Raw genomic sequence first — 72,089 nt, forward strand, 5'->3', positions numbered from 1 at the left:
TCCAATTGCTACCCTGGGGATGTCTTGAGGATGTCCTGGCTGCCATATGGAGACACTGATGGCTGTTTCCTCATTTTACTCTTAGGGGACAGGGCAGTAGTTATCATGCCCATATTCAAAGTGAGGCAACAGAAGACCAGAACAGTTACATAACTTCTCAGAGGTCACGTTCATGCTGGTGAAGGTAGGAATGGGTCAGGGACTCCTACTTGGGCCTCTTATCAGTAGATGGCAGAGGGAGTAATTGACAAGTGACTGACCCAGCTCTTTTGTAGGAGGTAGAAGAGGCTGCACCACATCCAAACCGATTGGAGGGCATTGGGTCTCTCCACCCTTTCTTAGCAAGCAGCTCATTGGGGGAGGGAATATCATGAAGAATATTTGGAAATGCTAGAAATGTTTAACTACTCTTATTATAGACTTGGGCAAGACAGGCAACAAAAGTTCACATTGCCTGGCAGATACCGCGTCTCAACTCTCCAGAATGACCTTACTACCTACAGGGTGGCCTGGAAAACTGTGAGGCTGGCTTCAAACGAATGGCCTTCATGGCTCTCCATTTCCCTTCGCTCTTACCCTGTTCCTCTCCTCCACACAGAAGTTCGATGCAAACAGCAGCTGGAGTGGATGAATGCTCGCATTATTCGCCATCAAGCCTGTCAGCAGCTTCCCTGCTGTAGCCCTTGAGCACCGAGTATTGGAGCTTTCTGCCCTCAACATAAACAGCCAGCCAGGCTGAGTAGCTGCTTGTTTTCCTTCCCAACTCAGGCAAGGTCTGACAGATGCTGGGGACTGCCCACACCACTGCCCTGGGGCTGAACAGGGGTTTTGTATCAGTTAATGAGAACCAGCTCCTGCCTGAAGTCCTTGAATGCTACTGAGTAGAGTCCTGAAATGTGTACAGGAAGGGTGCTGAGTCACCTTTAAGAAGAAGGGACAGGTGATTCCAAGGTTAGGAGGCCCATAACCCATTGAAGAAGCTCTCATACAAAGTCAGGACTCGGAACAAGGCAATTGTAGACTCTTCAACTTATAAGTCCTTGAATCTCTTCCTTACTGGTCTGCTGCAACAAGATGGATTCCAGGCCCTTCTAGCAAACAGTCAACTGAGTCCTTCTTATATACAGACAAGACTCTAGGGAGGCACAAAAGAGAAGGGGCAGGAGGAAGCCAGGTGAGAGCCAGTCTTCCAGTTGAGAGGTTGTCTGCTGAGACAGGGGAAGCCTGGAGTTTCCAAGCGAGTGTCTGACAGTTGGTGCACAGGGGACACAGCCTGGAAGGGCCTGGCTCTCAAGCAACTGCCTCCAGGACTTCCTCAGATTTGCCCTTTTCACAGTAATTTAAGTGTGTATGTTTCCTTCCTCCCTCCCTCCCTTCTTTCCTTTCTTCTACCCCCCCACCCCTGCCAAGCTGGCCTCAAGCTCCTTCCTTAGTCAAGGAGAGCTTTGAACTTCCAGTACTTGTGTCTCCACCCTGAGTGCCGGGGTTACAGGTAAGTGTCACCATACTCAGTTTATGGGGTTTGCAGATGAAATCCAGAGCTCCCTGCTTAGTAGGTAAATACACAACTCACTGAGCTACATGGCCAGCCTTTTCTCTATGCTTTCCTGTCTCTGCCTCTGGAGTCTTCCCTCTCTTTCCTGGCCCAAGAGCCCTTTTGCATGTCCTATCTACAGGTCCTATCTGAAGATCTTTAGTTCTCTTTGTAGGATGTGCCCCTTTTGAAGTCCTCTTTCTTCTTTGGAGTCCAGTTTCTTGGGGACTTGTTCCTGGAACTCTGGACCACTATCTGATTCACTGGCAGCACCAAGCAGTGCCTTAGCCCGTTAGCTAGCATGCCAAGGACCACTTTAGTACTACCCCATGATTCTTCTAGGCCAGGGCTAAGAAAAGTGTTGGAAATGCTAGGTAAGTTGACAGTTAGAGATAGAGCCACTCTGAGCTGAAGAGATCTTTTTCAGGCCAGTTTTTTTTTTTTTTTAAATTAAAATTATTCAGGGCACCAGGTTGCATCAGACACTGAAATTTCCAAACTTCTTAGCAATCTGCCCATCCAAGGTTTCTGCCAATACAAACACTCCCATTGATGGGAGAGAAGAAAGGCATCTCTTGCCTTCAGAGTTACCCACCTACAAAGATCAGTTAGACCCAATACAGTCAATTCTCACGGAGGAGCTCACCGTTTTCTCTCTGAAATCACATTTTTCCATCTTGATCATGTTCTTTGTAGGTGTTTGTTTTTTTTGCCAGGGGAGACAGCCCGCTGTGCCTGCTCATTTGGCAAGTCGCTGCCAACTTAAACCCAGCAAATAGCAACAAAAAGCTGCTTTAATGAGATTTTAAAGTTCAGCTGTGAAAATTGAAAGTTGCCCAACATCAAACCACCCAACCACCTGAGAATATGACTCTGAAATGTTCTTGTCACTCATAGCAATTCTATTTTGGATCAGGCAGTTTGCAGTAATGGGTACAAGAGGCAGGGGGGGTGAGATGCAAGCGGGTAACCCTGGCACAGCTTTGGAAGAGTTGAACACAGAATGTCTGCGAACAGTAGAGTACAGCACCTGGAAAGAGGCAGATGTTGGTATCACTCACCCCATCTCCCTTTCTCTTAGACTTCGGTATTCCTCAGTGCGTACTTGGATTATGGCTGCACTCATGCCTCCAAATAATTAAACACACACATTCTCACATTGAAAGAAAGCCATGATGAAGAGTGTTCCCTCCTCAAGACTTGTGTGTGAGGCTGATTCTGTAGACCTGAGATCTATTGTATACATTAATATATAATGAAGTATATATATTAATCTCTTATTGTTTTACTCAGTGACTTTAGTTTCTACCTGTCCTATAAGTAGGAAGCTGAGCAGCGCCTTCTTGATGACTGTCATTTCTTGTTCAAATGATATTCCTGTATCTCAGGGGTAACCCATCCAAAGGTGTCAAAGACAAGGTATAGGAATCATGGAAATTTCCCATAGTCCCCCAAGGTCTCTGTATGTCTGGGTCACAGGGCACTGCAGACAAAGCTTTGTGTGATACAGTCCAAGGATACCTGTTCACTCAGTGGCAATGCCCAGGACAAGCTGAATGCATCTGAAGTTGTATGTATAGTCTCTGCTAACAGTCCTGTGACATCCAGAAGAAATTCTTTCAGGGACTCTCAAGCCAAGGTTAAAAATCGCCACCCTAGTTAGCACATGACTAATAGAAACAAGTGAGATGGAGTAGATTTAAAAAAAATTGACAAATCCAGGTCATGTTGCTGCATGATTCAATACCAGAATTTAGGAGGCAGAGGAAGGTAGATCTCCATGAGTTCAAGGTTTACAGAGCTAGTTCTAGGACAGTCAAGGCTACACAGAAATCCTGTCTCCAAAATCAAAACAAAACAAAAACAAACCCAAAAAAAAGGTAAATTGATATATAGGCTTTGCTTTTTATTGACTGCCCATGCATGAAAGTTAGATGTAAATATGTATATTATTGATTATTTTTGACACAGGAATACAGAATGAATAAAATATTATCTAATTTAGTTCTTTTCTAATAGAAGGCTGGAAAACTAAGGCCCTTCCCTGTGCATTTGATGCCAGTGAGTTCACATAGGATGTGTGCTCTGAACCCAGACAGCAGTGCTTCACCTTGAGGCCTCTGTTACTTCAATATCGAAGTACATTTCCCACATGGTTTTGCCTACCTCCAATAATGTCAGTTGATTCCTCTATCCCATCAGGATTAAGTGATAAAGGTAAACTCAGAAGTACCATTTCCTCCTCATTGTGTCTGAAATATACTTGTTGCTGTACAGTTTTCAAATTGACAATTTGAAGAATGTCATTCAAGCTATTACTTTTTCATTTCTGAGAGCTCATTCCAGCGTAGTGAGGTGACCCCAGCTGTTCCCTACAAAATGAGTTTCTGAGAGGTAATTCCTTTAGAAATGAGTAATTGAATCTTGCATTTCTTACCAGTACCCTTCAAAATAAATATTCCAAAGTTTAATGTCGATGGTTTTGGGAGAATAGGTGTGAAGATTTTTATGTTAAAGCATATGAACAAATCAATCTCAACAATTCAAACACACCTTCCCCAGCTCTAAACTTCCTCAGTGGATTGTAAATGGAGGTTTCTCGTCCAACCTGCCTATTCCCAAATAAACACTTTAAGACTTAATATTTATTACAATTGTCTGGATGATCACTCAGGCTTCTTATTCGCTAGCTCTCTCTTAATTATTATTAACCCATTTCAATTAATCTTTGTATCTCCACGTGGTCTTGCCTTACCAGAGAATGCCCGGACATCCTATCTTCCTGTTGGCTACATGATGTCTCCTTGAGACTCACTCTCTGCATTCCTCTTCTCGGAATTCTCCTCGCCTGGTGGCCCTGCCTATACTTCCTGCCTGCCTGTATCCTGCCTGTTCATTGGCCAAAACAGCTATATTCATTAACCAGTAAGAGAAACATATATTCACGACATACAGAAGGACATTCCCCCATCAAATGGATCTACTCAAAAGTTCAAGAAGCACATCAGAAGTGGTCTGTGTGCTTCAGGGGTCTATGCCAACCACAGTACCATTGGCTGCACACACACAGCAGCCCTTCCAGGGCTCTGTGTGAGTTTCTATATCCTTGATGCTTTCTAGCTCCAACCTTTTAACACTAAACTACTGCAGGTGAATAACAGAACTGGGCTTAAGGTTTATGTCCTTACAAATATTGCCTTACTACATTTCTTAATAAATCTGACATCAGTGCTTGGTAGGTCATAGTTCATGGCTTCTAACTGTGCTAAGGTTGACCAATCTGTGCCCAAGCTAGCAAGACCCTTCTGGCATTGTAACGTTAGTCAACCTGATATTGTGTTTACCTTAATGGTCCTCTAACCCTAACCCCAAAGAACTCCATGTATAAATAAGTATCTAGCTCTTCACCTGGAACACTGGAAATTATTTACCCTTTGAGTATAGTGGCACTAAACTACGGTGTTACTGTGTTTACAGTTTAGAATAAAACGCCTTTGAAAACACCCACTTTCTTTTTAATTTGGTGTTTTTCAATGTGCATCTTTTCAAAGCTGGTTTCACTGTATAACATAGTCTTTGGACTCCAAACCTGAACCTTCTTGGATAGTTTTCTTTTCAGAAGAATGATGGATAGAAATTCAGTAGCTGAAATGTAACATTAACTAAACAACTTAACTGTTTTGCATCTCAAGCTCTGAGTCTCTTGGCAAATTATGGCTAATATCTAAGGCCCTACCAATTCTTATATTTCAAAATGTTAATACCTTACAGTTGATGCCTCCATTGTCCTAGAGGCCAGCTGTCTGGAAGGGGGACTTTCTGGAAATAACATGGGCAGCCTAGCAAAGTAGCAGTATTATCAAGTCCAGAACTATTACCCTTACATGTGGCAGGGCTGGTTAATTTTCTCATCACAGCATAAACTAGTCACCCAGGGAGGAGGGAAGCTCAATTGAGGGTGTGACTCCATCAGATTGGGCATATCTGTGGAGTAATTTTCTTGATTGTTGTGGGAGGGTCATCCCACGGCTGGCAGTGTCATTTTCTTGGGCAGGTAGGCTTGGGTTGCATAAGAAAGCCAGGGACAACAAGGAAGTAGGCAGTATTCTTACATGGTTCTTGTCTCTGCACCTACTTGAGTTTCTGCTCTAAGTTTCTGCAGTAATGAACTGTGAGCAGGACATGTAAGCCAAATAAGTCCACTACCCCCCCACCCTCACACACACAGTTGGTTTTGGTCCTGGTATTTATCACAGCAACAGAAAGAAAATTAGGACAGTGGTCTTCTGCCAAGCTCCTCACTGCTTCTGTCTATACAGAGATGTCGAAAAGGGCAGAGGAGAACCAGAAAAACAAAGGGGGAAGGGATCTAACCTGTACACTTCTATAAAGCCAGAAGTGTGCTGGTCTTTATGAACATGGTCTCATTTAATCCTCTCCAAGCAGAGGTAATATCATCCTCACTCTACACATAAGATGAAAGGGTCAGAGATGTTGAATGGTCTGGCCAAGGGGACGCAGGAGCATGTTTAGGATATGGGAAGTTTAGTTTGGCATGAAGTCCACCTTTGTCTCACTCATAGTTTTCTGATTCTTGGTTCCTGTATAGAAGTTTCCTGGACAGTGAGTGTTCTTGGAAGGCATATCTCCTGGGTTATCTGTGTTGACTGAGCATGGCTGATCCTTCAGGGCTCTTACAGCCTGGAGGGATCCATCAACCTGGGAGAAAGAACACTTTCTGATGTTCTGCAGTACAACAGTGTGACTAGAATTCACATATTGCATATTCCATGAAAAACTGGTAGGGAGCGGAAAGGCTCCAAGCCTGAAGAAGTACTAAGAAGCATTGGGGAGATGCTTTCAGTATTTGAAGCACTTGCCATGGGAGCAGGTGGATCCAAGTTCAGATCCCCAGAACGCATGCAAAAGCTGGACACAGCAGCATGTGCATATGACTACGGCACTGTACATGAGGAGTCAGAGACAAGAGGCTCTCTGATTTCACTGGCCAGTGAGTGTAGATGAGGATGGTGAGACCCAGGTTCAGGAAGACACCCACACATGTATAACCCCACACATATAACACACACACACACACACACACACACACACACACACAAGAAATGATAAAAAGGAATGATGATTGCCCTGATTCAGGCAGTGCACAATGTGTTGATTAATACTGGGTTGTATTGATCAATACTGATCAATGTGAATCTGCAGCATATGAACATGTACACAATTAGATGCCAAATCAAAGTATACCTTAATTCTTTCCATAAGCACTGAGGCAATATTCAGTGGGTGTCACAAGTGTGTGTCTGTGCCCTTGGGGTAAGTGGCTTCTCCATCACATTCCTGTAGCATTCAGATAGCATGCAACCCACTAGGTGGGCTGTGCTGAGTTGACAGGCTCATCTTGGTGAAAGAAGACAGGGACTCTGTCCAGGAGTTCTCAGATATTTACAGGGTTCTAAACACATGAATTCTCATAAGGTGATGCCTGTGATTTTTTTTAAGTTAATTAATTAAGTAATTAAAAAATCAGGGGTCTCTGTTTTTATTTATTTATTTTGTTTTTGTTTTTGTTTTGTTTTGTTTTTGCCTAGGAGTTGACAATGAGGACTCCAAAACAGGGATGAGAGAAGAGGATGTAGGCCCCATCCACTGGTCATTTCCCCATCAGGAAACTTGGTTTCTCCCCTACAACCTGCCCAACCCCTGGATCCAAACAGTGCTGGCACAGGTTTCCACTCTCGTACCGTCTTCCACAGACACTGAGACCACTCATCTACAGTCTTGTCTGGCTACTTTGTTATGAGTTGAGCCCATGTTTTTATTTTACTGAGGTCTCTAGAGAGAGAGGTAAACCACACTCATGGGTATTATATTTCTTTCCCAATTATTAAATAGTTTAGGTGTATTATCAAATAATCAAGAAAATATCCAAAGGAAAGGAAAACTCTGTAGAACACTGCCATACAGATGGAGTCATGGCTAAGATGCCGATGAAAGCCCCTCCTGAGTCCACCATCTCTCCCGGCAGGGTACAGTTCTCAGGGGTGTCACACTTTGCTTTTGTGTCCCCGGCCATTGGGCAGAGGCAGGATGATGGGATGAATGTATAGCCAGGCTACACTGAAAAGAAAACATCCGAGGTGGATGTTGTTGGGCAGCCCTGGCCTTGCAGGCTGTCTCTGCCCTGCTTCTAACTTTCAGGGAATCCTGCCACAGAAGGGCACCCACCAAGCAGCACCTGAGACCCTGTCCAGGCAGCACCCTCTGAAGCAAATTCATGGGGTTAGAGTATGGACATATGGAAATTGGGTTCATGAAATTTGCTTTCCACAGTTGAGCCAGGCCTCCTGACAATTCCTGTTTATAGGCCCCATGGCTGAGACTGTCCAGTTCCTAGTGTAAAGGGCAAAGAGTAATGGTCAGAGTTCATCAAGACAAACAAAACTAGGGAAAGGGTCTCTCTGGAACAGCTTTCCTCTAACCTCTTACCTTGAGAGTACGTGCTTTCTTCTTCCTGTTTGGCTGAGGTTGCCTTTGTTCTCCTGTTTAGCCATGGATAATTAGAAATGTTTGACTCTTTCCCAGCTGATTGCTGAACCAGCTAGGGTGACCAGGGACTTGCTTTCTCCGTGAGGGCTGACCTAGAGTCAGCTACTGAGAACCCTCCAGGGGCCTGTAGCTAACAGACCCAGTTTCTCTGTCCATGTGAGTGGCCTGTGGACAGAGTCAAATGACTCCATGCTTCTCTGGGCCACCAGTCACCTCATCAGCTCTGGGTCTTGATTATGACTTGGCTCAAACTCTTGGCATAAAAGAGGCTGGGGTGGGGGTGGGAAGCTGAGAAGACTATGGGCTGTCTGCCACAAACAGATTTAAAGGAAGAAATACCATCATATTGCCATACTGAGGAAGACTTAGGGGGCAGTTTCTCGCTGTGTGTGAGACATCTGCTTACCCTGCCACAAAGATACTGACCTTTGGGCTGGGAGTAAGAAGAATGATTCTGACTGAGGAAGACATGGGGAAGGAGGAGGAGCTCAGAAGGCAGGCCGCAAGTTCTCACAAGCCTGATGGCTGGCATGAGTATAAACAGAATGTGTTCACATCTCTTGGATATATGGGTAACTAATGACTTCTTAGGCACTTTGCTGAAACCCACTTTAATCTGAGTTATGGCACTTGTAGATATGCTATTTTATGTTTGTTTGGGACCTTTTTAAAAAAAAAAAAAAGAGAGAGAGAAAGAAATGGGCCTTCTTGAGTTTGCTTTCCTTGCCGAGTGTCTACAGCTCTAGCTTTTCAATGCTGTTTTTCAACACATCAGATGATTGAACAAAGAGATAAAATATGGAGATAGAAACCCCCAAAACAAAAGTTTTCCTGCCAGCTTCCCAAACCTAGGGAACAAAGAAACAAAACAAGGTTGTTTGGGCAGCCAGTTACCCTTCTAGACTGAATACCTTCCTTTATTCTGTGAAGACATCTAGGCCCTGTCTTAGCCTTAGCCTGCTACTGCTGTGACAAAATACCCAAGGCAATCAACCTAAAAGGCAGGAAGATTTATTTTGATTCATGGTTTTAGAGGTTCCAGTTCATGATTGCTTGGCCCTACTACTTTGGTTCATGGTGGTACATCATGGCAGAAGAAGCCCCATCAGCCCATGTCAGACAGAAAGATGATGGAAGCAGCTTGGATGGGAAGCAATGATGTAACTTCCATCTACTAGCCCCACTTTATAAATGTTCCACCACTTCTCAAGAGTACTGTGAGCCTGGGACCAAGACTTTAGCTTGCAGGTTTTCACGGGATAACTCAGACTCAAATGATAGCATATGCTGCAAAACAGCTATTGCCTTCCATAACTTCCTTTCCTTCTCCCTCTTCTGTGATGTTAAAAATTAAGCCCCAGGGTCTTAAGCACATTATGCGAGCACTCAACCACTGAGTTATGCCAACCCTCATTTTAAAATCTTTATTTCATGTGTATAGGTTTTTTGATTGCAGAGTACTTGCATGCCTGCCTGGTGCTCATGGAGGCCAGAAAAAGGCATTGAGTCCCCTGGAACTGGGGCTATGGGTGTTTTGAGTCACTCTGTGGGTGCTGGGAACCAAAGCAGGCTCTCTGGAAGAACAGCCAGCTCTCTTAACCACTGAGCCATCTCTCCAGCCCCAGCCCTTTGCTGTTGTTGTTTGAGACTGGATTTCTCTGTGTAACAGCCCTAGCTTTCCTGGAACTCACTTTGTAAACAAGGCTGGCCCCCAACTCACAGAGATCTGCTTGCCTCTGCCTTCTGAGTGCTGTGATCAAAGGCGTGTGCTGCCATGCCTGGCTCTAGACCTTATTTTTAAAGAAAGGGTTCCATTGTGACTTTAGATTAGTAGTCTTTCTCAGTCTCCAGGTTCTGGGATTAGGCATGTGCCATAATTCCTTCCTAGAGTACATATTTCTTATTACACCACCTTGCAATTATTTGTTTGTATCTCTCTGCTCTATCAGAACTTGAATGGCTTAAAGGAAAAGGTCTTTGTGCATTTTTGTACTCTATAACAGTATAGTGCCTGTCTTAGTTTGCTTTCTATTGGTGTGATAAAACACAATGACTAAAAGCAACTAGAGGAGGAACGGATTTCTTTCATCTCTCAGTTATAATAAATCATGAAAGGAAGTCAGAGCAGGAATCCAAACCAGGACCCTGAAGGCAGGAACTGAGGCAGACACCAAGGAAGAATGCTGCTCACTGGCTTACTCAGCTTGCTGTAGTGTACACCCCAGGACCAAACACATTTCCAGGGATGACACCGCCCTCTGTGGGCTGGACCCACCCTTATCAATCATTAATCAAGAAAATGCACTACAAACTTGCCTACAGGCCATCTGATTGATGGAGGTTCCTCTCCCTAGATAGCTCTTGCTTGTGTCAAGTTGACAAAAACAAAACAAAATCCCAAACAATCAAAAAATAAAAATAAAAACAAAGCAAGCATATGAAAATAAACAGGATGGTGCCTTCCTTTCTCTCATGTTTAACATACTGTTCTCCTGACTCAACATTTTAGTGTTTAGTAGTAGACTCACTTTCAAAGAACTCTATTTTTTTTCTCTCTCTCTCTCATTCAAAGCATGGCCTTACTATGCAGCCCAGGCTAGCCTAAAATTTTCAACTCTCTTGCTTCAACTCCTTTAGGTACTAGAGTGAAAGCCATGCATTCATTCTACTCTATATATTTGGTATATATAGGTATATAAGGTAATTTAGAGGAAGGGATAAAATTATTCAACAGCTCACAATTCTACCTTTTTACAGAAAAAGACTATTTTGGTATATTTCCTCACCTTCTTTGCAGTTTTTACAGTACTGGGATCACACTGTTTAAATTATTTCAAACTCTGTCCCCATTCAAAGTTATGTGAGCAATTCCTCATTCCACTGAAGTAATTTTAAACAATAATTAATTGCTCTACCATATTTTATTTTGTGAACATTCCCCTAAGGTTTGAACAAATTATTTCTAGATTTTGAAAAAATAATTACAAGGAATGCTGATGTGAGCATTCACATGCCTCTGTTTCTGTATTTAAAGTTACATTCCTGGGGGTGTTGGCAAGACGGCTCAGTAGTTAAGAGCATCGGCTACTCTTTCACAAGATCTGGGTTCAATTCCCAGCACCCACATGGCAACTCACAACTGTCTATAATTCCAGTCACTGGGATCTAATGCCCTCACACAGATATAAATGCAGGCAAAACACCAATGGATATAACATAAAATTAAATAAATTATATCCCTGAAGTGCCTTCCTAGAAATAAGTTATTTAATTACTAAATTAAAGAGTATAAATAATTTTAAGCCTTTTGATACCACATTATACTGCCCTATTTGGGGCTAGAGGTCACCAGGCTTTCTCTTAAGGAATACCATGTGTAGCTTCATCTTGAGAGACCCCCAAATTCCCTAACACTTCTCCCAAAGTAAGCACATGTCAAAACCTTTGTGATGGTTTGAAAGGGAATGGCTCCCAAAGGGAGTGGCATTATTAGGAGGTGTGTCCTTTTTGGAGGGGTATGGCCTTGTCTGAGGAAGTGTGTTACTGTGGGAGTGGGCTTTGAGGTTTCCTATACCAACCACCATATGTGTCAGTTAACTTCCTGTTGCCTGCAAGATGTAGCACTCTCAGCTACCATGACTATCTGCATGACACCATGGTTCCCCCCTGATGATAAGGGACTGAACCTCTGAAACTGTAAGTGAGCCCCTTCAATTAAATGTTTCCCTTTTAAGAGTTGCTGTGATCATGATGTCTCTTCACAGCAATAAAAACCCTAAGACACCCTCTTCTCACAAACCAACAGAACCTGTCCATCAACTTCCTCAATGTCTGCCTGTGTCCAAGCTTCTGAGAAGTATTTGTGATGCTTATTTCTGTGAAACGTGCATACTGAGATTGCAGCTGAAGCAGAGGAAACAATTTTCACCCCAAGTAAAAGAAAACAGATGGGTGTGAAAAAAAGTCCTAAGCTGTGTTTACTGCTGCCCCTTCCCAATTAGCACGGAATTACAAATGCTATTATTCATTTTATAATATTATTTAACAAATATTAATGATTTATTTAACAATAAATACTTATTTAATTAAAAGAATAAAACCATCACTCACCATTCAATTAATAAATAATTTATGCAATGATAAATATTAATGAGTATAAAATTAATAATACAGATAATTTATGATTATTAAACTTATTATTAAATTACAAATACTATTAAAATACAAAGGACCAGCTACTACTGGGGTGAGCTATGACACTGTGTAAAACCAGAGTCTCTGCACACCTCCTTCCCAACACAAGGATTTTCCCATAAGTCTTCAAGTGTTATGCCTCCTAGAAGTTCCTCCTTGCTTTTCAAGGCCCAAGCAAGGAATCTGTCCTTCTTGGGGGAAAGTCTCCTCTTTCCAGAAATATTTATTACTTCCAGGCCTGGCTGAGTAACCAAGTACCATGGTTGGTTCTTTTGAAAGCATGGTTTTAGAGGTGACTGGGACATGAGAAGTTTGCTGTTGTGAACTGATTGCTATCATCATTATTAACCATAATTCATTCACCCCCTTAAAAAAAAGAAAGGCCAAAAAGTTGTTATATTTTTCCATTTGGTGGCCTTTAGCCAAAGATGAAAACAAGGCTGGGAACCAACAGCAAGGGTTTATTTGGTGGCCAAAGAATGGAGTAAGGGACACCTGGCTTGTAAATCAACTTCTCAGCCACTTAGGAGTGGGGAACTCAGGCCCAGAGCAAAAGAAATGGTCTGGGAAGGATAGGCTAGTGAAAGGGGAGAATGTCAGTACATTTTCCTGGAACACTTTGGAAGTCCCTGGAACTCAGGTAACACCTCTCTATAGTTTGGTGGTCCTGTCAGGGCCCTTGGTAGGTGTTCCTTCAGGATGAAAATTGGATTGTAGTGAGGTTCTCTGATGTCTTTGGCAGACATCTTAGGTCCAGTTGGTTTTTGCTGGTCTATCTTCTAAGGAACCTTTGACCTGAGACATCAGTCTTCAGAAGTGGAGACTAACGGTGAGGTTGAAAGTCAGTGGTTGTGCAGGCAATCATGAGAGTGGGCTTGCTATGACGATGAGTTTGGCCTTTTCCCTTGCTCTCTGCTTTGCACACCAATGCTTTTGCCATGTGATGACCCAGTTAAAGGCTCCTTTCCCAGGGGTGATCCCCTCATCTTGGCTTTCATGGCCTCTTGAGCCCTAGGCCACAGAAATTTCTGATCATTTTAAGTTACCGTCCTGTGAGAGCAGTAGACGCTGACACTGGGCCAGCTGTGCTTAACATACCATGTTGTGATGTGACTCTAGCCCATGCTGTCACAGAAGCCCTCTGACAACTTCTGAATAATCTAAGGTAGGTTGGGCCTCCCCAAGGCTGGGATAAGACATAAGACTTTTTTCTACATAACTCCCACAATCCAGAATCTGAACTTAGCATCATGTTCTTTTAAGAGGCTGGTGGAAGGAGAAGCATTCCTTTCAAACCTGATCCATGTAGCAACAAGAGTAATAAGAAATGAATATCTTATGTACATTTTATGGCACAAATATTATTACATATTCCCCCACAATTATACTTGGAGTATGTTTTTTAAATTTAGTTTAATTTTGAAAAATTTCATTCCTGGACCCCAAATGCCTTTGTTGGAGAGCACTAGCTAACACATAGGATTACTCCATGTCTCACTGGATGGCCCTGGCAAATCAGTCCTTTATCAAATGATGGTTAAAATATCTAGCAATGTGTCAGATGCTGTGGAGGCTACAGAACACATGCATCAGTATAACACATAACCATTTCAATCACAGAGAGGTGAGTGTGTAACTTGTGGTAGAGTACTAAGGCTCACATAGGTCTCTGGGTTCTTTGGCTCCCATACTCACCATCCCCTGTTCACTTTGGGCTGAAAGCCACTCCCATCTTTTTCTGCATGTCTAAGCTCTGGCATGCTTAGACAGGTCCTCCCCTGTTCCCCAAACCTTTGGGCCACACGTAGGCTCTATAACACACAGCCTTCTCAGTCTCCTTCCAGTAGGTCTGTGTTTGCATGTCTTATCTCCCATCAGAGGCTGAGTGCCTGGACAAGAGGGTGTGCAGAGTCCTTTGAACTCTTGGTAGTACTTAGCAGATTGCTAGGTACATAACTGACAATAAATCATTCATTTGTTGCTGCAGACATGATTCACCTTCCCACATGATGAAACCAGGATCCTCTGGTCTAGCTACTCTATGTGTGGTCCGGCCCACCAGCGGCAATGCCACCTTTAAAGAATTTTGTGGATATACAGACTTGCAGGCTGAGCCCTGAGCCCACTGACTAGGTCGACGCTTCCACACACCGGCAACCTCATGCCTGATTCATGGTTTTAGACTTGTGAGAGCGTTGCCATCTGCAGCATTAGAGAGCTAGTTCCTTTATCCTTCTCCCTCAGCCCACTGTTCTTGCTTCCCATATTGCCTCTCCCTGCATTCCCCAGCCATCCTAATGCATTTAACTGTTTTCTGTCCAGTGCCCTCAACCCTCTAGCTCCTCTGTGCCCCATTCCTGCCTACAAGGTGCTAACAGTTCATTCACTTCCTCTACCCCTTTGTCACTGTTCTCTGAGTCCCTGGCACTGTGCAGGTCACAGGCACACAGTGGAACCTCCTGTCAGGAGGAATTCCATGAACCTCTTGCCATGGCATCGATATTCAGGAAGAAATCTGAACTCAGTTATCTGTTAGATGTGCTAGAGTGCTATTTGCCCTTTCTGCTGATCAGTTAGTTCACTCAATACCGAAAGAAGGAATTCATCAGCCAACAGCAGATGGGAATGACAGTTTTTATAGCTTGAAAAGGGGCTGAGAACTGCAATGGCCCTGGATACTTAATTCTATACCTTTAATGCCAAGGAGTGCGTGTGCTTCCCTCAAGACATTCAAACACAGAAAACCACACACACACACACACACACACACACACACACACAAAAAGAATGCCAGTGTTTGCTTTGCCCATAATCTCTCCACTTGGAAAGACTTCAAGGGGGTCTTTAAACTAGGAATCTTGGAGGTGACTTTACAGTGACTTTTATTGATATCTTGAAAAGCATACCTATATCTTGAAATTTAGCAGTGACTATCTTCAGTTTCACTTATTGTATTTTGTGAGAAACTCTGAAAACAGCAGGTTTGAGACCTGAAGGAAAGAGAAAATTATCCACTTCTGATTTTTTTTTTCCAGCAGAAGCTGAACAGTTAATGGCTCCTGCTGGCTTTTGATTTACAATGATAATTTTCCTTGGATAAGTTAAAAAGCAATTTCTCATAAAAGGAAGGAGATCCATTGGACAATGACTTCTTGGATGTCAAAGGCCATCAATAATTAGGCTATTTGATTTCTATCCATTTTTCTATATTCTCTGATTGCTGGCACAATAATTTTCTTTCTCCAATCAATTAATCCAACAGTTCACACCCATATTTTACTTTTAATGGTTGACTACTCATTTCATTAAAAATGTAAGTGCATTAGTGCCATGTAAAATGATACCACTGGGATGGTGGTATTTAAATATTCATAACATAAAAATTAATAAATCTGAGTGCAGCGTTTGCATTTTAAAAAGTCAGGCTGTTGTCAGATTCAGTGGTCTCAGATGAGATTCACTAAATTAAAAACTTGAAGCATCATCTTCATGCTAATTCTTTACAACAAAACAATTCAACAGGAACTCTTTGAGAACAGAATCTCGACCCGGCAACTTGCTGCTTTGCTTTGGCTTGGTCAGCCAATCCCCTCTGGCTTTCATATTACAGCATCATCTGGATTCTCACCACTAATCAGTTCAATGCTGGGCATCCATTGCGTTCACCCTCCATCAGACCTCCATTCTTCCCCTCCTCCTGCCAAAAGAAATCTGAGATCCCTCGGGTGATCCATTCCCAGTGGGAGTCTCATAACAGGAGCAAGAGTCACACACTTCATAGGGCAAAGGAACTTGTGGTTCTGCATGTTTTCATGAATGTATAAAACTTCAGAGTCAGCAAATGTATAGGTTGGGTCCAACAAAAGCAGGATATCTCTGTAAGTCACCAAAGGCTTGAGAATGTCACCAAGAAGCAGGGACAAGGCTAGAGGGACAGCTCAGTTTGCATTCAGATTGCTGCTTTAGTACAAGGATTGTGGATCTCCAGATCCCATAGAAAGCCGGATGGTGGTATGTGTGTGTAATCCAGCACTTCTACAGTGAGATGGGCAGTAGAGACAGGAGAGTCCCAGGAAGCTCCCTGGCCTGCTAGTTTGGTGCATGCAGCTATGAACAAGAGACTGTGTCTCAAACAAGGTGGAAGGCAGAGACTGACACACAAGATTGTACTTTGACTTTGAGCTCTATACACACACACACACACACACACACACACACACAGAGAGAGAGAGAGAGAGAGAGAGGGAGGGAGGGAGGGAGGGAAAGACAGAGGGAAGGAGGGAAGGAGATAGAGAGAGCAACATGGAGAATGGAGATAGGTAAGACCTGCCTGGTCCTCAAGGCCCCCAGCCACCTGGTACAGGATTATTAATTTCTCACATCCCACCCCAGACGCTACTGTTAGCAAAGCTTATCTGGATTAGACAGAAAAGAGCTCTCTACTGCAAATATGAATAGGCCACCTGGAAGAATGAGACTGGGGGGTGACATTTTGCATTTACCAACAGCTGCACCCCTACTTGGATGGATGACTTATTATGAATGAAGCTATTGAGACAAATATAAGATTTGGAGCCAGGAGTCAGATGTTTTAACCCTTCGGTCTCAAACATTCACTTTCTGAAATAGTGCTTGTTGAAGAGTGCACCTTCTCATAGGAGTAAGCCAGGGATGGACTGACAGGTGGGTGACACAGAAGCAATGTCCCTCCACCCAACAGGGATCCAGAGAGCATTCCTTCATCTAAGCCCAGGTGACACTTCATAGGTCCTGCCTGTCCATTCCTGTGACCATAGCTCCAACATTATTATGGAATGAAATATGCCACCCCCAAAGTTTTGTGCGAACAGAACAGAACAGAAACCAGTCAGAGCAAGGCAAAGAAAGTTCAACAACTTCCTGGTGCTAAAGGACCCACCAAGGGGTCAACTTTGAAGGTTGAAGCCCAGGCTTAAGGAGGAAAGGGTGCAAAGGGACATCAGAACAAAGAAGAAGCTAGAATCCCAGTATTTGTAGCTGAAGTCAAGCCCACATGCTTCTGTGTTTTGGTTCTCAGAAGATTTCTGTCATCTCTTATAAAACTAAATTATTCTCCTGGGCCAAGTAAGTATTGAAAACACTCAAACTATACACTGTATTTATTTGATTGTGGTGAAAACACAAAATTCAGTTGCTCTGTTATAAATGAGGCCCATGTGGACTCCATATATTTGGGAGAGAGACAGATGGTGTATAGTCTACCTGCACAGACACACACAGGCTAAGCATGCAGAATATAAACAAACAGGGAATTTCTTGAGGTTGTGTATGTACTATACAACTAAGAGGCCCTGGGGTAATCTGTTCCAGAGCATGGCAGAGTGTGGTCCATAACCCATCTGCTGCAGAACCTTTGGGATGTCTGCTAAGATTCAGAATGGGACAAGGTACCCCAGATCTACTACACCAGCCTCCCACAGCAGGTCCAAGGCTGACTGTAGCTCAGGGATGCATTTGGGACAACAGGAACCTCTTTGAGCACTGAATCTTACTCTGTGGCTCTGAGGACCCAAGTATGGGTATGACTGTATTTCACAGGCACATGTAAATACATTATGGAGTATGCGTAGTTTCAATGTCATCTTTATCCCTTCTTCTATTTATAGCTAGGCATGTATCTTAGTTACTCTTCTATTGCTGCGATAAAACAGTATGACCAAGGCAACATACAAAAGCAAGGGATTACTTTGGGCTTATGGTTCCAGAGGGTTAATAGTTCGTGGTGACAGAATGGAGTAGCAGGAGCAGGTGGTTGGAGAAGCAGCCGGGAGCAGAGAGAACTATCTTGAAATGGCATGAGTCTTTGGAAACCTCAAAGCCCACCTCCAGCGACATACTTCCTCCATCGAGGTCACACCTCCTGGTCGTCCTCAAACAGCTACCAACTGCAGACCAAGTAAGTATTCACATGCCCGAGACTCATGGAGAATCCCATTCAACAGCATGGCTTCGTTTGCGACATCTAAAAAGTTAGCTCTTCCCGCTGGATGTGTAGTGCTTACGTTCAGCCATGGGGGTATTATACAGACATATCCTAGCTTCCTGCTTCTCCCTAGCTGAGTCAACTACAGCTTCTTGTCAGTTTTTTTGCTAGTGCCCTTGATGTAAGTAAACAGTCTTGATTCTCTAAAATCCAATAACTACATTGGTGGGAGTGAGCGTCAATGAACTAATACCTGCCCACCCCGATCCTTCTCCCTTCACCTGGAGTAAGCAGTGGTGTGATCAATGTGGGATACCGCAGAATTGCTTCATCATTTCAGAAATTCAGGCTTCTTGGAAGGGTAAATGATGGCACCTGTTTAGTTACATTTAAACCACAATTTAAATGGCTCTATACTGGAAGAGACAGATCTGAAGGGAGATTTCAGATGTTAAATGCCGAAGGGCTCAATCTAAGGGCTTTGAACATAGCACGCTGGTTTTGGCTCCACTGTTGGCTATACATTGTAAAGCGCCAAAATGTCAGAGAATGTTCTAGAACAGGTCAGGACCAAAGTTACCTGAATTACCTGTGTAATGATCAAGATCACTGTTAGCCATGAAAAACAGTTGTTGGCCCCCAGGTTCGGACCTGAGATTTGTGAGATTTTGAGTTAATTTCTATTCGAGTGTGGAGTTTTCCTTTAGCATAAATGTCTTCTGTAATTGTGCTTTGGGAAAGGAACTGTTGTCAAAATTCCTGCTAGGGGAGGATGGTTGTAGACTTTATGGCACTATAAATTGTTACATACTACTCTCAGGTGAGGGTTTATCATGGCTCCATCTGTAGGATTAACGAGCTGGAGAACTGAGAAAAACCTAAGTCATTGATGACTCTGAGGCCTGTTTTTGAGGCCTGCCTTGGAAGGTTCGAGAAAAGGGTGTGTTTTTATCTCCTGTTCCATATTACACATAATGTTTCTCTGCCCAGTGGTTTTATTCTTGTCCCTACTGCCCATTGGTGGCTTAGGTGAAGTGTTGTCTTCAGGAACCTTCTAAATGACAGCCTAAGACTCATGCTCGGTTCTCTCTGATACAGAAATCTGCTCTTCAACAGATAATAGTAGACATGGTGGAAAAGGTGTTTGTCTTAGTCAGGGTTACTATTGTTATAATGAGACACAGGAAAACATTTAATTGAGGAGGCTGCCTTACAGTTTCAGAGGTCCAGTCCATTATTATGGCAGGGAGCATGGCAATGTTCTGCAGCCGAGAGTGCTGCATCTTGCAGTTGATTGTGACACAGAGGGAAGCTCGAGCAAAAGAGACCTCAAAGCCCGCCCCCACAGTGACACACTTCCTCCACCAAGTGCACACCTCCTAATCCTGTCACTCCCTTCCTTTCAAACCACCAGAGTGATCTTCAGAGTTTTGTTGAGTGTAGCATTCAGGTCAACAATAAGGACTGGTTAAGACTTGTATGGTCAGTCTGTGGTGGGGCCTTGCCCCATACCAACTCAGGAAACCTTGGCCACAGGTTTCTCATGTATTAAACAGTATATGAATTCAGACAAGGCACAATTCAGTGATGAATATATGATTCAGGTAGTCATGAAGGGCAGAAGAAATCCATGTGAGCCATATTTTTTTGGGGGAAAATTCCTATAGGGAAACATTTTAAGATACATAGAAAATGCAGGTAGTATTTGGAGAAGGCAAGGTCTAAACTCATGGCCCTCCTTCTGCCTCAGTTTCCCATATGCTGCCTGGTTTTAGAGGAATGAGCTACCACACATGGCTCTAAAGTTAGTTAATGCACATTTTCCTATCCAGTATCTTCAAGTATTTTCAATGCACCAGGCATGATGGGGCCAGAGGGAGTTAGAGGAATGTATTTTCTAGTGGCTTGCAGTTCAGTTGATGAAAATGGACAGACAAACACTGATGACTTATTAATACTAATGAGCATCCAATCAATAACTTCAGTTGTGTTTCATCACAGATGATACTTCAAAGTACTATAGAATCTCAGACATCAATTTGAGGTGCCATGGTCTGGCACAGTTTCCTTAAGGAGAGGGGGAGGGGCTTGCAATATGCCTTGGAGGCTGTAACATTTGTAAATAAAGAGGAAGTGGCAAGAACTTGGTGTTTGTGGTCAATGGGGCAAGCAGCGATGCTGGTGACATTGGCAATTCCTCTCCCTAGTTAAACTGGCTCCCTCAAAACCATCCAAAGAATCTGAGATTGAAATTGCATCATAAACATAGTAAATTGAGTCAATCACGGTAAGTCTCCTTAGCAAATCAAGATGAGAAAAGTGAAATTACCTAAGAGGGAAAGCTGCTAGTCCTGAAAGACACAGTTGCAATGGGGACTCAAGAAGGAATGTGGGTGCCCAGTGAGATGGTGGCATAGGTAACAGCACTTGCCCAGCAAAGCCTGATACCAGATGATACTCAGAATCCACACAGAGAGCTAATGTCCTCACCTGCAATCCTCCTGAGAAAGGAAGCAGAGTCGGGGGGGGGGGGGAGAGCCAGCCAGGAGTGCCCAACCCAGCAGCAGCAACCAGAGCCCACCTCAGCAAGGGGAAGGTGAGGGCTTCCAAAAGGTGTCCTCTGACTGCCACACATATCCCATGACATGGATCTGTACACACACACACACACACACACACACACACACACACACACAGAGAGAGAGAGAGAGAGAGAGAGAGAGAGAGAGAGAGAGAGAGTGGGGGGACAGGGAGGGAAATATGTGGCTGGCTAGCTCTGTCAACTTGACACAGGCTAGAGTCATCTGAAAGGAGGGAACCTCAATGGAGGAAATTCCTCCATTAGATCCAGCTGTAAGCCATTTTCTTAATTAGTGATTGATGGGGGAGGGCCCAGCCCATTGCAGGTGGAGCCATCCCTGGACTGGCATCTTGGGTTCTATAAGGAAGCAGGATGAGGAAGCCATTGGGGAGCAAGCCAGTAAGCAGCACTCCCCCACAGCCTCTGCATCAGCTCCTGCCTACTGCTTCCTGCCCTGTTTGAGCTCCTGTCCTGATTCCCTTCAAAGGTGGACTCCCATGTGGCAGTATATGCCAAGTAAACTCCTTTCTCCCCAGCCTGCTTTTGGTCATGGTGTTTTTTTTCTTTCTTTCTTCTTCTTCTTTTTTTAATCACAGCAATAATAACCCTAACTACTATAATACAGCTGCCTGAAAAAGGATTACTAGCTATAGAACTAGAGACATCATGGGCTATGCGTTTTTTGCACCCATCAGCCATATTCAGTGGCTGCTGTATTTCTCACCTTTAGTTCCAGGAGCCCCATGTGAACACAGCTAAAACAGATCCTTTACTAAAGGGAGTCTCTAGTCTCCTGACAATGAGGCTAAACATTCCAACCATGTGTTTCCATACAACCGTGCCAAAACCATCCCGCAGGGCCACTCTTCAAGGATGTGTTTGTTAGCCAGCTGGCTTCCCTGAGTCACCTGAGCACTGTTGCAGTGCACACTCCCTGAGTGTCACCACCTAGCACACCCAGCACAAGCGCATCTGGAAACCCTTTGATGCATATCCACTTAAACCTCCATGTATTCTTGGCAACTCTTTGCCAGGGACCAAAGGTCAGGTGTCCCTTGGGGGCTCCCGTAGTCTTCAAAATTGGAAGGGGTGCAGTAGCCCCTGGTGTCAGGAAGCATATGGAAACAGAGCATGCCATCATGGGTGGAGGAGTGGGAGGGTGTCTGTCAAAAAGCCTCTCCTTCTAGCACAAGAAGACAAGACAGTGCCGCACCTCCCCCCTCCGCCTCCCCTCTGAGATACTTGAAAATTCCAGACTGTGATTATCTCACCCGGACACCGACCTGGTTTAGGAGGCAGGCTTGTTTCCTAGGTGCCGAATTTCGTGCCAGGAGATACTCTGTTTTGTGAGCAGCTGCCCTGCCCTCTCAGGCAGATCAGAGGTCCAGTACTAAGGCTTAAGGTAACCTGCTCATGGGGCTTGAATAGAAAGGAGGACAGGTTCCTTACAGAGAGCCTGTCACTAGAGAGCCCTGAACCTTCTGCAGAGGGCAAGGCTCCCTGAAGTCTGTCTGCCTGGGCAATGAGAAACACACACCCTTATTATAAGAGAGTGAGGGACAGTCCACAGCAGCTGTAGCATGATACTGTACTCCTCAGTGTAAAGAAGCCCAGGGGCCCGAGGGCTGCATATGCTATGTATGACTGTACTGGGTTATAGGATGATTTGGATAAACGAGGGTAAGTGATTTCCTCCCAATGTTGATGCTTTTGGGCTTTTAGGGGGCTTAACACAACACACATTCCCACCACCTGAGTTCAGGATACAGAGAGAAGATGCAAGCAGCCAACAGCTAGAAATCAGCATGTCAGTTTTATGAATACTCTGCCAACAGCTAGATGAGTGTGGCTTTAGATCTGCAGCTGAGTCTATCGCCCCTAAGGATCAGCACAGTTCTAGGCAAAGCCAATCCTTCCTCTACAGAGCCATGCCCCTTTTCAGGGTGAGGGCAGCAGGAAGGATTCTCCCTGCCTGAAGGCTGACCCTAAGGCAAGAAGGAACCAACCGGTGCTGAGCTAATCCACCCAGATACTTCTCACTATGCTGTAACCAGACAGAAGACTCCCTCCCAAGAATGAGAGTACAGGGGACTGGCAGAGAGAAGGGAAAGTCTTTTGAATGAACCTTCTCCTCTGGGATATGAGCAGGAGACCCTCAGAGGGCTGGGCTACTCACTGCTCAGTGGGAGAACGCTTGCTTCACATATTGTAGGAACAGGAAGGCGTAGGGCCAATTTATGTTTAGATAACCTGGTGCCTATGTGAATATCAGGAATATTGGATGAGTCAGCTAAAATGTGACTGACTTAGGCTGGGGGAGGGATGCTGAGACAGCACAAAATGGCTGACACGAGACATCCAGGGAACCCCCAAAGTAAAGAGTGATGTAATCTGTTGTGTAATTATTTCTGACAAAGTGCTAGTTTTGTGTAGTTCTGTATAAATATGGCCTCAAGGTCAGAAGCCAGAGCCTTAACCTTTGCCAGCCTGCCTGTGTGAGTCTGTTGGTCTGTGTGCCTAGCTCCATGTGGTCTGTGTGTGTGTGCCAAAGATAACCAGTGTGTGGCTGTATGTGTCAGGCCACCTGCCTCACACATGGTCAAGTCCCCAGATTCAATCCCAGAACCATGAGAAAGAGGAAAGAACAATCCTGTCTCTTCTGAGTCATTCTCTTTCCTTCTAGAGGCACCTCCTGGGCCTTTTCTTGGGTTGTAAAAACACTCTACTGAGATGTATGGAAGCAAAAGAGCAGTCAGGTTCCTTAGATTCAGTTATAAACACCACTGTCCCCCTCTGCCACAGGACTCAGTTTTCCAGAGCCAGATGCGACTCTTGAGAAACAAAACCAGAGGAAACCTGCTTACGCAGATAAGAGCCCCCCCACACCCCCAAGTTCTCCCTGCATGTCCCAGGCTCCTGAGTGATTCAGCTCTATTTCAGGTGGGGACAGAAATTTCCTAAGGTGTGCACAGTTCCTCTCAGAACGGCCCTGGTCTCAGCTGTGTGCCATGGTTCAGTGACTGGCTCCCACCTGCCTTTGCATGTTGCAAACTGGCAGCGCTAGACCACTCTGCTCCCACTGCTCCTGCTCCTGAAGGAGACAGCAAGCATCAGACCCCTAGTTAGATCACATTACACAATCTCCAACTCCCCTGCAAGATCTGTGTACCAATTGCTTTTATGTGCTTGCTTCCACTTTCTACTAAGCCTGCTGAATCCTGAATTAGTTGAAAGACAGTGATCTCAATTGGCTGGGTGTTTATTATCAGGGTTCTGTTTCATTTAATATTAAGCCTAGCCACTGGCTTACTCATTATTTTAAAATGTTCTTGTGTTGCAAATATTTCTAAAATATGCAGGCTCTGTCACTGTGCAACAGAAGGCAACCAGGCTCTTGCTTAACCCTTGCAGGGGAACCAACCTGAGATGATTAAACTGGTGAGACCAGGTTGACATGAAGAGAGATGCTGGTTGGGGCTGCATTTGGAAGCCAGGGAGAGATACTGGGAGGGATAGATCCAGATGGCTGAGAAAGGGACAAGATAGAAGATGCCAGCACTGGGAAAGGCTTCCAGACAGGGCCCTGAGGCAGGATGCAGGACACTCTGACACAGAGAATATGTGTGGTGCATTTACCCTGGATGTGGGCTCATGACTTATCTTCAGCCCTCTGCTTCCCTTGAAGGTCCTGGCACACATCTAAGGTCTTGAAGCACTCTTAGAAGAAGAACCATGAGCATAATAACCTTTATGCAGAAGTCCTTACATGTACTGAAGACAATAATTACATCTTCAAAGTATTTCCAGGTATATAAAATGACAGTAAAACATGAAACAAGACAGAGCATCAGGACTACAGATGGGTTGGAAACTGAGATCGTGGGCACCCAGGTTATAGAAAGCTCAGTGCAACTGTACATAATCTTCTGTCCCAGCTGTCATCTCAGATGCCGGGATGGCTCAGGCAAAGAGAGAGGGAATTTTTGCAGATCCCCACCCAGCTCTAGGAAAATGCAACTGTCTCCTTTTGTGTGGCTTTGGAATGTTCCCAGACACTAGAAGAGAATGTGATGTTAGGGAATGGAACTGCCTGTCAGTCCAGTTTACTTCAGGTCTGAGCACTAACCAGAGAAAAGAATAAACATATGTGGAAATTCTATCTCTAAATTGCACTCTAGCCACTGTTCCCATCTCTTTCTCTTTGCCCCTTAATATAATTGAAAGATCCCAGCATGAGCCAGAAAATGAGTCTGTGTTTCTCTATGAAATCCAATTGCATAGACATTATGGTATTCATAAATCCTCCAAATTCTATCTTTTGGAATTTTCCCAGAATGAATTTGTAGATAGATTTTTCTTTGAGCTGCCAGCTCTCTCTCTCTCTCTCTCTCTCTCTCTCTCTCTCTCTCTCTCTCTCTCTCTCCCTCTCTCTCTCTCTCTCTTTCTCTCTTTCATTCACACACACATGAAACAATATGGAGACTTATTATTAATTATGAAAGCTCAGTGTAGGCTTGTCCCACTATCTCTTATAACTTAAATTAGCCCATTTCTATTAATTTACTTTCTAACTCGTGGCTTTATTACCTCATCTCAGTACTGCTTGTCCTGCTTGCTCTGTGTCTCCTGGTGTCTCTGCCCTTCTTCCCAGTGTCTTTGGTGCCTGGAAATCCTGCCTAACTATTGGCCGTTCAGCTTTTTTATTAAACCAATCAGAGGGACACATCTTCACAGTGTATAGAAAGATTATTCCACAGCATGAAATCAAACACACTCGCACACAGCTCTCAAACTCCAAGTCAGTGGCATCTCCCTTTCAGTGCAGCCTGTGTGTCACATGTTTGCAGGAGGTTAGCACAATGGAAGGATCGAGTGAGTGCTCTGGAATTATCTAAACAGGTCTACTTGATATTTCTCCACCCTTGCATTCAAATATCACCTGCTGATCAAGTGACAGACAGAACTGTGGAGTGAGCTGTAAGAAAAGAGAGCCGCCTTGCAAATGCCTGCCCTTGTTTTAAGTTCATCACCCCATGATTTAGAGGGGCTTTGTCTCCTTTCTGATTTGGAAACCTGGGACCTATTCCTATCTCTCTAGGTTTAGAAAACATTCCCAAATAGGACAGGTATTGGATAAGAACATATCCAAGGGGTCTTTTGGAAGAACCTAGAGAATGATGTTGGTACAGTATTTAATAAAGTCCCTTTCTGCTCCTTAGCACCCTAAGTAGACGCTTAATAATTGTGGACTCATTTGATGAGGGAAAGAAAAACTGGGTGGATAATTGACTATATAGTTAAAATTGTCAATGTCTATGATTCCAGGTGCAGGGCCCAGGTCCTCTCTAGAAAAGCACTTTATGTTGTAGGAAGATCTTACGAAAACAACTCCCAGTCAGGTCTACTTCTTAATGTTTCCAGGGTTCAGCTGTAAGCATCCTACTCCATCTCCTCTTGGGTACCTCAGCACGCAGAGCTGTATTTGATATCCTTCCAAACAAATGGGGCTGATATTCGACACCCACTAGGATGGCTATTCTCAAAAGAAAAAAAAAAATGGAAAATAACAACTGGTCCACAGAGTGTGAAGAAGCTGTGCATCGCTGGCAGGAATGTAAAATGGTGCAGCTGCTTGAAAAACAGTTTGGCAGTTCCCCAAAAAGTTAAATATAGAATTTAGCAATGAGCATATGATCTAGCAATCCCACTCCTCATTACCCAGAAGAATTAGAGAGAGATGCAGGCAGATTCCTGATACTATGTTCCTAACAGCATTATTCACAGCAGCCAAAAGCTAGAAGCAAGGTAAACAAACGTCAAGCAATAGTTGAGTAGCTCAACAAATGTCTACACATGCGTAAACACAGTTGTATACCTCTCTATTTCTGTGCATGCAGTGGAATATTATGCTGCCTTAAAAGGGCATTTCAACACATGCTATTTCATAGATAAGTCTTGAAAACATATCACATGCAATAATATATAAAAACAAATATTATATGATCCCACCAATGCAAGGTGTTTTTACAGGAAAGTTGTTACAGATGGTTCAATTGTGGTTAACAGGAAAAGGTGGATGGTTGCGGAGTCTCAGTTGGGAATAATGAAAGGTTCTGTATGTGGCTAACAGTGATGTTTGCATGATACCATTAGTACACTCAATGTCATGGACTTGTAGACTTAAAAGTGATTATGATTCAGTCAGAGAAATCAGGCAAAACAACCAGGCAAAAGGGATACAAATACAAAGGTGAGGAGTTAAGGTGTCTATGTTTGTAGATGATATGATCTTATGAATAGATGATTATAAACACTTCAAATGGGAACTCCTGGAAATGCTGTGTAAAATCAGCAGCAAGATGTACCATCAACCTACAAAATCAGGTGTAGGGAGCCGTCCCTGCATTCTCCATTACAAGATGGCGCCTGCATCCAGCTGGCGTTGAGAGTAAACAAGTCAGTGCGCAGGTGCAGGGTGATTTTCCCTCCCTTGGCCTCTGCCTTTCCCGTGGCGTCATACGGGCCGATGGGCTGCAGCCAATCAGGAGGTGACACGTCCGAGGCGAAGGTTGTAAACCTATATAAGGGTTGGATTTTGGATGTTTGGGGTCTCTGCTCTGTAAGCTTATGCTCTCCCTCTCAAGATGCATTAAAGCTTTACTGAAGAAGGATCCTGAGTGTGCCGCGTCGTTCTTGCTGGCGAGACAGTAGCGCGGGACAATCAGGAACTTCTAAAATATACTGACCATGAAATTACTGAGAAACTCTTAAAGCCCCATGTATGACAATTTTCCTCTCTAAGATAAAATACTGAGGAACAAGTATTCTAAAGAGATGGAAGATCTCTACTGATAAGACTATAAGACACTGAAGAAAGATTTTGAAGAATTGGAGATAGAGAGACATCCCATGTTCATGGATCATCCATGAACAGAATTACTATTGTTGGAATGGTCACAAAAAACCCAAAGATAAATAAAATGCTCAGAAAAAGCAGTTCTGAGGGAAAAAGTTGTCATTATGCTGGAAGCATTCATACTCTGGACTTCAAATTATACTACAGAGTGGTAATAACAAAGATAGTGTGGTCCTGGCACAAAAAAAAAACCAGACATTTAAAACAATGCAGTAGAATAAAAAAAATAAACTCACCCATCTACATTCACCAGTCTGTCTGGAGACAGAGGTGCCTAAAACATACTGATGAAAAGACAGCTCTTCAAGAAATGGTGGTGGGAAAACTGTATCACCTTCATAGAAGGTGGGAGCTAGAGCCGTTCTCTTTCCCTGCACAAAAATCAATCAAATGGGTCAAGGATCTTAACATACAACTTGACATTTTGAAAAGCACAGCAGGAAAATAATAAACATATCAAGATTTTTGGCACAGGAAAAAATTTTCCTAAATAGAACTCCAACAACACAGGAAATAATATTAAGAACTGGTCGCCAGGGTTACATAAGTCAAATCGTTTCTGAACAACAGACAAAATAACCGAGTGAAAAAGTGCTTACAAAGTGGGAGAAACATTTCCTAGCTATTCAACTGACAGAGGCTTAAGATCCAAAATATATGAAGAGTTAAGGATATACAAGACACACACACACACACACACACACACACATACCAGTCAGTAATGGGTACATAAAAGAGTTCTCAAAAGACACAAACAGTGACAATAATCTAATAATCTAAAGCAGTAGTTCTCAACCTTTCACAGGGATCACATATCAAATATCCTGCACATAAGGTGTTTACATTACATTCATAGCAGTAGCAAAATTATAGTTGTGAAGTAGCAATGAAAATCATCTTATGGTTGGGGATCATCACAACATGAGGAACTGGATTAAAGGGTCACACCGTTAGAACCACTGATCTAAAGAAATGTTCAGGAAAATGCAAATCAAAACTAGCCTGAGATTCCAACTCACTCACCATAATAGCCACCATAAAGAAGAGAAATGGAGAGATGGCTCAGTATTTGAGAATGCCCACTGTTCTCCCAGGAGAGCCTAGTTTAGTTCACAGCACACACATTGGGTGGCTCACAACCTCTGGTGACTCCAACGCCTTTTCCTGGCCTCTGAAGGTACCTTCACTCACATGTACATATTCCCACACAGACACTCACACTCACATATACATAACTAAAAATAAATCTTTAAATATATAGTCTTGAAGTATTAAGAACTGCCCACATTCCAGCAATCATTTTAAAATATAGAAAACACATTGCAACAATTCCTGGGAAAATGTTGTTGGTTGGAATATAAAGTACATCAGCCACTATGGATCCAGTGGGGGAGATTCCTCAAAAACTAGAAATATAACTACTGTTCTGTTCAGCTCTACTGCTCCTGTATTGCTGCTCAGCATTATAGGAGAGAGACTAACAGCACCCACACTTACTGTGACACGGTACACAGTATTGAAGTTAGGAAATCACAGATGAATGGATAGACAATGCAGCATTGTTGAGCAACAGAGAATAAAATCACACCATTTGTAGGAAAATGGATCAGAATGGAAGACTTCATAAAAACAAAGTAAGCCAGACACATAAATATCACAATGTTATTTCATATGTGGAATCTGGAGGAAAAATAGATAAATGGAGATGACATGAGAGTGGGCAGAGTCCATTAAAGAGAGGTAAGGGACTGTGAGGAGGGAGAAAGGACAGGGAAACGAAGTGGCAATGAGTGTGACCAAAGTGCATGTCTGAAACCAGATGCAAGCCATTATTTTATGCAATTGATGAGCACATGGTATTGGCAGTCATTCTTTCTTGCTGCAATGACCAAATACCTCAAAGAACCAGTTTATGGGGCTGGACATATGGCTCAGTGTTGGGGTGCTTGCTGTTCTTCCAGAGGACCTGGATCTGGTTTCCAGTACTCTGATCAGGCAGCTCGAAACTGCCTGTAACTCCAGCTGCAGGGAATCCGATGTCCTCTTCTTGCCTCTGTGAGCAGGTGCAGATACACGGCATATACACACAGAGACAAACACACATGCACATACATAAATTTCTAAACTTCATTTTAAAGAGTAAAATTTTATAAAAAGAATGCTTTATGGTTTCAGAAGTTTTAGTTCCTGGTTCTTAGCCCTGTGCATTTGACAGAGCATAATGAGCAGAGAGAGGATGGGATTGTAGACAATAATGTTCAAAGACTCCTTCCCCAGTGGCTACCTCCTCCAACCAGATCTTATTTTCTAAACTATCAATCACTGTGGTCATATATTATTTTACAATTTTTTAAAGCTTGCCTGCGGATTCAGAAAGCAAAGCCAGCCTCAATCCCAGGATTCATGATTAAGAGGTAGACGGATTTCTGTTAGTTCAAGGCCACATTGACTTCACAAAATTGATCCAGTCCTATAAGAAACAGCTCACACAAAGGTGATCTCAGCACTGGGGATCGTTCACCTTTAATCCCGGCACTAAGGATGTGGAGAGAGAAATGATGTGCTGTGCAGAGAAAGAAGTACAAGGAGGAGGAGACAGGAATTCAGAGCCTTTTGCCTCTGCAGATTTGTGGAGATACCGTTGCCATTTCAGCTTGGTAGAGGTAAGATCTACTGACTTGGCTGCTTTGCTTCTCTGATCTTCAGCTTGAAGCTGTCTCTGAGTCTTTTATTTATCTTGCTACACATTACGTTTTATGGTGCCACTAGCTAGAGTCCAACAGTTCAGCACATGAGCCTACGAAGGTCATTTCATAGTCACACTGTAACATGTGCTAATAATTTTTAATGTTGTTACAGGAATGCTACAAATTGGAGCTCCTACGTGACCTTTCTCAGAATTGACAAGACCTGGGCAAAGGATGAAAAGGTGGCTACAATGTTAAATATTACGTGGTTTTCATTAGCATAGTGAAAACAAACAACAAATCCAAAAGGCATCTGCGGGCCAGAGGCAGAAGGACCATATCAGGTATGTTATGCCCCAACATTGTGCTAATGACTTTGCCAGCATCTCAAGATGCATTGTGGCTTACAAATGGCATCCAGTCTGCCTCAATCTCGATATAATGCCTGGGAGTGGGGTGGGGGGAATTCTTACCCCTTCTAAAAACTGACTTAAAAGCTCTAGAGTCTCTGGCTCATCAAGTCCTTGTCACTCAGCAGTAGAAGAACCAGCTGTGGCCTTCACCCAAGTCCTCACTCTTACAGGGCTGCATCTCCTAGTTGACTCACAAGTTCAGTAACCTTCATGAACGCTGTGAAAAGCAAAGCTCGAGCTAATTGCTGTGGGATAAGCCTTTTGTACACTGTAAAGATTTGCCACTGGAATTGGTTTAATAAACTAAGAATGCTGGGACGAAGAAAGGCAGAGATGCCAGCAGACACAGAGGAGATAGGACATATAGAAATTGAGGGAACAAGCCATTAGCCACATGGCAGAGGGTAGATAAAAAAACACGGGTTAATTGTAAGAGTTAGGTAGTAACAAGCCTGAGCTATTGGCTGAGCTTTTATAATTAATATTAAGACTCTGAGAGGTTATTCGAGAGTGGCTGCCAGCACAGGAAAACTCCACCTACAGCTGATGCCAGTGAGAAACTCTGGCCCTAAGGAGAGTAGCCCTGTCTGCATCCCCAGTGGGCCTACTCAGATCCCCCAATGGGCAGCATGGCTCACAGCTTTCTTTTGGATAAGGACATGAGCTAAATCGGCTTTACAGATATATCTTGACTCTAAACTAAACAGACACCCCCACAACCTTCTCCTTTAAGACTCGTATACACAAAGGTTTTTTTTCAAGGTATTGACCCCCAGCTTTAATCTTCTGTGTGTCCAAACCCAGCGGTTCTTCCACAGCTCCACGGCAGTCCGTCAAGGGAACTCTCCCCTGGTTTGACAGTTGACTCCAGCATCTTTGGCAAGGAATCACTGTTTGAGACCATCAGGAGGCATCTCCCTCCACCTGGTGAAATCCATCCAGCTCATTTTCACTTTTGGACATAAGGTCAATTTCTTCAGGGCTCCCATTTGGCTCAGAGCGAGCCATCTATCTCCTGATTTTATGGCTGCAGAAGTCATTCCATCAAACCATCATTGGCTTTTCCTGAGCAAGGCGATCCATCTGTGTAATTAATCTATACCCCTCTCCTGCCCAGACCGAACAAGCACAGCTCTGCCCGCTGCTAATCATTGTAGTTTGAAAGATGGTAACAAAGGCCTTCAATTCTGATTTTCAACCTCCAGGCATGTACCTACGGAGCTCCTGTTGTTCTTGGCCTTCCTGCAAGTGTGCTGTTAATTAAACTCGGCAAATTGTTATTTCCAGACAAAGGGTGCCAAGGGCAGGCCAGGCACGATTTGCCTATCATCCATCAGCTTTTGATATGCAAGCATACTTTCTGGGACAGTGAGTCATGGGTTCCTGGCCCTGGAAGGGAGCTTGCTGAAGATCCCTCCACTGCAGATGGGGAGAGGAGGCGGACCTGATGTTTGGGAAGATGAACTGCAAACCAGACTGCTGGGGTGTGAATTCCATGTCTACCCAGACAGAGTTCCTGCAATGGTGGAAGAGATTCCTCACTGCTCACAACCTCACTCTCTCCATCTGGAGAATAGGAATAACAACTCTGAAATTAGATGTTCAGATTTACTCAAAATCTAGCTTTGCCAAGGTCCGGCTCTTAGGAACTCCCCTCAGCCTGTCTCATCTACGTTATGAAAATCCCTGTATTGATTTGTAGCCACCCGGGGTACATTGCCCTCTCTCCTTCACTCCAGCAGTGTGTTGTTTATTGATTTGTTCATCTCTATTATCAGAGAGTGCTCAGCATCACTTCTCAGGGTGTTCACAGATCTCCTGAGAAGGAAACACAATGTGGGGACAATGGAGTCCTTTCTTGCCATGTCACCTTACACCTTCCAATCCTGGGGATAATAATGCGTGTTATTTTGCCTTAAGGGCGTAACTGGTGCTGTCTCTACACAGCTGGGAGGTGTTGGTGATGGGAAGCAGCAGGTGTTTCCTTCAACGCATGAATCTGTTGATATGAAAATCTCCCTTCTGACGATGCCACCACCTCAACATCGTGTCTGTCAGTTCTTCAAAGGCTTCTGCTGATGGTTTCTAGATTCTTCCAGGCCAGTAAGGATTCAAACGTGCTCTGAAATAACGTGAACAAATTTTGCAAGATGTTCTGCATTTATGGAGATCCAGCAAACAGTAAATATCATTAAAATTAACTGCGCCAAACAAACAGACTCTCGATATTTAAATTGACTTGTCAGCTTTGCATAATAAAAGGTTAAAAGTAAGTGTTGCACCAGGAATAAACTCGCCCTGATTATTTGGGTTCAAAAGTTAAAAACCAGAGGTCCCCCCACTTTCTAATATGCTTTCTACTATTATATCTAAGCCACATTTTAAAATTATTTTTAAACCCAGAGCCTCAGTCACTCAACCACCCTGGTGTAGGCCCACATTTCTTTAAAGCAAGAAGTAGAATTTGTCATCTCATGCAATATGTTTGTCATAGCTAGGTTTCCTGGTGGCAATAGCTGATCCATTTAGGATTTTCAATGCTTCTCTCTCTCTAGGATTCATGTGTACTGCTTTATGTCCATAGTTTCCTTCTCTTCATTTTGGATGGTTCTACTAGACCGAACAGCAAATGTTACTCTGCCCACCCCCAATAGACCTCTGGGAAAAGCAAAGGAGGACAAGCTGTGTACAACTCGTCTTGGTTGGGTGTACCCAGACTGTGTCCAGCTTGTCAGACCTCCTGCCTTATCAGGTCTCGCTTCTTTCTTTCCCTTCTCCCCATCTTCCACTTGCCACTTCCACTTTCCAAGTCCATGGGTGCCTGTGTTCCCAACATTCCAAAGGCTGAGGCAGGAAAACCCTGAGTTCTAGGACACTGTAGGCTGTATAGCAAATTGGAAAGTCAGAAGAAAGAGGCACCAGGGTTCGGGGAGAACTAGGTTGAACTGTGTTAAGGAACACTAAGTCACTGTGTGTTTATCTAGGCGTGGCAGCACTTCCAAGTCATTCCGGTTTATGGAAGCTCAAGGCAGAAGGTTCATGAATTCAAGACTAGCTGGGGCTATATGGTGAGACTGTCAACACAACAGCACCAGGGATCTTCGGCCAATCAGAGGTTATGGGTTCTGTTTCCTCATTAATGCATTCTGCTCTGTGAAATGAGTTGGACCCAATACAGTCCAAGCAAAAAAGCAATTATTATTTTTTTTTCCTGTGCTAAGTCCAATGCTGCCTCTTGGCTCCTGGATGAATTCCCAGGCAGGCCCTACAAAATTAACAAATAGCCTCATTTATCACATAATAAAAATGTCCAGTTTGCTCCCAAACTCAGATACATCATATAATTTAAACCCCTTCTGTCCTAAAGCATTGGGCCCAATCCAAGCCATGACGGGGTAGGCAGTCATAGTTGTCTTCATCCCTACCTCACTGCATCCCTACTCCATTCTGGAACTGGAAAATGGTGAGAGGAAGAAAGAGAATGGAAAAGAAGGTAATACTGGTCTGTCACCGTGTCAGTTAGCTAGGGTCTGATTCTTTGTTGGGCACAATACTTTTGTGTACTCCAGGGGTACCTGATGCCAGGTGTCTTTATCTTTGCTCTGATCCTGTCAATCATACTCTTTTCTAGGGCTTTGCAAATGGAAGGCAGGTGCCAGTGCACCCCCCCCCACACACACACACATACACACACATAAAGCTCTCTGAGTGGTCTCTGAAGCTTTCCTCCCTTTGCTTGAAGTGAGCAGAAATCAAACTTTCCATCCACTTCCCTCACTGCAGAGTTGAGAGAGCAAGCAGTGTCAACACCCTGCTTCTGTCGACCTCTTTAATTAACCCTTGCCAAGCTGCTTCCCCTGTTAATAAATTTGCATGCTTCTTGGTTCACCTCTTGAGGGAGGTGGCAGAAAAGGACTGGACTACCTGCAGCCAGCCACACAAGTGTGCTCGGTCACTCCCTTTCAAAGTGGTTCCCGGCTTTTCATTGAAAACCTCACCTAAACTTTGCAGGGAGAATGGTGATCATACTATAACTTCACCTTTATTACTGAGAGAGCCGCCAGGGAAGTCAGGCAATGCCAGAGTGTCCCTTTTAGTTGGAGAGCATCCAGGACTCTAAATATGTTATGATTTTTACTCACAAGTGTGTTCCTTAGGAGAGAGATGGTGGTGGGGTGAAGGTAAGAGCTCTGGACATACATGAGAACTCAGAGGGGAATCCCGGGGCATGTTCAGATGTGATCTTTGGGCTGATGGGAGATGTTAATCTGTAAATGTTTCTCATACTGGTTAATGAATAAAGCACTGTTGGCCAATAGGAAAGCAAGATAAGTGGGACTAGGAAACAAGGAGGATTTGAGGAAGTAGTAAGGAGGAGTCAAGATGGAGAGTCTGGAGAGAACAGAACCACGTGGAAATACATAGGAATGGGTTAATACTTAAGACAGAGCTAGCTGATAAGAAACAAGTAACTGGCCAACAGCATAATATCAAATACAGAGTCTCTGTGTGTTAATTGGGGCTGGTGTGGCGGCAGGACAAGACTGGCGGCGGGAGGAAAAACCTTACTCCTTACATTGGGCGTTAGGAAAGATGGTTTCTTAATAGTCTAAACAAGTTCTCTCTTCTCTTAACTTTCAAAGACCAGCTCTGCAGCCCCTTAAAATGCCCCGGATTCACATGTTCTCACCCACTTGGTGTTAGTGACTTGAACATCCCTTTCATTCATTCATTTATGGCTTCTGCATCGGGAACAGTCAGGCATTGATCTGAGGTAATGAGTATCTTGGAGTGAGTATCCTAAAATCAGCTCTTGACCAAGGGTGTGCCAACTGCTCCCAGCAGCCTCCACCACTGCTTCTTCTACCGGCAGTAGGGCTGGACCTGCAGTTGAAGTCTCGGCTACAGTGAAACAAGATGGGGAATGTCATCCTGTAAATATGTAAATATCTCTTATTGGTTAACGAATAAAGCCCTGTTGGCCAATAAGAAAGCAAGATAGGTGGGACTAGGAGACAAGAAGGATTCTGGGAGATGTAGTGGAGAGCCAAGATATAGGGAACTGAGAGGAAGAGGTCCAGACCCTCTCTTAGGTAAGATAAGGCCACATGGAAATACTTAGATTGATAGAAATGGGTTAATATTTAAGGTAGAGCTAGCCAATAAGAAATTCTTGTAACAGGCCAACAGCTTTATATCTAATACAACGTCTTTCTGTGTTATTTGGGGCTGACACAGCTCTGGGACCAGGCTGGCGGGAAAACTGCACATAACAAGACTAGGCAGAGTAAATGGCTCTTCCGTGTTCTGGGGTTTACAAAGCTCTAGTTTATGGTGCTGGGGTGGGACCAAGAGCCTCCTGAGCATGCTAGGTGTACATTGGGTTTGAAGATGATAACAAAGAAGAGAAAGGTTGGTGGAACCATCAACTCCCTCAAATAAAGTCCCCACGTTCTGTTGCTTTGTGGTAGTGCCGCCTGTAGTCTGGAACTTATTATGTAGCTCAGGATGGACTTGAACTTCTGAACTTCCTGCCTTTACCCCCCCCCCCCCCAGAGTACTAGAATTACAGGCTTGAGCCTGGATTATGCTATGCTGGGGATCAAGCTCAGGACTTCCTTCATGCTAGGCAAGTACTCTACCAATGGAACTACATTCTCACCCCAAGTCCTGCTTTTATACTGACTTTGACTCCTGAAGGTGGTCTGTGTACCCAGCATTGTAAAAAATGAAAGGGTGTAATTAATACCTAACATTTGATGATTTTAAAATCTCTTTGAAAACTGTGTTCCTTTTCTGAAAAGTTTTGTTTGCAAGTGACAAAGGGAAGAAAGCAATATACTTACCTTTTGTGTAGGATGAGCTCTGAGCCACATAGCTAAGGCCAAACAGTAAAAAGAGGATCTGTGTAACTCCCAAATATTTTGTCTGTTTTGTTTAGCCATACTTTTTGAAAAACTAGTTCTTCAAGACTATCTTAAAATGTGTTTTGTTCATCCTCACCCTCGCCAACCCCCACCTCCCCACTCTCCCACCCCAGTCAATTCCCACTCCTCTATTTTTTTTTAAACCCATCAAGTCCAATTTGTGCTGCCCAAATATTCTTGGATGTGTGGTCTTCCACTGGAGTGTGGTTGATTTACCAGGGGTGGCATTCTTAAAGAGAGCTGGCTCTCCCTCTCCCTGCAGCTATCATCAGCCAATAGCTCTTTAGCTGACAGCAAAGAGGTTTCTTAAGTCTATAATTTTTAGAGTCGTTTAGATTCCTAACAAAATTGAGCAGAAGGCATTGAGATTTCCTCTACACCCTCTGTCCCTCCAACCCTACAACTTACCAATTCATCAGCATCCTCACCCAAGTGGTTCACTGACACATCCTATCATCTAAAGTCCATAGTTTACAAGAGTCTTCACGCTTAGTGTTCCTCATAATCACAGTGACATGTATCATGTAAGGGTCCTCTAAAGGACAAGATGGATGGACCCATGAAATACGATTTATTAGAAGAATGGGTCATAGGATATGGATCTGGGTAGTCCAACAATGGCTGCCTTGTGACAGAAGGGTTGAAATCTAAACCTGGTGCTGTAGTCCTGGAGGATTCCTGGAAGGCTGGTAATGGTCTTCTATGTATGCTGGAATCCTGAAGAGACTGAATTTTACATGGCAACACTGGCAGGAGACAAGCTTGCCAGTGAGAGTGATGACAAGCAAAATGCAAAGTTCCTTTCTTCTGTCTCCTTTTATGTGAGCTGCCACCAGAAGGTGTGGTCTGGATTTAGGGTGGGTCTTTCTGCTTCAAAGAATCTGATCTAGAAAAGTTCCCTACAGGAGCGCCTAGCAGTGTGGTTTCCAGTTGGTTCCAAATATAGTCAAGTAGAGGTTAACTATCACACATGTCTTCACCATAATGATGGGGATCTTTTTGAAAAACTGCTCAGATCCCTAGACTGATCTACCACAGGGGGAACTCCTGGACCCCAGGACTCTGGACTGAGGGGCCCAGGCCAAGATTTCTGTCCAGCTAGTGTCTGTCTTCCAAGTCCTTGTCCTGGGAAGTCCACAATAAGTTCCCAAGTCCTGGGAAGACTCTGGCAGGCTGCCTGTTGTCCATGGGGACTTTAAGATCACTGCAGGTTTTAGGCAGGAGTCTAGCTCTTGCATCTTTGTTTGGAAAAGATAAACCAGCAAGGGAAAAATGAAAGCCAGATCATCTGAGTTCAGTGTCATTCTGCCCTTTCCACGCCTCAGTTCTCTCGCCTGTCAGACAGCCTTCAGAATTAAGGACATCAATTGTGTCTTTCCCAACGTGACACAACTTATACTTCCTCTCAGCACGTGTTGGAGTAGCTGTTAAGTCTACTGACAGTTTGGAAATGGACTGTCTGTGATATTTGGCATGGTTGATTGTCCCCCTCTTTCTCAATCACTTCTTTGCTTGATGTGCTCCTCAATCTCTGCTGTAGTTATTGAATAGCACAATTCAGTAGTCTGGAAGTTTCTAAAGAACACACATTTATTTAGATTGTGGTTCTGGGGGCTGAAAGGGATAGGAGCTTGGCACCAAAGCCTACCTAACACATGGGGAGAAACATTTTAACATGCTGAGGACACTACATGCTGAGACAGATAGCCATTTTTTGGAATCCCACTTCTTTTTTTTTTTCTTCTTTTTTAGGTACCCAACTTCAGGGTTGTTTAATAAATGGTAAAAAAAAACAAATTTTGTGCAATAAAAATATTCTGTACTGCAGAGATTACATGTTGAACTCTTTGGGATTACATATTTATATATGTATGTATAAATGCATAACATAGGTTTAAAACAGTACAATAAAAATGATCACAAAAACCAATACAGCATCTATAGCCAGGGGATGATGGGAAAAGAGAGGATTTGAAATCATGGAATCCCACTTCTAATAATAGACCCAGCAATGCTACTGTGAGACCTCCCTCTCATGACTTCATCAAATATTGATCACCTCCCAAGAGCCTCACCTTCAAATACCATTAATGCATATGGATTTGGGCTTAAATTTTCAACATAGGGACATCTGGAGGACACAGTGAGACCACAGCACTGAGCTTGCAGGACAAGTTTATAGTGGTTTTCTCCCATCTTTAGTTCCATTATTGATGTTTCCTCGTTTTATAAACAGTAACAGCTCAGAGTTCAGCACTGGCATGTTTTCAACCACACTCCAAACTGTTGGTCCTGAGATATTAGCTGTTATACCAACCTCTGTATAGCCCAGACTCTCCCATGAACTGCAGACTGGCCTACGTCTACCTCATGTTCTTTATGCAGATTAGTCCTAAGTATTTGTCTTAACATACTGGACAAACTCTCATTTCACCTCTTCCTAAAAAGTTCCTTGAGCAGTTTTCCCATCTCAGTAAATGTCAACTCTATTCTTCTAGTTGTTTAGCAATATCCTTGTGGCCATCTTTGACTTCCATTTGCCCCTCATGTACCCTATCCAGCCTATCAACAAGTTTGAATCTTCAGAGTGTGCCCGGATACTGACCGCCTCTCCCTCCTCTGTTGTAATTAAAGGCAAGAGTCTCACCATCACCTCTTCTTGCCTATAATACTGCAATGGCTATTTAACTGGTCCCCTGGTGTTCACCTGCTGTTCTTTAGTCTATTTGCAACACACCAAAAAGCGAATACTATTTTTTTTATTGACAAACAACAATTGCATTTATTTATGGGGTTGATACAATCTTGTGATAGATGAATATTCATATATGTGTAAATATAGATAGATTGGTATATTATAAAATTATTGAATCAAGGTAATTAACATATCCATCAGTAGGGATGCTTTTAAAATGTTTAATTCCTATGGTTACAATTCTCTAGTATGTCTTCCTCATCCAGCTCAGAATAAAAGCCTGTGTCCTTCTAGAGTCTTCCATGCCCTACCACCTTCTCTCTCCTTACTGTACCTGTTCTCAGGGTTCACTTGGCCTCTTGGTCACATGACCTCCTTCTTCAATTGCTCTTTTTCAGGTACACCCAGTGTGCCCACACTTCAACATGTTTGTGCAAACTGTTTCTTGAACCCGATTTTGCCCTGGCTTGCTAGTTGATTTCCCTCAGGTCTCTACTTAAATGCCACTTCACTGATGATGCCTAAACACAGCAGTATTAGCCAGGCAAGGAGGATGTGACCATGATCCCTGCTCTTGAGAGCCTGTGTCAGAAAGACTGTGAGCTTGAGACCAGCCAGTGGTACATAGTAAGTTCCAGGCCAGTCTGAGCTATTCAGTAAGAATCTGTCTCAACAAACAAATAAAACTACCATCTGTACCACCTGACATTTGTTCCCTTCACCTTCTTTCTTTTCTCCATACAACTTAATAACATTTGATACACTGTAAACTATTTTTTAAAATTTATCTATTTATTGCGTGGCAACCGCCAATGGAGAGCCATTTTCATAAAGACAGAGTCCCTGATAGGTTCACATTGTATTTCCAGATCCTAAATTAATGTGTATGACACATAGGAAACTCTCAGTAAATGCCAGTTGAAAGACAAATAGATCAACAATGGAACAAATAGCATCCAACACATAGGAAGCACTTAGTAAGTGCTTTCTAAATGAAGGATTGAAAAACAGTTAAAACAATATTTAATACACAAGAGAGCAGGTATGGAATAAATAAATAAATAAGTAGCATTCAGAAATGATGGTCACATAGGATGCCCTCAATAGACACGTAAATGAAATGCTCAGAGCAGTAACAGTACATAGGGAGACATCAGCACTCACATCTACTATTCATATGTCAAAAATACCCTAAAGGAGTTTCCCTTCAATTCACAGAGCACTGGCAATAGGAGGCAGAGAAAAATGGGAAGGTAGACAAGCTGAATTAGGGAGTGTTCCTGAAGATCCCCGAGGCCCAGAAAGGCCCAATTCAGGCAGCAGGAAGGGGCAGACCATATGGAACATTAATGGTATGCTTCTTGTATGTCCATCCTGAAGTTCCCTTGGTAACTCTGAATGTGAACATTTTTTTCTTAATCTTTTAAATTTATTTTATGTAACAAAGTCCATTTAAATGAAAACAAACATTTATAGACAATATTTGGGAATTTGGGCGTTGTTCTTTCCAAACTACTTCCTGCTGGTAAGGGGCACTGTCATGGGGGATTCGAAGAAGATTCAGAAATCCTGGCTGTAGTCTGTAAGGCTGCTTTGTCCAGCTGTTTTGAAAGTAGGATCACCTCGTAGTCAGTTTCAGGTGGTCTGGCTTGATTAAACCACATTAGTCTGGAAGGAATCCACATCTTTTCATTTTCTGTGGAAACAAAAATAGAAATCCTTTTCCCCAATAACTTGTCCTTGAACTTAAATTTTGGAGTCAAAGCATTTTTTTAATTTAATTTATTATTTTGCATGTCAATCCCAGTTCCCTCTCCCTCCCTCCATTCCTCCCTCCCTGCTTCCCTGAATGTGAACATTTTGTAACAGTTTTTTCTCATTAAACTTGCCCTAATGAGCATCAAAATTCTGTGGCAGATATTTTGGTAAAGTTTTTATTAAAAAAGTATTGATTTAATAACTTACACAGAGAGAGAGAGAAAGAGAGAGAGAGAGGAAGGGGGGAGAGAGAGAGAGAGAGAGAGAGTCCATAAAGTACCCTCTATCCCTTCTGGAGGTTTTATAGTGCATTGCTCCCAGGAGCCAGTCTGTTTGACTGATGGTTCAGGATCATTCTTCCTCTACCGGTCAGACTAGGATGGCAGGTCTTGGGGCTAAGATTCATTTACACTCTGGATTTTGGGAGCAGAAATATGACCTTGCAGGCTCTAATAGATTGCTTGACCACAACTTTGATAGCACCTGTGGCAACTGTGTGTCTGATTTCATGAACAGCAGAATGACCCACAGGATAGCCAGAGAAACTCATGATGTATTTGGCTAGGCTGGAACCATATTAATGATGGTAAAATCATCAGATTTCCAAACATAGGTCCAGCTTCCAGCTTTTTACCAGAACGGCAATGCATCTCCTTCTTCAGGTTGGCAGACTTGTGGGCTATGTGAGCTGTGTGTGTGACAATCCAACGTAGGGTCACAGCAACACTGATCTGGCCTGGATTGTTCCAAATAGTCACTTGAGCAGTGAAGCCAGATGCTTCCATTGGTAGATCATTTCTGCTGTCAACAGCAATGTTGCCACAAAAAATATCGTTGGCAGAAACATTCTTGTGTTTTATTAATAAATGTTGTTCTTTGGCAATTCTCTGTACTCATTACTCCCTCCCCCAACACACATACAGCCCCTCTATTATTCCCATCATCCCCTTCCAGCCTCTCTTCTTCCTTAATCTCTTTCCCACATTCATGACATGTTTTATTTTATGTGCTGCATAGTATACATGGGGCCATCTGTGTGATGATGGATTTGGAAAAATCCATTAGAGGCAAGTGGGCTTACCAATAGGTACATGACTGGATACTATGCCTCCCTCTCTCCCCAAATCTGTTAGCAGTCAACAACTCAGAAGTAAGTAGTAGGACCCTGTGGTGGCTGGTTTTAGGTACCAGCTTGCTAGAGTTTAGAATCATATGAGCAGGAACCCTCAAGTGGGGCATTGTCTTAATTGATGTGGCAAGACCTACCTCCCCCTAATGTGAGAAGCACATCAGGCCCAGATTAGCACTAGGAAGAAGGAAGATTATTTGCCTTTTGCTTATCTGATCTTCCCTCTTGCCACCAAGCACATTTACCCTGTTGCTGATGATTCCTTTTACCAATACTAGAACCAGTATTTCCAATCTTCCATCATTGACCGAGAGAACCAGTAGCTATCTAGAAAACTGCCAGCTCTCCATTGCCATATGGGGATTGCCAAGCTACCCAGCATTAAGGACTGCTGTGGAATATGTGTCTTTGCCAAGGTGCTTTCCAATTGGTTTGATAAAGAGCTGAATGGTCAATAGCTAGGCAGGAAGAACTTATGGAGGACTTAAGAGACAGTGAAGACCCGGGAAAAGAAAGGTGGAGCCATCAGCCAGACATGGAGAGGAGACAGGAGGTACAAGATGGAAGAGAGTTCACACCATGTGGCAGAACATAGATTTAAAAATATGGATTAATGTAAGTTGTAAGGGTTGAGACAAGCCTAAGCTAAAGGCCAGGCTTTCATAATTAATAATAAATCTCTGGGTCAGTATTCAGGGGCTAGTGGTCCAAAGATAGTTCAGCAAGAAAGTTTGCTACAAAAGAGCAACTGTTATTGGTTTCTCAGCCTCTCGGGTATGAGACATCTGTTGTTACTATTTTGACTATATTGAATTAATATGCTCTCTCTCTCTCTCTCTCTCTCTCTCTCTCTCTCTCTCTCTCACACACACACACACACACACACACACGTTTATTTGATCAGTACTGTCTCTCTAGAGAACCTTAACCAATATAGAACCTGTGAGCCCCTTTGCCATCCATAGCTGACTTGATCAGACCCAACTTGTGTGGGGCCAATGACAGCAGACACAGCCACTGTTCATGATGGCCACAGCTAGAAAGGACAGACATGTTGTTTACCTGAAGCCTATGTTGTCCTCCAAGAAATCTGCAGGACACGTATCAACAGTCTTTATTTCAGCTGTGAAATTAACTGGATCAGAGGTAACCCTGTGCCAGGCTTGAAAATAGTAGTCTGCCTCAGCCTACAGGGACAGTACCAATACCACCACTTTTATAGACTTTCTAGAGGGGCCATTTGGAGATTAATAATGCCACCTGATGTTTGCAAACACAGTTATTCCTACCACCAAGCAGTTACCTCCCAGGCACAGTGTAAGGAATGAAGGCTAGGAAGTCTCTTACAAGGTACACCCTTCTTGCATGCCTTCAGTAATAGTGAAAAAGTTCAGTTAGTCAGTTAACCAAACCGGGGGGGGGGGGAGGGAAGCACAGTGGTGCATCCCTTTTATTTCCTCACTCAGAAAGCAGAGACAGGTGGTTCTCTATGTGTTCAAGGCCAGCCTGGTCTATATAGTGACTTCCAGGACAGTCAGATCTATGTAGAGAGACCTTGTCTCAAAACAAAACAAAAGATTGTTGTTAAATCTCATATATGTATTTATGTATGTATTTATTTATTTATTGTGTGTGTGTGTGTGTGTGTGTGCGGGCGCGCGTGTGCGTGTGTGAAGACACACACCTCCCACCATATGGATCCTGGAGATCTAACACAGGTCATCAAGTGTGGCTGAAGGCATCTTTACCTGTAAAGTTATCTTACTGTCCTCATTTAACATTCATAGCCTCAAAGTGCCTATGATGACTAACTTTGTATTAAAACAACGAACAAAAAAACAAACTAGAGCCCTACCATCTACCTATCAGTTGTTTACTCTTGAGTATGAATTTTCACTACTCAGCCTTTTCTTCCAAACATGTTATGGATACAAGTTTGAACTCAAAAATTGAGGTTTGCATGGGAGGGAAGAAATGTTGAGGGAGGGAATTTTTATGGCCAAGTCATCAGGGGAAAGAACAGTGGAGGCATTTGTACAAATATGTGGGCTTCACTGATCCAGTCAAGCAGAGGAGTGGGATCAAATGTAAATTTCTTCCAGATGAAAACCAGGCCGCATCCATATTGACTGCGGTCATTATGTGGGGCCAGGAAAAAAAAATCAACCCTCACAGCCTTATTTCAGGGCAAGGGTTTGATGCTAATTCAGTTGGGCAACTGGGACCCAAGGGAAAGCTTCATGTAAACGTTCTTCTAAACTATCTTATTCTTTTCAGTCTTTGAAGAGGTTCTCTTTCCACGTTTCCAAGGTCAATATTAGAGCAATCCGAATGAAGCATCTAAGAGTACCGTCCTCTGAGACCTGGAATTGGCATCAATTCACTAAGTGCACAGGCCTAACAGTCATTCGTCTCCTTCCTCTGTGGATGGACATGGTACTTCTGAAAACACTTACCCATACCTACAAAGCACTAGTTCCCCCTCACCTTAACTTTGCAGCCATCAGGATGATTTTAGAAGCATCTGCTATCTTCCTCTAAAAAGTGGGGAGAGGTATTTCCCATGGAGTAGTAGAAATACAAATGCACACGGGGTCTGAGTATCAAGACAATGCACCCAAAGAAACCTGGTGTGTGATCTCTGAGACAGAAGAAACTCAAGCAAAGGTCAAGAACAGTTAGGGGAACTGGTGACCTGGAAAGTGCACTGAGAATATCAGGGTCTGTACTTATTCAGAATCCCAGTTTACTCAAGCTCATCATGACAACCGATTTTCCAGGCCTCCAGTCACCTCTGCAGTGTTCCAGCCAAGCACTCCTCTCCTGGTCCCTATCACATCACTGCATGAACCTTCATCATCATGGAAATGCACTGCCTATCCTTGTTACCATGGAAGTATCCTGCCCATCCTTGGTTAATTTTATGTTGTTAAGTTCTTGATGCTTGGCTTGGTCTCATAGAAATGTGAACCCCCAATACCAGTGCCTGAAAGGACTTCTGGGAGAAGGCAAATATCTAGTGACTTTTACGGATTCCTTGAACACCAACAGTGATCTTATAGCCCAGATTGACTTGAAATTCACTATGTAGCACAGATTGACCTGAAACTTAGGATGTAACTTATTATGTAATCCATGATCTCACAGCTTCCATCTTCTAAATGCTGGTACTATAGTCATGCAGCATCATGTAATTCCAAACATTTTTTTTATGGTTGCAATGATCAGTTAATCAAGTAGATGGTAAATTCCATCTATGAAGTTAGGTATAATTTCTATATATCAGTAGGTACAGCCTGAACTACTCTCATTTTGTTTTCTGCAAGTCAGTGCTAGTCTCAAGTCCATGAGAGTGTCCTCCATGTATTTATTATACATCATGAGCCTTTATTATAGGCAGGGCAATTTGACTTTGTTAGCAATGGCTATCACAGTTACCAATGGCCCAGTGCTTACTGTGAAGTGGGTGTCATACATGTGTTGTCACATAAGTGAAGAATTTCCCTCCTAGAACAACCCCATGGAGAGGACAGCATGCTCCTGTTTTATACACAAGAAAACTCGGAGGTCAAGGTGACACTACAAGGCAGTAGCAGGGCAGAGAGTTAATCTTGGTAGAACCCACTTGCAAGCTTGTATTTTACTCATGACATCTTCTGTAAGGATGGCCATATTCCTGTTCTTCATGGATCTGGAAGGCTTGATCACGCTCAATGAACCATGGTGAAGCCTAAAAGAGGCCAGTTCAAGCACCCCCATTTCTTCTCAGTTACATAGACACGTGACCCCCCCCCCCAGTATCAATGCCCAAAAGGAATTTGGAGAGGACTAATCCAGTGACATTTCCAGATTCCCCTGCAGTGTCTCCCTTTATCTTTTCTTTGTTATAAGTTTTCTAACAACAGTAACAATAAAGGGTTCCCGATTCCTCAGTTTACACATTTGTTGGATTCATAGAATGGTCTTACAAGAAGAAACTGGAAGTTTTTAGAATAATAAAACTATAATAATAATAACAACAATAATAATTTTAACTAAGTCCTTGTTTCTGAATAGTTTCAGAGGCAGAAAAGTGGGTACAGACAAACTCCAATACTCTGGTTCAAAGTTCCCATGGATCTACTAAGGTTACATGGCCTTAAAAGTTGAAGCAAGAGTCAGAGAAATGTCCTGGACTTATAAAATAGTTCCTGTGAGCGACACTGAGCTAGTTAGATAACTAGCTATTCCCCCAACTTTTTCTAGAAGCCATGAAGGAAAACCAAGGGTTGAGTCAACCAAGTCCCCACCACCCAACACATCATTTTTTCTTACATATTCTCTTTTCTTCTCTAAAACTTTTACTTTCCTTTTATTTCATACTTCATATGATATTGCTTCACCTTAACCACTTAAATTTACAAGGGAATGTTTGTGCCCAGGGTGGGCTTTGCTGGAATACAAACAAAAACACCCAAGTGATCTAAAGGAGTGAGTCTACTGGTGGAAGATCACTCCCAGAGGAACAGAATGTTGTGCCCAGCTATTTTCTCCTGGGCTGGCTGTATTCTATGAGCCATCTCAAAATCTCATACTCTAACTTTGGCTGCTAGGATTCTGGTAACCTCTGAGGATTTGGAAAGGTCTTATCATTAACTATGTGAATATCCTGTTGACCCCCTTGTTTTATGAGGGTGTCCTTGTGACCCTCATTGGAGAGTCTCACTTCAGAGTCTTCTCTTTTGTCTCTTTAGAGACCTCCTCCATGGTGGACAAGAATCAAAGTCTGAGTTAGCAGGGTAGTTTAGGAGGGAGGTCTGAAAACCCTAAAGAACCTAAGCAGGATCCCAAGACCCACTTACAGGCTCATTTTGAGGCCCAATTCTGGAGCCATCAGCAGTATATTCCATTGCCTTAAGACTTCCTAGGTCATGTACAGCCAATTCTCTTATTCATCTGCCTCCAACTTCCGAAAGTTCCTCATTCTTCATGTGAGTTTTGTTATTCTTGAATCCCTACCCTACTTCCTCCCTTAACTGTCATTTCAGTTGGATTTCAAGAGGAAAAACAGTTGAATGAAAATGTTCATATCTTTACCCCAAAGTCTGTACCAGAACTATAAAAAGATTTGGTTTAGTATTAATTGCAGATAATTCTGAGCCGCTTGAATTTGTAAAGACAGATGTGGCCTCATTGTGACAATTCCACATTTATGGGCCATTTCTCCCCGATTCTAAAGAAAACCTCCTATTTCAAAATAATGTTGCATTTTTATAAAACATATCTCCATAATGACCCCCAGAATAAAATATGGAGACTCTCACTTTCCTGGCATCCCCTATGTCTGTTAATTAGAAACTGCCCTAAAGATGTAAGAAGGCAGTAAATCGGAACCATTTCCATATTCAACATAACATATTCAAGTTGTCAGAATTTTTACAATGCTTCTAATGAAGTGTTCAGCATAATGAATCGTACAATTATAACAAAATAGAGTTCTAATGAGCTATTATCATTCTGAGGAAGAACATTCCAGGGTTTTTTTATTCTCCTTCTCTCAAACTAGAGCTTAACAAGTAGCCATGAAAGAAAAATTAATGCGGGGTGTTTATAAGCAGCATAACATTCAATTAAAATGCCTCCTGTAAACCTAGTCCCCTGAATTTGCTGATCACAAAATCATCTAAGAAAATGGATCATCATGTTTGGGCTCAAGAACCATCCTGACCCATGTGAACTTTCGAATGCATGAAATGTGTGTGTTGAACGTGAATTAATCACGTCCTTGTTATGGATCTGAATTTGTAGTAGCAAGTAGCAAAAGCAGGCTAAATGGGCCAGAGGCTCTGTGCCACAACCAAGAATCCAAAAGAAAAGTAGTCTGTGGATCGCTGCTTAAAGTCAAGGCTCACACAGGCCGATAAGCACCGTGTTGGATAATTCAGCACACGTTAGTCCGAGTTCTCATAATGACCGGCAACATACGTATGTTCTGAATGAGGACGGTTGAAACTGAGAGGTGCTGAGTGAGGTGCCCACAGCTGCTCATGCTGGCTGCAGACACCAGCTTATCTTACAGGAGGCTGAGCTCTGAGGCACCCCTTCCTGACATTCTCCTTTGTGTGCGCAAGCTGGTGCTCACAGCCTGTCTTCTGGAACCTGCTTTGCACAACTCCAGGAACGCTGAGATTCCCCATGTTAGAGTCAGGAGCTGTGTGTTTAAGGATTCAGGCTTTATGCTGGCCTGCCCGTGTCAGCCCAGGTGCAAAGAACTACTTTAAAAGAAAGACCACTGCCCGCTTAACGTTCTTTCCCTCTCTCTTTCCTGCTGTTCCCCCACGGGCAAACAGGACTTTTCTTGTCTCCCTCTTCTCTTCTGTCCTCTCTCTGTCTCTGTGTGTCTTTACCTCTTTCCTCCCCTCACCCATTCCCTTTCTAATTAAACTTCTCACTTAAGCACAGTCTGCCTGGCATGTTAGTCTCTCCGCCTCGGTCACCCTCACCTGCCATGGAATCCACCAAGGTCCCCCCTCAAGCTTTAATGATAACGGTATAAAGTGAAGGTTCTACCTTGCCCATCTGCTGACCTTGCTGGGTCGGTAAGGAAATGACTGTTATCTTGGTTGTAGTGTTTCTGTTGCAAGTAACAAACTCCAAGTTGGCCAGCTTGAGGGGGGTAATGTGACTTTAAAAACTAAAAATAAAAAAAAAAATAAAAAAAAAAAAAGCATCAGAGGAGATTCTAATGTAGAAAGGCTTGAGGCTGGGTAATTTGGTGACTTTGTAATGTTATCAAAACTATCACTCCTCTTATCTTCTGGCCCTGTCATCTTCCTGGCAAGAGGAATCCCAGGTTGCGTCATTTGTCAGCCTTACAGAGAACTCTCTCCCAGTGCTACAGGGAGACCAAGGCAATTTAAAGAGAAAAGCATTTCATTGGGGGGCTTGCTTATAGTTTCTTTCAGAGGGTTAGTGCGTGACCATCATGGCAGCATGCGTGGCTGCATTGTAGGCTCGATGCTGGAGAAGTAGCTGAGAGCTCACGTCTGCTCAGCAGGTTGCAGGCAGAGAAAGACCAAGACTGGGCTTGGCTTGGGCTTTTGAAACCTCAGTCCCTTCCCAGTGACGCACCTCCTCCAACAAGGACACACCTCCTAATCCTTCTGTAGTAACTGAACTGGCTGGGGACCAAGCATTCAAACAGGAGCCTGTGGGGGCTGTCATTCAAACCATCTCAGCTCTTCAGTCAATTTGGGATTGGGAATATGAACTGAGAATGACATTGTGAGACCCCATTTCAAATAAATAAATGGCAGAAAGGGAGAGCAAAAGGGAGTAGGGGTTTGGGTAGGTGGGAGCTGGGGTTAGAGGTCAGTGTTTAATTATCAGTAGCACAGAGCAGTGGCAGGATTCATAATCCCCAGGGAACTGGATATTTATCTGTTAATACTTTCCACCTGGGCACTAGCCGGTCAGAAGCTGCTGACTGTTGGGCTTCACAGGCACTGGTGACAATGCTCACAAGTGGCTGCTGTGACCCCTGCAGGCTAACTTCAGCATACTGAATGACCATGGAGTAGGAATGGTGCTTGGGTCTCCCTGTGGCACTGGGACAGAGTTCTCTGTGTGGCTGACAAATGATGCAACCTGGGATTCCTGTTGCATGTCTCTTATGTTGCCAGCATGCCATTTCCTTGTGTCTGTACTGTGAGTCGTACAGATGCATTTGCTTCATCCCAGCTGTTCCCATGGAAACTGAGGATCAATGGGCTTCTCCAGTGATTGCAAAGTGCTCTGAATTCCTGCAAAGAAAGAGGTGCCTCTTACAAAACTTTCTAATTATGAGCCATTAAGCTTCTACCAACTTCAGCCAACAGAGACATGGAAAAAAAAAAAAATGGTTCTTTTTAAAACCCCCAATTAGGACCTGAAGAGATGGCTCAACAGTTAAAAGCATTTGCTGCTCTTACGGCGACTAAGTTTGGTTCATAACCTCACAACTGTCTATAATCCCAGTCACAGAGGATCCAACAGTCCTTCTGACCTCTGAGGATGCTACACACTGGGTTCACTTTCATTCGTGGAAGCAAACACTCGTCCATACACAGGTGATAAATAAAAACATTAACCTCCCCCCAATCTGATGATGTTACTTCCCATTCAAAAAGCTTGCACAGTATCCCATTGCTTGCAAAATGAAATCCAAGCTGTAATTGTCACTTTACAGACCTGGTAGCTGCCTTTTTCTCCCCTCAAAACCAGGTTGTACCACCTGAATCAAATTGCCTCCCCACTCTGGCAGGGAATTTGGAAGCTTTGTTGTGCTGTAGGCTTGCAGCCTATCCCCTTAGGGGCTATAAGATGAATTTATGGTCCCATCTAGGACCTGGTTTCATGCATGTAAGAGCCAAGTAGACTAACTCATGTAGTGTGGGGCTTCTCATTAGACACCCCCAAAACTTATAAAAGCCAGGCATTCCCTTTTGGGGGAATTGCTGCAAAGGTTCTCCCTTCATATGTCTACCGTGTTGTCCACAATGGCTATTACTCTTTCTTTTTTACTTTAGGCCATCTATCTTAATGTGGTGCCACTCCAGATCTTAAAGGGGAGCTGCCCTCTCCCTTATAGGCCCTGTCATGTTGATATTGGTCCCTCCTAGTGCTGCCCACCTAGTGCTGTCTGCACATGACCCTTATAGGGATTTGAATAAGAATGGACTCCCTAGACTCATGTGTTTGAATGGTTGGTCACCAGGGGGAGTGGCACTATTCAGAGGTGTGGCCTTGTTGGAGGAAGTGTGTCATTGGGGGTGGACTCTGTGGTTTCAAATGCTCAAGCCACAAAAAACAAACAAACAAACAAATGCTCAAGCCACACCTGTCAGTGTCTCACTCTTCTTGCTGCCTGCTCATCCAAATGTAGAACTCTTGGCTCCTTCTTCAGCACATATCTGCCTACACACTAACCCCCTGTGATGATGAAGGACTAAACCGCTGAACTGTAAGCCAGCCCCAATTACATGCTTTCCTTACAGCAATAGAAACCCTAACAAGACACAGTCACAGTAGTGAGGATCATGTTGCTAATGAAGGTTTTTCTGGAGGATCATTGGTCAGCTTCCTTCCCATCAAACTTGATCTTCCTCTGTTGTTCTAAGAGTACACATCCCAAACCTCTGTAAGGTAATTTGGCCTCTCTGCTCCTCGATTTTTTTTTTCCCTTTTCCATTCTTACCACTTAAACTCTTACTTGCCCTACTGTTCTTTTGTCTAAACCCCCCTCTCTTATTTTTTCACCCTCAAAACATCATTCATTGTTGAAGATTCCTAATCAAATTCAGTTCATTAGCCAGCCTTTTTTTTTTAAATTAATTGTCCCTTTTGACTTATCAAAATTAATCAGTCTAAAGCCAAGGATAGTGGCTCATACATGTACTTTCGCCTCTTTGGAAAGAGGCAGGAGAACTGATATATTTGATGCTAGTCTGGGCTTCATGATGAGTGCCTGGCAAGCCTAAACTGCAGAGTAAGACCTTGTCTCAAACAATTTTATTAAAATAATAATAATAATAACAAGGCTAGGAACACAGCTCAGTTTGTAGATTATTAGCCTAGTATGAACACAGCTTCAGGGGTTTACCTTCAATACTACATACCAGGTATTGGGGCATAGGGTGGCCCAGGAGGACCAACCAGAAGTTTAAGATCATTTTCCGGAGTGAATTCAAGGCCAGCCTAGGCTACACAAGAACTCATGTCATACTCCAGCTAAAACAGATTAAAAATAAAGAAAGGAAAGGAAAGGAAAGAAATTCCCACCAATGGAAATTGCATCTTTATTTTTGCCTCTGTGTTACAGCCTATGTGTCTGATTCCAACAAATTTTATGAGGGAGGAGATGATGTAAGCATCTTCCAGGAGTAGTCCTTAAAGATATCTTGAATAGCCTCCAGTTCTTGCTCTGCCTTTGAGGATAGAGGCTAGCTCATAAAATGAAAAGATTCTGCCAGGACAACTGCCTAGGAAAGCTGCAACCCACACTGAAAATCATGCATGAGAAATGACTATGATCGTATTGAGCCATTGAAATCCTGGGATTGCTTGTTATTGCAGCACACCCCATCTTACTTGCACTAGCATGATTGTTAATGTGGAAGAGGCCATTCACTATGTGTTTTTAATTCCCCTGTGCTCATCCTTTGCACTCAGTCGGTTTTATTAATACTTTGCCACTAGTGGTGAAGAACCAGCTAAACAGCTGTCATAAAACCCATGTGCTTTCTACCTAGGAAAGAAAACCTCTCATTTCCTTTGTGAGCAACATCTCTGTTTTCTGCAAACAAGAGATAAATTATTTAACAAGCATGTGTTTCCAATACTTGCTGGCAGCTGTTAGCCCTTCTTTGATTATCATGGATGACAGAAGCAAGAGACAGAGGGGAAAGTGGGGCGGGAAGAGTTGTGGAAGACAACAAAGCAGTCTCTTTATAAAGGGCTCTCTCTCCCCCAGGATGTAGCTTAATGGACACTTCTTGGTCACCCACCTGGTCTACACAGTTCCACACAACTAGGGCTATATAGTAAATTCCAGGCCAGCCAGGGAACCATAGTGAGAGTCTATGGAATATAATATACTGCAACTGTACAAAGCTAGATCGTCAGTTACTTCTCGGGAAGCCTCAAATTGTGCTTAGTAACGTATAGTTAAGAAGGGGATGGACTGACATGTTCAATGTTATGAGTGACCTGTCCATTGTTGTGGCTGGAATCAGCTGTGCCTCGCATAGGACTTCCATTGTTTAACAGTTGGTTCCTGGCTGGAGGCATTGCTTGGGGAGATTTGGGACTTAGGGCCTTCCCCAGGTATGGCCACTAAGAACAGACGTGGACGGTTATTACCTGGCCCTGCTTCTGGTAGACGTCTGTTTCCCATCTCTCAGTACAAGTGTGACCAACTTTAAGCTCCTTCCACTGCTCTGTGGTCTGAGTCTGCCCCACCTTCCATCCCCACCCTGCCACCATGACATTCCCTGAACCTTGAGTCCACATGGACCGCTCCTCCTTGAAGTTACTTCTGCTTACAATGTTGAGCAACCACATAGCATGGTTAAAACAAGATGATGCCGTCCTGATAGCAAAAAGTCATCCTTGGCTGGGGAAATGACCCAAGCCTGTTAATAAATGCTATTAATCATTCCCACCAATTCATCAGTGCATTTCTCAGAAAATATTGAATATGTGTCTAGACTGTATGGAACACTTTTCTAGAAGTTGCTTTCTAAAAGTTGAATTGCTTCTTCCCCTCAATTACTTATCATTGAAAACACAAGGAAAACTGGCCTTATCTGCTCTCCCACTCCCTGCAATTAATTATGTGCCTTGACCACCACCTTGCCTGAGCCCTCCAGCGCACCTAACTTAAGGCTCAAAGGCAATGGATGTATTCTGATCATAGTCCCCTTTCTCCAATCCCACTCCTACCCTGCCCAAATCTCTGATAATTCTTTTCATGAAAGATATAGTCCATTGCACATAACTAATACTCAGTAGATATGTGCTGTGCAATTAGTAAGTACAGTCACAGCTTTTCTGGGTTTCCCTGGTAAACAAATGAGTCCTAAAACCAGAAAGAAGGCTTGGTGAATGAAGATACTTGTTATGCAAGCCTGAGGACCTGAGTTCAAGTATCATAACACATGTAAAAATGCAAGGGAGGACCAATTCCACAAAATGGGCCTCTGAAAATCCTCTCATCCCTCCCTGTCCCCCTCACTCTCTCCCTCTTTTCCCTTCTGCCCTCTTCAATGCACTCAAATTTAAAATCTTGTAAGTGTATGCCTGTCTCCCTTGTCCCACACTGAAGCATTTCCTTGTAAAATCCAAGTTTATAAGTCACAGATCAGTGGTGCATCATGGTGTCCCCACAGCCACCAGGAGAGTCTATATGTCTCCAGATTGCCTTTCAGATTTTCAAAATTGCCTGACCTTTTCACTCCACCCTAGAGCATGAGCTGAGGAGACTTCTGAGAAACGTGAACTTCAGAATGTTCAGTAAAACAAACTGAGTATGTTTGTCACTATTTACAAAACAAGACAAAAATAGGGGATTCGCATGTGTTGTTCCCTGCAAGGCACACATTCATCTTGTCAAGTAAAACCAATTTGAGGTCAGAAAACCTGGTTTCATGTTCTGGGTCTGCCCCTAATTCATTGAATGACCCAGGGAAAGGGTTTAATTTTTAACTCTCTGTATTTGACCAGCAAGCCATCAAAAGTCCCTTTTAGTTCTAAAACACCCACAGGGCATGTTTTCTATACTAACTGTGGGGGTCCTGTTGAATAATGCATTCTACTATCTACTGTCAGGAAAAAATAATTTGTTGGTATGTCAGGTGTGGAGAGGGTCTAGATTGCCATCAAAGCAAGGCCGAGCATCTGTCAGCTGCCCGATTAGAGCCCACAAATATACCCAGGATGGCAAGGCTATAGGATGCTTCTCAGTTTCAGCTTTAGATTTGTGTTTTTATAACGACTTTTGACTAACAAGTAGAATGCTTATATGAGTAAAGCTTTCAGTATTATTTATGTTAAGCATAGAGCAGTTTTAAACAGCAACAGACTTAAATGTCAGGTCTTTGCTGCATGGTAATAATTGGTTGAATAATCCACATATTTGTTCAGGTTAAGCCTACATCCCTGCATGATGATTAGATGGAGCAATCAATCCTTTCGATTGGCTGTTCAGAAATTCTCCCCTCTGCACTGTGGAGACAGGCATCTAAAGGAGACTGTCCCCTGTGTTGCTCGAGTATGAAGTAACAGCACTTCCAAATCCCTCATTAAATAACCATTTAGCTATCAAGGTCACAGAAGAGAATGAGCTGGGTTGCTCAATCAATCATGTAATGATAGGCTTTTTAGCAATGACTGCTACCATCATCGCATCTTACTTCTGCTAAGACTGGGCAGGAGGAGGAGGCATCACCACCCTTTTTTTTTTTTTTTTTCCAGTCAAGCATGAAGTTGCTTCTGTAGATTCTACATTGAGAATGTAAAGATTTAAAGTGGCAACTTTGGGGTACAGACTTCAGCAAGAAAGCTGAAGAAGGCTGACAGTAGCCTAGGATGGTCTGTCTTCTAATCCTGTGTGGATGGCCATCCCGTGTTGATGTCCAGAGCAGGGCTGGAGCTGGACACACAGCCCCCCACTCAGTTAATCTGCCCTGTCAGTTCTGTGCTTCTTCAGGCCCCACCCCTGAAACTGGTCATGATGCTATTCCAGCCTGGGGAGAAATTGCTCCTCTTCTACCCACACCCACCAGGACAAATGATCAGACATCAATTAGCTGGGCGAGCGTAGATAAACTAATTGAACTGGCATGTGCCATTGGCACAGGTTTTTCTGGCTTTGGGTTGGCATTTATCTAAGCCTGCAGCAGGAAGCAGATTCCTTGTGAACAGTTGCTACTTTGAATGGCTTTGTTTCCTTTACTGCACTGACAATTCAGCCTACTGCATTTTAAAATAGTTTCTACAGTTTCATCCTCAGGAGAGAGATGGTGCAGGCTGAGGGAGAGGGTGATAGAGGTCAGGCACTGGATTTTCTAAGGCAAGGATTTGATGTTGTTAGTTCACAAAGCTCCTGAAAATTTCACAGCTGTGTTTCAAGTGCTCTCACATCTGCCCTGGGTCTTGGCATGCTGAAAACTACTCAGCAGTGCTGTCATGCTTTGAGGAGACAGGATCTGACAATGTGCTGCTGTTATTATGTTTTCCACATGGTATGTAATGTAGTCACCTTTCTTCCAGTGTAGGTGAGAGGTGTCCCAATGGATGCCCAGAATTGCTGAGGAGGCCACTTATATACAAGTGTGAAGATGACATGAGGAGGGCTGGCCATGTAACATGTTCAAGTTCATAGCTAGTTAATGACATAGTCAGAATCAAACCCACATTCTCTGACTCCATCGTCAAGCTCTTTGCCATCTCACAAACTGCCTACCAGTGAGTAGAGACTCAATTCCTGCTTCACAGTGGAGGAGACCTTCTAGTGCAAAAGTTCTACTCACAGTTGTCCCTCAGTATCTAGTTCCCTCAGGGAACTGATTTCAGAGCCAATGCCCATAAATAGCTAATGCTGGAGAAGCTCAAGTCCCTTGTACAAAATAGCATGGAAGCAGAGAGGGTTTGTGTTACGAGTAGATTTCCCTGACGGCCTGGTCCCAGAGCTGTGCCAGCCCCAAATAACACACAGAGACGCTGTATTAGATATAATGCTGTTAGCCTGTTACTAGCATTTCTTATTGGCTAGCTCTGTCTTAAGTATTAACCCATTTCTATCAATCTAAGTATTTCCATGTGGTCTTATCTTACTGGAGAGAGTATCAGGACCTCTGTTCTCTTGGTCCTACATTTTGAATCTCTTCCCTACTTCTTTCTCTCTCCTCCTTGTCTCCTAGTCCTGCCTATCTTGCTTTTCTATTGGCCAACAGTGCTTTATTCATTGACCAATAAGAGAAACATATTTACAGAATAACATCTCCTATCAGGTGTGCACACCTGAAACCCCAGTATGTGTAAGACTAGGCAAGAGGACCATGAACTCAAGGCTTGCCTAAAAAGTAGGTACCTATTACAAATACACTGTCATGAGAATTCCTACCATGGAGAGATGCAAACAATGTCTATCTCTTCCTCCAAAGTCATAAGGATTAACCTCTCAACAACTCTACCGAAGTTTACCCTGAACAATGAATTATTGGGCTAACTTACAGAGTATGGGTGAGGGGTTAGGGACAGGAGCTATACTAGAAAGTCAGCACTCAGTATGGCTTCTCTACATCCCCATAGTTGGAGCCTGTATCAACAGTCCACAGACCCAATTGTAATGGACTCTTGCAAGAAGGCACAGCTGATCTGATGATGACGGAAGTTGTTCTGCTCAGAGGACTTCATTCTACAATGTCTATGTGGTATTTACATGTAAGCTGCCTACTGGCAAACATGTCCCCAACGTCTTTTAACTCATTTGTAGATTGCTTATATTACTTAATATACCATAAATAACATATCAATAGACCTTATAGTATAGTATTTAGGAAACAGTGACACAAATATGGGGTTTCACATGCTTAAGTCAGACTGAGTATTTCTCTCTCTGCCAGCTGCCTGTGGTTTCAGATGTAGAGCTCTCAGCTACTCTCCAGCACTGTATCTACCTGTATGCTGCCTTGCTTCCCTCCATGGTGACAAGGGACTAAACCTCTGAACTGTAAGCCAGCCCCAATTAAATGTTTTCCTTTGTAAGAGTTGCATGGTCATGGTGTCTCTTTACAGCAATAGGACGTTGACTATGACACTCCCCAAGTCTTTGAAACAGCTAGGGTCTTCTAGTTCTCTTTGACATTTATATCCTATAAACAGATCCTGTCACTATGACTCTAAAATACACTCTAGATTAATGGTTCTCAATCTGTGGGTTGAAACCCCTTGGGGGGATTGAACAACCTTTTCATAGGGGTTGCCTAATACCATCCAAAACACAGATGCTCACATTACAATTCATAACAGAAAAATTATAGTTATGAAGTAGCAACAAAAATTATTTTATGCTTTGCTGGGGGGGGCTTACCATAGCATGAGGAACTATATTAAAGGGTCACAGCATTAGGAAGGTTGAGCATTACTGCTCTAGATCTTTGTAATTGCCTGCATCTTCCTCTCTGCCTCCCTACTTCGAGTCTTCATCATCTTCACCTGTGCTACCCCCACCAGCCTACACCAACCAGTTTCCTGCTGTGTAACAGTTATCCCAAAGGTTAAAGACTTTTGGAGAGAGGGAAACATCTTAAGGAATAAGGTGTAAAGGGCAGTGAAACAACAAGATATTTTAATACAAGGAGGTGAAACAACAGAATGTTTTAGGGATATATAAAACACTCCATCCTGAAGGGAAGCTCCCTTACTGTAGCAAGTAAACAATTCAAAACTGTTTCAGGACGTCCCTAAAACTGATCAGATTCACTAAGCCCCTCCTTCATCAAGAGTTTATAAGCAGGAGAGACTGTTGAGAGTCATTCTCAGATGAGCTAATCTGCACAGGAGACTCTGAGACAAGACCAGCTGCTTGAAAGAAGCTGGGACCAGCCAAGCAGCCTGGAAGAAGCTGGGACAAGGCAAGCTGTCTAGAGGAAACAAAGACCAACAGAGGGGTCTGGAAGAGACTCAGACCAACTGAGCAACCAGAAAAGGACACTTTTGAAACTGTTGATTGATACCTCTACAGTGTGCTTGGAGTCTCAAGATTTTATGAGCTGTCACCTATGCTGAGGTGGGCTTTGGTGATACAGCTGACTTTGAGTCATGTGTGCTTCTGCTAGTAACCCCTCACCCATATTCCTGTAAGTAACCAAAAAAAAAAAAAAAAAAAAAAAAAAAAAAAAACCTTCTGGTCTCACCAATTTGGACTTTGGTGGTATCCATACTTCTGTCTGTTGTGGGCACACAATCTAGGGTGAGTAGATAGAAGTGTGTGATGTGGGATGTCCTTTTATATACTATGAATATGTGTTGCTTTTATTGGTTGATAAATGAAGCTGTTTTGGCCAATGGCCAGACAGAATATAGCTACGCAGGAAATCCAAACAGAGTTATGGAGAGAAAAAAGGTAGAATTGGAGAGAAGCCATGTAGTCGCCAAAGGAGAAAAATGTCTGAGCATTACCAGCAAGCCATAGCCCCTTGACTATACACAGGTTAATAGAAATGGGTTAATTTCTATGTGAAAGCTAGTTGGTAATATGCCTGAGCCACTTTCCAAATAATTATAATTAATATTAGACCTTAGAATGTTTATTTGGGAACTGGTGGGTAGGATGAGAAACCTCCAATTACATGTGTGTGCTGTGTCTCCCCAGGAAATCTGTCACAGAGCAGCTCCCTATTCTACTTTGTCTCTCTATTCAACATTCTCCACTTAACCAAGTAATCTTTTAGGAATGTATGGGATCCCATGACCAACCTCTTTAAGCTTTCCTAGTAAATAGCTTCCTGTCACCCATAAAGTAAAAGGCAAACAAGCCTCTTAGGATAACTTACAGAACTGGACTTTGGCTATATTTGTGACCTTGTCAGAGGCCAGGCTCTTGGTCCCACATTCCATTCTCAGGAGGCCTTGCCATTTGTTTGTTCTCATCTCTGGGATCCTGTGTTTGCTCTGTTCCCTCTTCCCCAAATATCTATGTGTTTGAATCCTTCTCCCCAATCAGACATCACCTCAAATGTCACCTCAAAAATCTGCTTCATTCTATAGCTCAGAAAAAAATGCATTTTCCACAAGTGTTGTGTTGTACAACTTTTCCTGCAGAGTTTTGAATGGCTTTACCATTAAACACAACTGAGAGAAACGTCTCTCCTTCCACACCATGCCTGCCACCAACCCCCTTAGGCTAGGAATGTAGCACAGTAGCAAGCATGTGTGTGGCATGCACACAACCCCAAGTTTGATCCCAGAACCACAAAAAAGAAACCCAGCACTTTCCCCGTTAATTTTGACCTCATTGCTTTCTTTGAGCCACTGTGCCCACCTAAATGATCTTGCTCACTGATCTTCTGTCTTCTGCACAAAGATGGAGATCCCTGGCAGCAGAATGCCAGGCTGCTTGCCCACTCAACCAGCACAATGCCAGACATTGAAAATGGGGCACATGTTTTGTATGTGGTGGAGTGGCAGCAAGAAGGGAAATGAATAGGGAAAGAGAGGTTGCCTTCCTGGCTTTTCTTCCACTTTCTGAGTCACCTGAGAATACTGCTTCAGTTTTGTCTGCTCCCGGATTTGAGTGACAGTTGGGAATCCCTCAAGGTGAGTTCTGTAATTATAGGGATGCTGTGCTTATCTTTGAGAAGAACCTAATGCTTGGCTTTCATTTCTGAGAGGTCATAGCAGCTAACGGGTGCTGAAATGATCAGGGATTGAAAACTCTCTTATGTTCTTATATTCTAAAAAGCAAATAAACTTGGTTCTAGGTTTCTGTAGATTATCCTCTGTCCAAGGCACAATAAGAATCAGTCATGGCAGAATGTTTCCCTCCTCACCAGTGCAGGGTGGATCTTTGCACACAGTAGTGAGTTCTGAGTTTGTCTGTGACCCTACCATGATCATAGCTAAAGAGCACAGTGAGCTCAAAGGCCCTCTGGCCACCTGTGTCTCTCATGTCACTGGTGGCAGCCGAGGCTAGATGAGACCACATGTCTACTGTCCTGTCACACAGTGTGCAGAGCTGATATGGACTGTGAACCCTAACCTGAGAATCCTTTCTCTGCTCTGTTCCTGTGGACTTCATTGAGAGCCACTTCTCTTCTGTGAGAGCCCAAACAAGGTTCTTGTTCTTGCCTCTGACAGATGCTTAAATGTCCATCCTCCCGGACCCTGTACTCCCTCACAAGTTCTCTTTGTGCTGTAGGACATCAAAGGGCTCAGCCACAATAGCCTCCTGCTTTTGTGACTAAAACTCACTTCAATCTCCTGTTCTAATTCATAGACCCAAGAAGAACAAGGACTTGGCTCCACACCTCTGACCATTACAAGCACATAGGATGAAGTCAACAAATTGAAAACATTAATCTCTGAGTGAATACACTGGAGGTGGGGGGGTCAAGAAGTAAATATTTCCAAAGGATAAATACACTAGAATCTTGGAAAACCATATGATTCAAGGAGAGAATTTGAGATTTCTGTTTGAAGCAAAAGACTGGATCCCCCCCCGCAAAAGGTTTACATCAATGTTGAGACCAGTCCATTGCCTCTTCCTTGTTTCAGAATGCAATTGTATTTGGTTTGATTATGTAAGGGAAAGCGAGGAATAGCAAGCCATGCCGGCGCTCTTATCTGAATGTATACAGAGTGGTGTTTTTTTCCATTCTAAAACAAGGCTAGTTCACAGGCACACACAGAAAATGTGCCAGTACTGCAAACAGCACCTTTTCTTGGGCCCTTTGCCTAAGAATGTGGAGCTGACAGGTGACCTTCATTGGCCTGGACACAGAGAAAATCCAGACTTCCTAGGAACCGAACAACAGCTCTGTCTTGACTCGTGTTCAGCAATTCAGCTGTCACACATGACTCCTGGGTTACAATTCAGTCATTTTCTGGCTTCAGCTTCATCTTATGTAAACTCAGGAAGGATCCAATGGCTTTAAGGCTTAAAGATTTGGGACAGAAGGTCAGCTTCTCATTTCCCACTGGTCACCCAGAAACATTTTCCTGCTTGTCCTGGGTCTAACCTCCTGTGGTTCCCTGTGGGCCCTTAGAACCCACTTCAATTGCTGGTCACCTTTAATGGACCAGATGTGACAATACAACCTGAGTCCAGAAACAAATAAGGACAAACATCTTGAGGAAGGCAATAGTTATAATACACTGAATAACACTGTTCCCCCGATTACAATAAGAAATGACAACTTCTTACTCCTAGAATGAGTGACTGTGCTACCTCATAGGACAAAATGACATAAGGGCCTGGCAAAGGCAATCAAATCCCAGGCTTTGACATTAGAACTGCCAGATTGGGCTCAGTGTAACTGCCAGGGAACATGAACTGTCCATCACTGTAACAAACTCCCAAGGCATTCACCTTAAAGGATCATGGCCACGGAGTCAGAGGTTCCAGTCCATGGTCAGTTGCTCCCACTGCTTTTAATCTGTTTTGAGGCATCAGGTCATATCTAGCACATGGCAGAGCAACACTGCTTCCCTCGTGGTCAGCAATTGGAAGAGGGAAAAGGACACCATGATCCCAGAATCTCCTTAAAGGGCAAACTCTTTGGTGACCTAAAGACTCTTGAAAGTCCTGTCTCTAAATGTTTTCACTGCCTTCCAATAGCACCAAGCTGGGGATAAGACTTTACTACATGGATATTTGAGGCACAATTAAGGTCTGAACTATTAGCAACTTTCTATAAGAAGAAAGCAGGTGGGGTTAGAGTCAAGAGAGGAGAGATGGTCATGAAAGCAGCAGTTGGGGTGAGAAATTTTAAGGAGCTATTCTTCCGGAAGGCAGAAGGGGCAGGCACCAGAACTGGAACAGGTAAGGAAAGAGAATCCTCCCTTAAGGATGCAGAGAACAGAGCTCACAGATACTTTTAGTTTAATTAAATAAGACTCATTTCTGACTTCTAACCTCTGAACCCATAAAAGCACTAATCTGTATTGTTTCAAGCCATAAAGTGTGTGCTTATTCATTAAGTGCAATAGAAAACAGCTGTCGTTATTTTATGTGTCGATTATTTTGTATTTATGTCCATGCGTCTCATGTATACAGAGCCTGCATAGGTCTAAAGAAGGCATGATATCCCCTGGAACTGGGGTTATGGGTGGTTTATAAGCCACCATGTTAGTGCTGGGAATTGAACCCCACCTCTCTAGTCCCATAACAACCAGTTTTTAAAACCTAAATGCAAATGACTTTTTGACAATGGATTTGAAGAGGAGTCTCCTGAATCTTCAAGAGGAGTTGAGATGTTTGTCCTGATTTGTTTATGAAGTATTCCACAAAATGTTTACCTAGAAGAGCTTGATTCCCCACTTGGCGAATCCAATCAGTGAGGTGATGGGATCATAATGACAATGACCTTATTGAGAGATGGAGAGAGTAGGTCTCAAGAATGTATATACATGAAAGGTATATGTAGACCTGAGCCCTGTCTGTCTGTCTGTCTGTCTGTCTAGAGCTGAGCAGTTCTGTGTCACTCAGACACAAGATCAATGCAGCTAATTGATAGATCAAAACCTCTAAAGCTACGTGTTACAATGAGTCTTTCCCTGTTTAAATTGTTTATATCTAGTGTTAGCCACATTTGTAGAAAAGTGCTCACACTAAGACCAAAAGGGAAAGATAAACCCAGAGGACAAAAACATCAGTAGGGTTTGTGACTGCTCTACATCTTGCTAGGTCACAATGATCTACTTTAAACACACTGTCACCAGTATCCCACTCAGCTCAAACTGCTTTTACACCTGCATCAATATACAGAGCACTGTATTGAGATTCAGATAATGACATTAGATCTTAAAAGATGCTTCAGGCTTGCTAGCCTTTCTTTCTTCTCTTTCTTACCCCATCGGGAGTATGAATGCAGTGCATTAGACATAATGAACATTCTCCAAGAATAATACCTGAATCAGAAAGACCTTGAAAATTAGTATTCTTTGGCAATAAATAAATCCAGCTAATTAAAATAGTCATTTTTCAAGGTTCTCCTCTGGATATATATATATAACAATGGGTATAATAGCTATGGTGCTGGGACTCAGAGCATCTTATTCACAGAGTCCTGAACCTCAGAGACAGTGTTCCAGGATATGTAGGCCATCTGGGAGCATCCATCATTCTCTATCCCTTTGTGTCATTTTATTTTTGTCATAAGTAATCTAATGTTATATTATTTATTTGCTTACCATACCCTGCTCCCTCCCATTAGCTTGTCATCCCCACAAGGCAGGAGCTGTATCTAATTTACTGTTGTCACTATCACATCTAGAACAGCACGCGGTTAATAGTCTTTCAATGAGCAGCACATTAGAAACTGTTCAAAGGTTCTTTAAGGAAGCCCGAACCCAGATTGCTGGATTCTTCCAGTGAACCTGCACTGTTTGGAACCTCACATAAGCCCTGAAGCAAGTACATTAGGGTAGAGAGGTACCATTCCCATTGCACATGTGAGGTCAGGAAGCAGCATATCTTTTCTTTCTCAATTCTTAAAAATACTCCATTTCACTTTGTTTCATGTGTATTAATTTGAGGGTATGGGATCCCCTGGAACTGGAGCTACAGACAGCTGAGGGCTGCCCTGTGGGTGATGAGAGTTGAACTCAGGTCCTCTAGAAGAGCACCCAGTGCTCTCAACCACTGAGCCCAGGAAGTCGAATGTCTTGTCAAGTGGTTGACAAAAAAAGATCTAGAAGTCCTAGTGAAGAAGCAATCTAACATGGTGTATGACCAACCTGACTGGAATTGCTGAACAGCCATATTGAGCTATTCTGAATATGAGAATCTGAGAAGAGATGATTAATGAGAAAAGTAAACATACATGCCATGGGCACCATAGGCTCTCATCCACCCCACTACATGGACATGTGCCCCAGTGTCAGTGAGACAAGACCAGGCTGTCCTGTGTGCCCCTTGATGTGCACTAAGAGTGCTCCTTGATTGTTCTGGCTGAGAGTGATTCTAATGTTTAAAGATACTCATTCTCCCATACAGTACATCAGCTTCCTTTGGAAGAAGCATCACCAGGGCAGGGGGGTGGGGAATAAAAAAAGTATGTTATTATAATTCTTTATGTTTCCCCATACCTCATCACCTGCCTATCCCTGTCAACCTCTGCTCCAAAGCACCAATGGAACCTACGGCTACTTCCCAGTCCATCAATACTTCAAATTGCTTGTCCACTGCAAAACTTCCTAACTAGTCTCCCTTCCTTCTACTCTTCATTCCCCAGAGCTGTCAAGAGCTTTCAAGGGGAGGCAGCTCATGACTTGACCCTGTTTGGGACTCACGTGGCATAATTGTCCAAGTGATGTCTAACCCCCTGCCTTCATCCTGGACCACTCCTTCAAGCTGCCTTGCTCTGATTCATTCTTTTCAAGAAGACCTTATTCTAGCTGATCCTCCTGCCTGAGTGTTATTCCTTTATGGGAAGAGCCCTGCCACCATGTCTAGAGAAGTCTTTTCATTGGCTACCTCCATCCCTGCTTAAGTCTTTGAATTGTGTTTACCAATTTCTGATGCAGGATGACTTTAAATCCCACTGAATGGCAAGCCCCATAAAATGCTTCCATAAGATCTGGCTTTGATCAGTGGGGGAGGGCCCAGCCCATTGTGGGTGGGGTTATCCCTGGCCCTGTGGCCTTGGGTTCTATAAGAAAGCAGGCTAAGCAAACCATGGAAAGCAAAGCTAGTAAGCAGCACCCCTCTATGGCCTCTGCATCAGCTCCTGCCTCCAAGTTCCTGCCCTGTTTGAATTCTTGTCCAGACTTTCTCATTATGAACAGTGCTATGAAAGTGTAAGCAAAATAAACCCTTTCCTTCCCAAGTTGCTTTGGACATGGTTTTTCACCACAGTAATAGTAATCCTATCTTATATAGTTTCTAAGAACAACTAGTTATGGACAGGATAGTTTTATGTTAACTTGATACAAGCTAAAGTCATCTAAGAGTAAGGAACCTCAAGTGAGAAAATGCCTCAATAATATCCACCTGTAGAGTATTTTCTTAATTAGTTATTGATGTGGGAGGGCTCAGCCCATTGTGGGTGGTGCCATCCCTGGACTGGTGGTCCTAGGTACTATAAGAAGGCAGGCTGAGCAAGCCATGGGGAGCAAGCCAGTAAACAACACTGATGGGAGATGTCATTCTGTATATATGTTTCTCATACTGGCTAATGAATAAAGTACTGTTGGCCAATAGGAAAGGAAGGTAGGAGGGACTAGGAGACAAGGAGGAAAGAGGAAGTAGTAAGGAGGAGTCAAGATGGAGAGTCTGGAGAGAGCAGGATGCCAGCCATCTCTCCGGTAAGACCATGTGGAAATATTAGATTAACAGAAATGGGTTAATACTTAAGACAGAGCTAGCCGATAAGAAACTAGTACCGGGCCAACAGAATTATATCTAATACAGAGTCTCAGTGTGTTAATTGGGGCTGGTGAAGCGGTGGGATAAAACCAGTGGCAGGCGGAAAAATATACTCCTTACACAACATCCCTCCATGGCTTTTGCATTAATTGCTGCTTCCAGGTTCCTGCCTGTTTGAGTTCCTGTCCCAACTTCCTTTGATGATGAACCGTGATATAGAAGTGTGAGCCAAATAAACCCTTTTCTCCCCAACTTGCTTTTGGTGGTGGTGGGGTGTTTCTTCACAGCAATAGTAACCCCAAGACACGTCACTTCTTCCTGCAGCCAGGCCTCAACTGCGTCAGAGCTCAGGGTGAATGCTGCTGTTAGTAGACATAAGTAATCTGAATTAGCTTGAAGGAAGTAGAAGCTAGGCTTTTCCTCTTTAAGAGCCATCAAAGCTGCTAATTCTCAATGTAATAACTGTGACCAACCAGCCTTCAATGTATGCACTGTTATTGACCCTAGGTTGATGCTACCATTTTCTTTCTACCACAAAAACCTGCATAGTGGGGAAACACCTTAAGCAACTGGTGGTCTTTGCACATATGTGCCTGTAAGATTACTAGAACATTTTGCTCATAGCCATTCTTTTATGTCTGTCTCTGTTTCTCTCTCCCTCTCTGTGTCTCTCTGTCTTTCTCTCTCTCTTTCTCTCTCTCTTTCTCTCTCTTATAGTGGGACTTTCTTTGGACCACCAGCTCCCAAATAATGACACGGAGACTTCTTACTAATTATGAAAGTTTGGCCTTAGCTTAGACTTGTTCCCAACTAGCTCTTAAAACTTAAATTAACCCATTTATATTAATTTGCATTCTGCCATGTGGCTCATTACCTCTTCTCAGTACAGTATGTCCCTTGTGCTCCCCATCTCACTGGCAAATCTTGCCTCTATGATTCTTTCCCAGAGTTCCTCTCTCTCTCCCTAGAAGTCCCACCTATCCTCTCCTGCCTAGCTATTGGCCATTCAGCTCTTTATTAAACCAACCAAAAGGTGCCTTGGCAGAGACACATCTTCACAGTGTACAAAAAGATTATCCCACTACTCTCTTCTCTTCTCTCTCTCTCTCTCTCTCTCTCTCTCTCTCTCTCTCTCTCTCTCTCTCTCTCTCTCTCTCTCTCTCTGCCCTGACCTGTGGCAACCATAGATCTTTCAATAGTTGAAAGTGCTCAGCCTTCAGGCTAAGTCCCTAGTTTCTTCAGGTTTAATTTTTCTCACATGAATGATTCTGAGTTCTCTTATTAGACTGAACAGAATTAAGTGCTAAAGAGACTGCATAATTAAAAGATAAAGTTGCAGCAAATCTAATTTCACAGATCTTAATTAGTTTTATTTGCTGCTCTGGAATTATACAATAGTTCTAACTGACAAAGAAAGGTTCAGAAGGCCCTGGCCCAGTACATGAAAGGAAGTAACATACAGAGAACAAAGTGAGTCACACATGTAGCCTGACTGACCACAGCTCTGTCTTACTTGAACATAATTGCATCAGTGGGCTGGTTGTGACTGGCTGGGATTTGGCTACTCTTATAGTTATAAAATATTTTTAGAGCAAGTTAAGCTCTGATTCACTAGATACAGAAAAACCTTTAGGCCAAACTTAAAACACAGAGGGAGGAAACTTAAGGTCAAACTTTGTGATGAGAATGGTATGCAGCCCTCCTGAAGCCATCTCATAAATTTTATACTTTTTGTAACCACTGTGAGCTTATGGCCTCTCTTTCTATATTTCTTTTAGGTACTCAAATGTTTGAGCAACCATAATGCATGGATAGCGTCTGCAGTAATTACTCATAATTGAGAATTCCTTAGTTTTTCCAATGTCCTCCCTTTTATTCATGACCACACAGAGTTGGTTCCATATGCACCCTGGACTTGGGTACATCATGCCCAGCACTGTACATTATCTAGGAGCTGGGGCCTCATTACAACCTCCTTTTAAGGTAGAGCAGGGGGACTGAGGGCCAGGTTCCAGACAGTCATAGGATTCCTTAGAATCCTGTTTATGTAGAAGGACTTGGTTCTAGTGTCTGACTTGAGATATATGGACATCCTTTGGAATTCTGTAACATTGTGGGTCTGGCTGTGATAGATAATTTAAAAGTCTATGTATTTGTGATAAACAAGACATATTTATTGACTTGTAAGAGACCAACCTTTCTCCAGTCCAGATATTTACCACCAAATATTCTTGCACATAGATGAGGAATGTCCAGGACTTTGTAGCAGTACATAGAGACTGGGACCATAGAGCTGAAGACTAAGAAAGCCGCACTCACCAACAGAAAACCATCAGAATGCAAGAGCTGGGGTCAGAATTCAGCTTCTGCATCCACAAGAGTGAGCAGAGCCTTTGTCTCTGTTTTCCAACAGCATGGAGAACACAACAGTCTGAATACTAAGTGGCCCATGTTTGGAAGCTTGTTCTCTGGCTGATGGGGAGTTTGGGTACTTTGACATGCCACCCCATCTCCAATCCTCCCTCCCTCCTTATATGCTTGAGAATTTGTTTCTCATTTACAGCTCATTCTTTCCTCATCCATGTCTGAAATATCCAGATCTAGGCACCAAGTGATATAGTTATTGCTGGAGGACAAGTTCTCGAGAGGGAAGCTATCCCTTGATCAGCTTTATTATAGGACAGCCTCATGGCCATGAGGGTGGGCATGATTGGGCGTTGGGGTAGGATAGCAGCAAAGACACATGGTAGGTTCCTGCAGGGAAAGAGAGGTGTCCCTTCAAAAACTAGGAGAGGAACATCATGAAAAGAGATAGCTTGAAGTATAAGAGTAAGAAAGATAGCTTCTGTGCATGTGAGGAGGCTGGTGGCTGAGTGTGAGAGACAGAGACAAAACTCTTTTTCTGACTTTCATAGGTTTTCAGGGGCTGTGTGATTTCCAGCATAGCCTGCACAGCCAAGGAAGTGATCACAGGAAAAGGCCATACATATATTTTACCATTGGGATGAGGAGGAGGTACTCCAAGGCCACAACAGCAAGTTTTTTTCCCTCTCCATCTTAGAGAAATAGAGAGCCACAAGGGGTGTGACCTAATTTCTGGGAGAGGGTTTATAATCTCATACCAACTACCTAAAAGGAAAGTTGGAAGATTCACTGAAATCAAGGAGAAAAAATTCTCTTTTAAAAATTTGAGGCTGAGGAGGGTTGAATGAAGCAAACATGTTTAGGGAACTAAACAGAACTTGCAAACACCTAGTATTGAGGGCTGGGAAATCATTTAATTCTTTGAATGTATTCCTACTTGCAAATCCCCCCAGGAAACCCAAAACAGACCTGATCAAATCAAAAGGTAGAATGCAACACAAATTATAGTCATCAAAACCCACTCCCTATTTCTTTGCCCCTGCATGCAATACAGACCCACTATCATGTGTAATAACAGGGGTCATGTGAACCATATTCTGGCCAATGAAAGGGTCATTTTGTTCTACAAGCAGGAAACCAGAGCAGTGTGACTATCTCTGAATGCGGTCCTATAAAGACTATATTCTTGTCTCTCCTCAACTTAGTTTTTGCACCGAAAAAGTGAGCATGTGCCAGTTGAGAAGTCAGTGCCAGAAGATGCTCTGTAGTGGCTTATGCAGTGATGGCTGTCATGAATCTTGAGGAGCAAGACTGCATTCCTTTGTCTCCATGGTCTATTTGCAGCCTTGGATGACTCTAACAGGAAAGATCTTGCTGTTAAAATCAGGTGTTCGCTGTGCTGAATCACCACCAGTGACCAAGAGTGCCCCTGCTTTCTCCTTTCCAGGCAGTAGACATAGCTGCCTTTTGTTGTCTCCAATGGCAACTCCATTCATCAGACTAGAATCTCTTCAAATGTCCTCTGTTATCATTAATCTTGATTGTTGTGCCAGTTAGTGTTTGTCAATTTGACACAAACCCAGACATACCTGGGTAGGGGGATCTCAATGAAAGAATTTCTTCCATCAGTGGCCTGCAGAAAAGTCTGTTGGATGGGTAGGGGACAATCTTCATGACTGTTAACTGATGTGAGAGGATCCAGCTCACTGGAGGCAATGCCATCCCTGGGCAAATGTGCAATCTGAATAAACAGTCATACTTGGAACAACAGTGAGACCTGTTACAGGCTGAACCAGATCTCTAAGATGTCATGGGAATCCTGATTTAATTTTTTATTAAATATGCAGATCAATTCTGTGCAGAAAGTATCAGCCTTCATCACAGCATTGCCACAGATAACACAGGAAAGGAGAGGGCAGATGAAGATTCCATGATGATGGAGAAGTATCCAGCTACATCTATCTATCTATCCATGTCTTGATGTCTTCAACAAGTGGACAATTCTAACAACCCAGAGTGACTCTTTAGCTGGGATGGAGGAAAAGGCCTAAGGTTTGCACATGTAAGTTTTGCCAGTGTGAATGCTAAATAAAACTAGGGATAACTCTGTTCAACAGAGTTCAAATGCACTTTTTCTTTGGTGTCAACTTTCTCATTGACCTTAGCTCTGAGTTTTAGGTTCCAGAATGTCCATTCTACAGTTTAGTCTCTGAGATCCACACATTAAATTCCATATACAAATCTGGTGGAAGGAAAAGCCTATCCTGGGTATTTTGCAGCTAAATTATTCAAGAGACTTATTTTTTAAGAGAGAAAGGTAATCTGGTAGTTTATAGAGTTGCATAACCCTAATACTCTAGTTGTCAATTGTTTCTAATCACACAAAGAGTCGATGATTCCTTGGATAATTCTTGTAGTGCTGAAGTCCTGAAGGTTCTTTTATAAGGTAGACCTCAGGAAATTGATGTACCCTCCAAGAAACAATTTTACCTGGGAAGAATTTAATGAACAACCACATATACAAATAATATCATGTCTTAATAAGTGGAAAATAAGCCAACAAAAATTCAAGATTGCAATGCTGTCATTTTCAGCCAACTGGGAGCTAATTTTTGCTACAGTATAAGAAGGCTTTGTCAGCAGGCATCTAAGGGCATCCTTTGGCAGAACAGTCCTTACACAGTCTGGCATATGTTAAATAAGGTGATAGAAACTTCTCCAGCATTAGCACAGTGACTGACTCTACCATGGGGATGGTATCAGTGCATAGCAAGCTTCTCCAAACTTCTTTGCAAAACTCCCTGGATTGCTGGCTCAGCAGGGGATGCATATGTGATAGCCAATGCTTCCTGCTGTACACAGATGTGGTATAGAAACTCAGTTATGAGAAAGTAACGGTCTACTTGGTTAAAATAATCTCCTCTTTGATTTACTTAATTGCTGTTGGCTTAGCTCAGAGGCCTTGCTGGTGGGGCTCTGTAGTTGAAGGGCATTTCATGTCTCTTGCCATCATCTTTCTTATAGACATCATCATAGTCCCCTGCCAAATTATTTCTTTGGGAGTCTTAAGTGGTTGTACAAGGCCACCCACTGTGTGTGAAATAGTTTCATTCCAGTCAATAAGACAAAAACATGAAGAACAACAAAATGAATCACCCAGTGAGCTTAGTGGATGGTTCTCAATGAGACTTTGTGTGTAATTGGCCTAGAACTTAACTTCGAGATATTTCTCATATCTGGCTTTAAATATAGCATCTGCTAGTCATAGTTAGCAAACTAACCAGTTAGTTATACAATTAAGAACCTCACATTGGGTCATATCCAAAGAAGATAGATGTCATGTCATACACATTACTGTACGGAAAGAACCCAGATGTGGCCAATCAGATCCTTCCTCCATTTTGAACATATAAAAGATCACTGCTCCTACTCAGCGGGTAGGTGGGGGTATCTAAACCCCATACAGTTTTGAGTGTTGCTCAGTCCATACAATGCTCTTTGCTTAAATAAGCTCCAGTAAATTGTTTGTCTACATGTTTCCTTTTAACAGTATGTCTTGAAGTCTTAAATAGCACATTGTATATATTAAATGGACAAAACGGTACACATCCATAGAATCTTAAGATAAGTTCTTTGGAATGGGAAGTTCTTTCTCTGTGGTTTGGTCTCTAAGATAGAACTAGACAATGTACTGCCATAGAAAACAAAACCTGCATAGGTTGGTCAGGTTAAGGAGGCACCTGTAATTTGTCTT

Source organism: Phodopus roborovskii, unplaced genomic scaffold, assembly GCF_943737965.1.
Source record: "Phodopus roborovskii unplaced genomic scaffold, PHOROB, whole genome shotgun sequence".
NCBI classification, from domain to species: Eukaryota; Metazoa; Chordata; class Mammalia; order Rodentia; family Cricetidae; genus Phodopus; species Phodopus roborovskii.